General features: G+C 38.6%; 1 protein-coding gene across 3 annotated transcripts; it reads right to left on the bottom strand.

Annotated features, from left to right (window-relative positions):
- Positions 1-20884: 20884 nt before the first annotated feature.
- On the bottom strand, positions 20885-65593 carry LOC136879113 (uncharacterized). Of its 3 annotated transcripts, none has more exons than XM_068228868.1 (4): positions 65342-65593; positions 56514-56711; positions 50755-51585; positions 20885-21356 (listed from the first exon to the last, which is right to left on the bottom strand). In XM_068228868.1, exons 2-4 carry the CDS (start codon positions 56656-56658, stop codon positions 21244-21246), a joined length of 1089 nt encoding a protein of 362 aa, XP_068084969.1. In that variant the 5' UTR covers positions 56659-56711; positions 65342-65593; the 3' UTR covers positions 20885-21243. The 3 variants fall into 3 exon arrangements, with proteins under 3 accessions (XP_068084969.1, XP_067008961.2, XP_068084970.1); XM_067152860.2 differs by having other exon boundaries at positions 50824-51585; XM_068228869.1 differs by having other exon boundaries at positions 65377-65593.
- Positions 65594-72089: the final 6496 nt, after the last annotated feature.

The raw sequence follows: 72089 nt of genomic DNA, 5'->3' as shown, positions 1-72089 counted from the left end.
CACGCTTTTTATTTCCACCTCGTAGGCCAGTGGTTCCCAACCTTTTCCAGCTGACGCCCCCCTTTTCAGATACGGGTGGTCATCGCGCCCCCCCCCCCCCCCTCCCCGTGATTTCTGTAACCTCTCCGATAAACTGAGCTGGAGGATATAGACCTAACCTATTGACACTACATAATGAATTATTCCGTTATTCAATTATTTACGAAAAAAATGAAGTACGCGCTTTATATCTATGACATTTTAGCACAATACAAAGAACATACTTTTAAAATAAATCCTTAAATTAGTCAACAAATGTCAGTGAGAGGCTTGGCGCTGGTTTCTCTTGGTAAGATTCGGTATGTTTGGTTTGATATTTGACAGAGCACAGCGGAGATCACTTGCAGCATCAAGCCGACAGCGCTGCTTTGTTTTTATGACACTCAGCGTTGAAATATTGACTTGCATAAATATGTCGTTCAAAATGGGACAATGACACGCAATGCTTCTTTGGCTATTTCAGGATACACTGCAAGACAGTTTACCCAAACGTCGCCCAGTCCTAATATTTTGTAATCACTTTTAGCTTTGAATCACACTTCAAATCTATGGCTTCTTCTTGAAGTTGTGCTGGCAATGCTTCAATGTCAATGGCAAACAGATTTCTTGTTAACATCCAGGACCATTCATCTGACGAGATATCAGGAAAGTAGAAATTGAATTCTTGTGCCAAGGAATCCAAATGTGACTGAATTTTCACCTTAAGTTTATTACGATCACGTTCATTTTCCGGCATTTTCCCAGGAAAGTCCATGTTCTTGGAAAACACTATCGATGGCAGAAAACACATCACAAGCTTTCGAAGTTGTTTTCAAACATTGGTAGGAGAAAATTTCTTCTCTTAAAATTCCAGTGTCGACAAATCGACAGCATACAATCAGTTGACAACAATTTCATTAAGGCGGTGAAAGGATGAGAAGTTGTTCAGCTGAAGCCGGCGTTTCCATAACTGTATTATTTCCAGGAAAGCTCTGATGGCATCATAAGCAAGCATAATATTGGAGTTTTTGCCTTGGAGCTTTAAGTTCAAACTGTTCAAAGCTTCAAGAAATCGCAAAGATATGCCAATGAGACGATAAAATTGGCATCAGTAAACACTTCATACAGATCGTTCTTACCTTCACCAAGAAGAAAAATTTCAACTTCAGGCTTTAATTCAAACAGCCGAGCCAACATGTTCCCTTTTGATAGCCAGCAAACCTCTGTGTGGAAAAGTAGAGTTTTGTGGTCGGCTTGAAGGTCAACACAAAGGGCTTCAAACAATCTTGTCTGTATAGAACTTGTCTTCACAGAGTTCACAATTCTTATAGCGACTATTAGAGTGTTATTAAAATCTTGGGGCAAGGTTTTTGCCACCAAAGCCTGCCTGTGAATTATACAGTGGGTTCCCATGATGTTTGGGTTTTTATCTTTGGTCAAATTGAGAAACCTAGAACGGACCCAATCATAGCAGGTGCACCATCCGTACATGCACCCACTACATTTTCCCAGGAAAGTCCATGTTCTTGGAAAACACTATCGATGGCAGAAAACATATCACAAGCTTTCGAAGTTGTTTTCAAACATTGGTAGGAGAAAATTTCTTCTCTTAAAATTCCAGTGTCGACAAATCGACAGCATACAATCAGTTGACAACAATGGGCCATATCGGTTGTTTCATCACACTGAACTGAAAACACTGGAGACGCTTTCACCTCCAAAATTTGCATTTTAATGTCTTCTGACAGTTCTTGAAGTCTTCACTTCACTGTGTTATCAAAAAGAGAAATTTTAGACAATTTCTGCCGACTCCTTCATCCAAAACTACTTTTACGGCTAATAACATACATGGCTTTACTAATGTTTCCCCAATTGTATGTGCGTTTTTGTCTTTGGCAATCTGAAGAGCTAGTTCATATGATGCTTCCACTGCCTTCTCATTTTCTTGGTTAAAAGTACCCGATGAATCTAATTTCATACGTTTTAGTGAGTTGAGTTTAGTTGCAATCTGCAGGCCTTCGGGCTGCGCAGCGGTCGCTTGGTAGGCCAAGGCCCTTCAAGGGCTGTAGTGCCATGGGGTTTGGTTTGGTTTTGGAGTTTAGTTGCAAAAAATTCTGTGGGTTTGTCGTTTAAGCCTGAATGCTTCGTGTTTAAATGTCTCTCCAAGCGCACAGCCCTCATCGCATCGTTACTCAGAACACAGTGGCAGATTACCCATTAAGGCTGTTGTATTCCGTTCCATTCAACGACTGTGAAGCCATATTGAATGTAGTCATTATTGTACAGTCTCTTCTTCGACATCGTTATCAATTTTTAGAAAGTCACAATATTAAATAACACAATTCACACAGTCGCACTGTTACAGCGAAGCATACACAACTCTCATAATAAACAACTTGACAGACACGTCCACTGCGAAAGTATATGAGGCACAGAATCAACAGTCGAAGGGCTTGGCCACTGATGGTCTATCGGCGATGTGTTGTCATGGCCATTACTGCGCCATCTCTGATGGGACAGTTGTACTATGTAGCTCTCGCCAATTTGACTGCAAGGGAAAAATAAGAATGTGTAGGTGAGGGAACAGAGCATTCAAGGACGACCTACCCACAAAACGAGTCTATATGCCGCAGAGTGAGAGGGAAGGAGGAACTTCCACTTCATTTGTTGCTTCTGAAACTCCGATATTCTTTGTTCTTCAGAGTTAATGTCGATTCCTGACTGTAGTAACTTATTGCCAGTTAAGATCTTTGGTGAGAAAATGTCACTGTTTCATTAATTGCTGTGATTAAACATTAATTAGTTGTAGTCCAAAATACCAGTAGGCCTACATAAAATTTCACGCTAGCCGTGAAAGCCTAACATGTTATATTAAATACATTTATTATAATTTAGCCCACTATTATTACCTTATCTGCTGTTGTTCTCGCCACTAGATCAATTTGATATAATATCGACATTTATGCAAGTACCTCCTTCATATAATATACGTTTTGTTTATGAGAAAAACCTTGTACAGTATGTAACAATAATACTGGAAAATGAAAGCAACTACTACATCGTTGATGAGTAGAAACATGTCGCGTATGTTCATCGTTTTACTTTCATGCAAGTAAGTCCACAAAGTGTGCAATTATACGTGCGTTGAGTGGTCTTGTTCCTGCACCTGCTCTCAGGCTTCATTTTGCTCCTCACAACACAGCAAATTCCTTATTTTACCTCCAACCTCGCGGCTCCGCAGAGGTTTGTGCCGACAGTTGGCAATTACCAGTGCTTTTGAACGACTGACTTGGCGCGACAATCGCTTAGAGAAATTTGAAAAATGTTTATTACACAAAATTTTAATTTTCGAGTTTAAAAAATTAATTCGGAAATCACTTCACGCCCCCCCTGATAAAGCCCCACGCCCCCCTAGGGGGGCGCGCCCCCCAGGTTGGGAACCCCTGTCGTAGGCCTATATCATGGTTGCAATATTTTGATACCGTTATGTATAGTATGAGCTAAATGGTTAGCACGTGTTGGCCTTTGGTTCAAAGGGTCTCGAATGGGTCGAGGATTTTAACTTTCCTTGGTTAATTCCAACAGTTCGGGGCTGTCTGTTTGCCCGATTAAACATTAGAATTCATCTTAGGAAGGGCCGCATTTTAATATGCGCATAGATCGCCTATCACGCGACAACTCGAAAAACATGCACCCGGCTACGGAGGGCACGCGACATTATTGTTGTTCTTATAATAATAATAATAATAATAATAATAATAATAATAATAATAATAATAATAATAATAATAATAATAATAATAATTTTACATAATGAAAAATGTCCCAATACAGTACCCGTATTTTATTATTTTGCTTTCCCCCTATTTTTATGTTGCCCGCATTTATAGTTTTCCCCACATCCATCTTCATTTCCCCCCTGCCCCCTGAAAACCGATGCATCGAGGTTTTACTATATATGTTATGATCAACCCTGAAATTAAATACACGAAGTTACATCTTGATGAGTGCTCATCTGTTTTCACTTTAAACTGGGAACACTTTCCATGATCGTATAAAACAAGGAAATTAACCCTTTGGATGCCGACCCATAATAGGGCATCATATGCATAGAATGCCAAGCAGGTTTCAATGGATTTTCCATTATTGTATAAAATTTGTTTTTTACGTCTCATTTTAAAAGATATGGAGTTAAAATTTGGTATGTGAGCTTGACATACTCCAAGGAATATAAACATGTGACTTGAATTTCAAAAAACAACATTTTGTGGAATATTGTGCACAAGAATATTATTATTTTTTATTTAAAAAAGGAAAAACATAATTTGAAATTAATTAGCACATTTTACACTAGATCCAAAGTGACTAAGTGAAGATATTTCATCTTAACTCTTATCTGGGATGATATATACCAATTTATATTCTTAATGTATGTCTATTTTACAATTTATAAACTAATTTCCAAAAACACTGAACATGTAGAGAGAAAGACACCAACAGTGTAACCTGTCAACGATTGGATATTTTATGAATTTTGGGAGAGTAATAGTAATCATTTGAGAGAACTGTGTCTAGTAGCAGTATTTGTTACTACAGAACAGTTCAGAAGATCAGAACAACATACAAAATCAACGAATAGTATCGGGAATGAAAGTGTAAAGAACAGATTGAAATATTCTATGGGTGGAGCATCAGGATGAGGTAGGCCTACATGTTTTGGCCCTAGGATTTGATAAAAATGGTGGGGATGGACAACATTACTACCAGGGAATATGCATTCAGTCCAAGAATCATCTAATACACTGTCACTTACATTTTCATTAGCACTGTCACTATAACTTTTTGACTTTGTACGAAATGTTGTAAGCCCATTAGCCAGTGGCACGGTTCCATCATTCCCTGGTGCGCTATCTGAAGACCCCAAAAACATCATAATCATCACTTTCGCTAAAATTAGAGTCGCTTACATCTTCAAAGCAACCCAAAAGTTCCTCAATTTCTTCTCCCGAATTAGGCCTACGTGACGACATGCCTTGTTGTGATAAATGTACTATTTACAACTTTAGTACGACCTAAATAAATTGCTAAGTTACTATAACTACAGTAGAAATAATAATAAACTTAATATATTACGATAAGTAACTCAAATGCGTCAATTAGAACGTAAAATTATTGAAAACAAGTCACAATAAGCGGATATAAACAAACAAGGAGGCTGCCATATTGGATCATAGACGTCAAGCGCTCACAGATCATACACTCACAATCAACGAGTAAACTAGCAAAAATGAAGCTATGTCAGTGCCATCTAATGACATAAGAAGGAGTTACAAACATTCTACCTTCTTTCTACTTTATTTGTGGCGCAATCTAGCGCCTTATAGCATAACTACACCACTTATAAGAGGGTGCCGATCGAATCGGCATCCTGGCATTCCTCGCACAGAATGTAAGTGCCGATGCATCGGCACCTTGGCACTGTAAGAGTTAAGCAGAATATGGTAATACTAAATTCCCATGAAGGGAATTAGATATTTTTGATGTGATTTAAGCAGAATATGCCTCACGAAAAGACTGATAATATAAATTCTTAGTTGAACTCATTACGTACATTACTAAATCGCTTAGAAATTCGTCACACATTTCAACGAGTTTCAGAACTACCGCCAATGTTACACATACACATTGACAAAGCCTTTCCGCTGCTACGAAGCAAGACGCAGTTACTAAAGTTGTTTTATATAAATTCACAGCCTGCTACTTTTCACGGATTTCTTTTCTTCAAAATCGCAGCCTGCTACTTGTTTGGGAACATCTGAGTGAATGAAGTAGCAGTTGAGGTCGAACAGGTGACAAAAGACGTTGATAATTGATAATGTGATTATCGATACATTTAGCGGTCGAATTTCGAACACTGCATCTCATATTACCAACTACTATCAAAAGTCAAACAAATCCGATTTGACCGCAGAAGCGAAGCCAAGCGCGGATATTCAAAATCCGTACATTTTACGAAAAACCGGAATACTTGGCAGGTATGACATGGTATTCAAATAATGCACTTGTATAAAACAATGACAAACATAACCTCATGCAGCGAAAGGAAGAAAAACACATTCAAAGACGAGAAAAAATTATGCTAGCTCCCCTGTGCAAATGCTTTATCTTTTGGTTTATTGTATGTCTGCATTTTTAGATGCCTCGTGCTGGTGTGGAAAGTGCCCGACGCCCTTAAAACATCGTGGCTTTTCAAACTTTCCTATGACAGGGGAAGGAAGTCTCTCGCTTCCGTGTGCAGTGTGCACTGCATAGCAACACAGTAGATTTCCCGGCTGGCAATTCTCTCCTTTAAAACCATAAGTCCGTTTGGCCTCAGCATTTTAAAAAATAAAACAAACAAACAATGCAGTTTCATCGCCATTGACAATATTGTTTGGTGCCACGCTTTTTCGCCAACTGTCGGCATAGCCAGTGTTCGCAGATTCTACCTCTCCGCACACTGCTTGCTACGTGATATTGTGGCATTCCTAAAAACGCCGAATACAAAATAATTACGATTCTGATCGAACATACCAGATATGAAGCACACTGTAGACGCGCCGAAGTAGGTGAAAGTGCGCAAAGTTACCCCTTCATGTTCCAGAAGACGCGTTCTTTCATGACGTGCAGAAATTTTGAATTTAAATTACTCTGTAAAATCCTTTTTTTTTCAATATGTAAAGGCAGTTTCGAATTAAAAGTCTGAATTTCGGTAACGCAACCGACATTGTTCTTCGAATTATGAATTATCCGTATTTCAAATTAAACAATTTAAATAACATGCAAAACCATACCTGATGTTTCTGGGAACGAGAGCTGCTTCGAATTAAGCAAGATTTTGAATTAACCGATTTCGAATACTTGAGGTTCTACTGTATTCAGATAAGCTGGAACTTAACTGCAAAGATTAAAAACAGAATCTGGAATTGTTCAGAGGACATAAAAAATTTAAACATGTGGGCGAGATGCTTACCCCCAGTTACAATGAAGAGGAAATAGCAAGAAAGACGGTGCCAAATCCAGATCCATCTCCTCCTAGGCAAAACTGAGACACTACTACACTGAATGTGTCTACACTGCAGAGGCACTGGTCAAATAGAAGATACTGCGACTGAGAAAAAGGAAAGAAAATTTCTCATAGGACTCACAAAAGAGAGAGGACGATTTACCTTCCACCTGAGGTTCAACAAGGAATTATTTGTGAGGACAGGAAAGATTACCACCTTAATGAGGAGGAGCAGTTAAGACCTATTATGGCCACCTGAAGAGGAAAAACTCTCAGAGATGGGCTCATAAAATATTCATTCTTCAAGAGAATGATATAAAAGATTGACAAAGATCTATGTGAAGGTATAAAACCAGCAAAAATTCAATACAAACTTGTTTTCTGTTTGAAAGATAGTTGGCTAATCCTAAAAAACAACCTTCTAAACTGTGAAAATCTCAAAATTAGAAGAATGACAGACTTGGCTCCTTAAAAAATTAAATTAATGAATAAATAAATAAATAAATAAATAAATAAATAAATAAATAAATAAATAAATAAATAAATAAATAAATAAATAAATAAATACATACCACAAGAGGACTACACAAGTAAATAAGGTCACATCTAATAGCATAGAAATATTTTTGGGAAAGAATAGAGAAACTTATAAACTGACAATTACAAACAAGCAAAATTATCTACTTATAGCACTAGTTACCTGGGCATATAAAAGGTAGAGACCATTTTCTGTTACTTCCACAGCTCCCATTCCTTCTCGAAACTCATATGCGGAAAAACCAAAGTCCCCTGTAGCCTCTTCATCTGGGTACCACGGAGCAATGAGTCCTAAATTACAAGAGAAAATAGCACAATGAGAGGAGGCATCAAATATTCTACTCTTTACTTAAGGGTAGGTTAGGGGTCACAAATATCAACAAAATTAATATTGCGGATGCCTGGTATGAAAGCGCAAGGGAGGGTGCAAAGTATAGGACAGAGGATAATTTTCAATTGAAAGGATTTAGCACTGATGGATACGATCCATTAGGAGTTACATATTTAGAAGAGAGACGAAATCTGCACTCTGTGTCAATTATTCATGGTGTTCTACAGAGCGAAACACCGGTTTACTTGAGAGAGGATCTTCAGTACCTATCATCCAGAAATAATCACCAAACAAGATCATTAACTAACTCGCTGCTGAGTTTTCCTACCCATCACACTACTAGTTACAGCGATTCATTCACCCCCACTACTATCCGCCTGTGGAATTATCTGCTGGCTGAAATTAGACACATTCCTAGTACTCAGCAGTTGCAAACATTACTTACATATAAGAACATAATCGATAGCACATATCCTAAGATAATTTACTTTCTTCATGTAAATATTAACCGTAGGAACTAGACAATCAGCTTTTCCAGTTAATCTGTAAGTTACACAATTTTAGTATCTTGTAGAATATAACATAAATTAAACAGTGTATTATGTTTCAGCATAACAGCAGGCTCCATAGCCTGAGCCACGCTATAGAAAACAAGGCGATTAAAAATAAATAAAAAAATAAAAATTTCATAAGAAGTGATATCTTCCTTTGACATTATAGATGATCTTCACATCTTCTGCCCTTTCTTTAGCCAATCTCCACGATCATCTTGTCCCCATAGTACTTAGATCATCCTTGACATCATCTAGCCAACATTTCCTAGGCTGTTTATGCAGTCTTTAAACATCTGGCACCCTTTCCATAATTCTTCTGGGTGTTCTCTCTTCATCCATTTAACAAATATGGCCAATAAAAATACACAAAGGCTAAGACTGCAAACCGTACCAAATTAGTGATAAAACAAGGTTAGGTTAATAACGAAATTTCCTTCTATTTCAACTGAATTTATTTTTATACAGGAGGGAATGTTGCTTTCATTTACAGAGGAGTTCTTGCTTTTTATACATTCTAGTTGAATTCTATACATAATAAATGGACTAAATAAGACCGTATTAATAAATTTGATGCATTCGTCATTTCACATGAACTGCATTATTAAATGCATTATTCGAACATGCCACAATTCTACTTACCTGGTATTACCCAAACAGATTTGCAATCCTACAGAAAAAGAAAACATATTTTACTTATACCCGCAAATGTAACACTGGTGATTTTCATAATACGGCAGTGGCAATACGTAAATCTTGCAAGTCACAAAGAAACTATGACTATACAGTGCCAACGTGCAAGATTAACAGTAACTGTAAGACACCATATCGGCAAGTAGGGTCCCTAAACTGTATGGTTAGCAACACTGAATCAAACCAACAGTTAGAAACAATAATTTCAGTATTAACAGAGGAGAAAGAGTAAGGTTGTACCCTTAGTGTATAGGCTTACATGGCAGAGAGTATAAGAGTGCAGGGCGAGTCCCGCAAGGGATGCTATCCTTTCTGCAGGTCACGTGTTGGTAAATGAGAGTGTGGTTGCCGTTATACCGTTTCGTAGTAAGCCCATCGAATTCGGTGAATGGATAATTAGATTGAAAAACAATAAAACTTACCCATTACAAAAAAATGCCAAAAATGTTTTCCCTCAGCCTGTAGACAAGCATGATGGTATGATGGTATCACTCTCATTAATCTTCAAAATTTTGGTGGAAATTGCATGTAAACATCTACAGGACACAAAAATTTGCTGCTGAACATTTAATTCAGGAGTCATGAAATGCACTAACCTGAAAAATTACTGCTGTAAACGAAGAAATTACACTGTACGGGAACTTATCGCAGACTAAATGAGACCACGGCATTGTTAGGCGAGCTATATGGGTCAGGGGCTATTGAACATTCACTCACCCAGGCATGGCACAGGGAATAACTGGCAACTCGACTGCTAATATCTGATTGAATGCTGATATCTGAATGGGGGCTAATATCCCATTCATACCATAGGTTCTTTCCAACACAGTCCCTTTGCCAGTACTTGGCTTCTTTGCACATACACAACACGAAAAATTCTTTCCAACACAGTCAAAATTGTGTTCATGCATTCATCCTTGTACTACAGTCTAGCTTTCCAACTAACTCTTCGCATCGATCTCTAATGGTCGGAAGTAGTCTGCAGTCTAAGCATATACTGATCCATACATTTCTGCGAAATGCGCAGGAATACTTAATCATTGCCTCCTGATGTACGCTTCTTCCTTCCTTGCAATACGTTAATCAGATGTTAGGTTACTGAGGTCATTATGGAGAGTGACAATGACTTTTTACAATCTTCATCCAGTGAATATGAAGGAGAACTGCTATTTTTCGCAAAAAGAAAAATAAATGAAAATTATTTACGTTCCGGTAATGAATGTCCTATCTCTTTCTTTAGTTATGTATTGTGTTACGTTAGGCCTATATAAAGATCCAAAATCTTCCAGGTTAATAAACACAATATAATTGAAATACAATGCATTTTTCAGAAGAAACTGTTCCTCATTGTGATGGAAAAGAGTTTTAGAGTATCTCCGCATTAGCCACGGATTTGCTCAAGATATTGCAAATCGATTTCAAATAAGACAGCAACATAGAGGTAACTTAAAACATGGAATATGAGGAATTCGGACAATTCTGGAACATATAGAAGTTTATCCATTCACTTATTTCGTATTTTGTGTGTAAATACAGAGATAAAGAATAGCCTAGGTTAAATCGCTAGATATGAAAACTTGTTTATAGGTCTCAACACCTAAATTTCACATTAATAGGGTCTAAATTACAAAATGATAATTGTATAATTATAGAGATATTGCATTAGTTAATATCCATCTCTCTATTTGCTGTGATATGTGAATGGTCCATGTATTGGTAACAAACTGCATGTTGGAAAGAACCTTATACAACTTGGCAACCATCCTCCCTTGACAAATTAAATGGAAACAAACATAACTTATACATTCAACAAATGAATTTTAAAAATGAAGGAAAAGAAATGGCTGAAATGGACTTGAACACATCTATCAGTGAGTAACACACCACTTGGAATTTAAGTATCTGTTTAGTTTATGGTTCTTTCCCATATTGACTATGGTAGTATGGTGTATGATTCAGCAAGGATATCTTCGCTGAACCTTTTGAATAGTATGCACCATAGATGAGTTAGGCTAGTAAGTGGAGCTTTAAGGGCTAGCCCGATTCCCAAACTACTTGTTGAATCAGGAGGTCGACCTTACAAAGAAGACTGCAGCAGATGCTCCTAATGTACATAGACAAAATTCATGGAATGCTACATCATCTGCACTATCAATACCTCTATGATATCTGATACCACCAGAGGTACAAAAACTGGCCGAGAGTGACGTAACTAATTGGGATTCGCATTGTTAGCTTGTGTAGTGAATTGGATATGGCTATAGGTTGTCTTGTATGGACTCTAACAAGGTACCTCTGTGGCTAGTTCCATAACTGGATACTGTTTACGGCTAGATCTACTCCATGGACCTCATGTGAACACAGAGTTCCCTGTTCAATGGAGATATTTCCATGATGTCATTCACTAACATCCAAAAGCATGACTTGTCTTCACAGATTTTTCTAAGATAAAAGAGAATGTAGGATGCTCATTCATTTCTATTCATATCAGCACCAAGATCTCTTACCTATGTCTATACCGTATACACTGCAGAGCTCTTAGTTATCTATGAAGCTCTATAGTTTGTGCCGAGGTATGGAGACCACTTTCTCATGTGTACCGACTCTTTACGCTTTCTAAAGTCAACCGATTCCTTTTTCCCGCAACACCTGCTGGTGCAACAGATTCATGACCTTCTAGCCAGGCTGTGTGATGCTGGCACCAGAATAACGTTTGTGTGGCTGTCTAGCCACGTGGAGATAGCGGGCGATGAACTGGAGGATCGAACTGCAAAAAAGTGGGTATTTCTACCACGCAGACCTATGAATGTACCTGCTAGGGATATCTGTTTTCAGCTACGCCGAACCATCTTTGCGTCCTGGGAATCAGAGTGGCTAACTATATGAACTCCCAACAAGCTGAGAGCAATTAAGAAAACAACTGCGGTGTGGCAGCTCTCTTTCCACCCTTCATGGAGAGAGGTCATGGTTTTGTGCAGGTTGAGGATGGGAGATCTATACTCTCTTACGTCCTACAGAGAGGAGACATTCCCCTTATTTTGTTCATTTGGTAACAATTTCATTGTCGCCGACTTCCTCAATGAGTGCGTCGATCTGTATGGCTTAAGACAGAACCTCGGCCTGCAGGAAACACTCACTCGTATTAGCTGATGACGAGAATACTGTTGATCTCATCATTCAATTTGTGTGTGAAAGTGGACTACGAGGACGGTTTGAAAAGTTCTCGGAATCACCGCTAGATGTCAGTGCTAGAGCAACAAGGTTCCCGCGCAATAATCACACATCCTTTGTGAGTGAACACGTGGCGCGTCAGTGCTCTAGCTGCAGGAGTGTAGTAGTGACGACTCTTTGTTGTTGTTCCTGCGTAGTGATTTGTGACAATGGAAAAAACTGAGATTCGAGCAGTGATTAAATACTTTGTAAAGAAAGGTATGAAAGCAAAGGAAATTCATGCCGACTTTCAGAACACACTGGGGGACTCTGCTCATTCATTTTCAAGTGTTGCCAAGTGGACCAGCAAGTTTAAATTTGGTCGGGAGAGCTTGGATGATGATCCGCGTAGTGGACGGCCAAAAAATGTTACGACCCCAGAATTTATCGCAAAAGTGCATAAAATGGACATGGAGGTTCGTCGACTGAAAGTGCGGGAGATTGCTGAAGCTGTAGGGATGTCTTCTGAATGGGTATATTATATTTTAACCGAAGAATTGGGTATGAAAAAATTATCCGCAAGATGGGTGCCGCGGTTCTTGACATTGGACAATAAACGCACCAGACTGGAAATGTCCAAACAAAGTCTGGCCCGTTTTCAGTGCAACCAACAAGATTTTTGTGCCGGTTTGTGACTACAGATGAAACTTGGGTCCACTACTATACCCCAGAGACAAAACAGCAGTCAAAGCAGTGGAAACATGCTGATTCGCCACCACCAAAGAAAGCAAAGGCAGTGCGTTCGGCTGGAAAGGTCATGGCCTCAGTTTTCTGGGATGCAAAAGGCATTCTGCTGATAGATTATCTTCCTACTGGCCAAACAATTACGGGCCAATACTATGCAAACCTCCTAGACCAACTACAGGAAAAGATACGCTAAACAAGGCCTGGTTTGGCAAGGAAAAAGGTCATCTTTCACCAGGACAACGCTCCGCCGCACACAAATGTTTTTGCCATGGCAAAACTTCATGAACTGGGGTACGAATTGTTGCCACATCCACCTTATTCACCTGACTTGGCACCATCAGACTTTCATCTATTCCCCAAGCTGAAAATTTTTCTCGGTGGATGGAGATTTTCTACAAGGGAAGAACTGACAGCCGAATTGGAGAGGTATTTTGCAAGCCTGGAGGAATCTCATTTTCGAGATGGGATCAAGGCATTGGAACATCGCTGGACCAAATGCATTAGTCTACAGGGAGACTATGTTGAGAAATAAAAGGAGTTCCGCCGAGGTAACATACTTAATTCTAGTACATTCCGAGAACTTTTCAAAGCACCTACGTATCTAGTCTCCTTCAACTCGATGATACTTTCTTGTTTAAATTCCCCAATTTGTTTGCAAGTTAGACATTGAAGCATTCTCAAATTTACTGAAGATCATGCAACCAAAGTCTATGTTTCCGCCCTGCAAGCGAAAGTTACTCTTTAAACATCCCCTCATAATGCACATTAGGTGCTGCTATTATGTCTACAGACATGAACATGGAATCATTCATGAAAGCAACACAAGTAATCAATAGGAACAAGTCACAAAAAAAGCCAGGATGGGAAGAGGAAAAACCTTGACCTCCTTACTCCGAGACAAAGACAAATACAACAGAATAAGGAAATATTCACATGTTTACACTCTAGCATATTCACATCAACAGTTCAGTTCTTCCCTGCCTCCTTTCTGTTCTCCAGCTTCACCAGGACGGTAGACATAGACACACTACAGGGCCATCCTGACAAATCTTCACTCTTCATATAGGAAGTGTATGATGAAAACAGTAAAAGGGAGAAGAGTGACCAGATTATTTTATCAGAGAATTTTGATTTTTCCCCCCTTCAGAAATGAAATGAAGAATATGAAATTAATTTCATGTAATCCCTTAACCCTTATATGCTCAGCGAGCCGATCTATCGGCTTGAGTGGTATGGCTTAAAACACTCAGCATGACGATCTATCAGCTCTGTGTTCGGATGGCTGTATTAGTACTTTAATGGACTCCCAGATGACAGGAAAACACAGCAATCAGATTTAGTTTACACTTTTCTCGAGAGATAGACACACTACGCTCATCTGTTTGAAACAAATGAAGACATCAAACCACGTATGTTTACCACATGGCGAATTGAAGTTTACTGCGAGTATAGTCTTCTTTAAGCTTCAAAATATGTGTTTTCCTTTGTTATATTGTTTCCATTTTAATAGTAGTTTATTGTTTGTTATATTTTATTTATATTCAACATTTATCGATGTTCTCAAGTGAAGTTTAGTTTAACATTTTGTGTTATTAGATTTTCTGCCGGGAGTAGGCCTAATTTTTTAAATGGCTGGGCCAAGTTCTAGGCTAAATAATTCCAAAGTCCTGGATTATTTAGATGCTTTAAACGATGATAGTGACTTTATAGCTGAGAGTGATTAGGATTTTATAGATAGTGCTCCAGAAACAACCCCAATAAATGCTCACAGTATATCTGACAGTGATGATGTTGATATGGATGAAGAAGAATACAGGGAGATTCTGTCACCTGAAAATCCTCTCCCTCTCTCATTTCAATATCATGAATTATCTGGGCCCAAATACATGCCACCCCCTGAGTCTCTTCCAATAGCCTACTTCCTTTTGTTTTTCACAGATTGTTTTCTTTCTCTTATGGTCACAAATACCTACAATGTTTTTAGAGGTTCCACCTATTCAATACAAAACAATGAATAGGTGGAACCTCTAAAAACATTGTAAGTATTTGTGATCTCGGTTCAATACAGATAAAATAAAAGATTACATTTCTTATGCTAAACTCTCTTATGGTGACAGAATCAACTGATATGCCCAGCAATTCATCACAATTAAGAGAGATAATGTTCCGGCCTCTCTAAAGAATTGGGTCAGGATCACACTGTCTGAAATGAAAGGATTTATTGCATGTCTTCTTAACATGGGTATCAACAGAAAACCAACCATTGCCTCTTACTGGTCTACAATGCCTTCTCCGTTCAACCCATGGTTTCCTAAAATGCTTTTTTTTGCTATTTTGTTTTACGTCGCACCGACACAGATATGTCTTATGGCGACGATGGGAGAGGAAAGGCTTAGGAAGTGGAAGGAAGCGGCCGTGGCCTCAATTAAGGTACAGCCCCGGCATTTGCCTGGTGTAAAAATGGAAAACCACGGAAAACCATCTTCAGGACTGCCGACAGTGGGGCTCGAACCCACTATCTCCCGATTACTGGATACTGGCCGCATTTAAGCGACTGCAGCTATCGAGCTCGGTTTTCCTAAAATGTTTACCCAACATAGGTTCTCCCACTTGCTGCGGTTTTCTCATCTTGTCAACAATGAGGGATTGCCAGGGCCAGGACAAACAGGATATGACCCCTCTGCATAGTATCAACCATTAGTGGATCATGCCAACAGGGTATTTAGGCACCACTATACACCACATCCGGAGATTAGCACTGATGAATCTCTTGTAGGAACTAAAAATAAAACCAGCCTTCTCCAATACCTGCCCAACAAACACCACCACCACTGGGGGATCAAATTCTGGATGTTGTGTGATTCTGTTTCCAATTACTACCTGGGTTTTTTACCTACAGGGGTGCCAGATCTCAAGAAGACAGAGACAATATTATAAAACATGGTTTGGGATACATCGTTGTGAAAAAACTCCTAGTGATGGGTGGTTACCACAACAAGGGTTACCATGCCTTTGTTGACAACTATTTCATGTCTGAACCACTTGTGCACCATCTCTACTTTCTCAGTATATATAACAGGAACTGTTAGAAGAAATAGGAAATGTTTGCCTCAGAATTTTAAAAACAAATTTTGTTGGACAGAAACAGTATTTTAGGTCAGATCCAATGTTAGCATGTGCATTCCGAGAAAAGAAGTCCCAGAAAAACCCAGTCATTCTCCTATCTAGCCATGCGATGGCCCAAGAACAGGAAATTCCAGCAACCCACAACAGTGTGAACAGCAATTCTAAACCAGCAATAATAACAGTTGAAGAAAGTGGCTTTCAATATATCATTGCTATACCTGTAATAACTAAAGTTGACATCTGACACCTAGGGTTGGAGGGAGGAGCATTGCATGTGCCATTTTACGATGTTGCCACATTCCAGCATTCCTTTTTCTTACCCCTCGCTTCCGGATCACTTGTTCCCTCGTTCATTCTGACTGCTGTGATCTATTGTAGACTACCTGGCCAGGCGGTGTCGTCCCATTTGCGAACACTCATATCACTGACATACGAACAGTCAGGTTGCTGTGAGGGAATTTCTTACTGAAGGACTGGTACAGGAAGACATCCCTCACGTAACTGGCGAAACTGGGATCCTTACGAATCGTATGTTGAAACTCATTAAATTACTTATATTTACCGTTTGGGACTGATGCGTTTATATCGGGACTGACAGAGAATAAACAGGACACAAATAAACCTTTTATTTAGAGTTACCAGATGGTTGTGGGTGTAAAGGCAGTCAAATGAGTTTTAAGAAGTAGGACAAAAGATGGGCGTATTAAAACCGTTGAATTTTACACTTTCCGATTTCAAATCAAAGGATTTTGCTTTAACACTTAACTTCTTCAACAGTGCTACCCTTTTTGAAGCAATTGTAGCTCATCTCATACTTAACAGTTAACTTACACTTTCTTATACAATAGGGGACAATTTTAATATTAAATTATTGCTTACATAATGCTCAAACTGTTCAAATATTCAACTGAGACGTTAAGTAAGCAGCTGTTCAAAATATAATTAGTCTACTTTCCTCTGTCTGTATGCCTACTCCTCAGTCTCGTTTCTTGATACCGGGTCGGGATGAGATGAGATTAATTTATACAGCATGTTTCTACGGCCGGATGCCCTTCCTGGCAGCAACCTCAGTTGAGGAGCTAATGAAGAAGAAATGTGTTATGGTGAATGAAATTGGGTAAGGGGTGCAAGGACTCAACTCTGGCCTATGGATAGGAACTGTACCGGCATTTGCCTGGAAGTGAAAATATTAAACCACAGAAAACTATTCTGAGAACAGCCAACGGTGGGATTTGAACCCACACCCTTCCCGAATGCAGAGTTTGGCTCCATAGCCGTAGCACGTTAAAACGCGCGGCCACTCAGCTTACTTTCACCTACATAAATAAAATTACAATTTTTGTCTGTACGCTCGGATTAGATGTACAAGATTCCAGAACTTAATGTTAAGAAAATGTTTAGATTAAAGTAAGTTGGATAAATAATTCTATAATGATAGCACGAAAAGATTATATTGCATTTGGAAAATAGTGGGCTTGAATCCCATTGTCGGTAGCCCTGAAGATGGTTTTCTGTGGTTTCCTATTTTCACAACAAGTAAATGCTGGGGCTGTAGCTTAATTAAGGCCACGGCCGTTTCCTTCCCACTCCAAGCCCTTTCCTATCCCACTGTCGCCATAAGACCTATCTGTGTCGCTGTGACATAAATCTAGCGGTAAAACAAACCCATGTCACCAAACATCCCTGACTTTTCTGTAAATTTATGTAAGAGTATCCATTATATAAAGCATAAGGCCTGCCTTTCTTCGTCTCATTGACCTGCATATCGTAAGTAAGCACGCAGATAGCATAACAACAAAAGCTACATCAACGATGGATGTCTAAAGCTGGAATAATTACAGTCTGTTAAAAAGTATAGATTAATATTACTTCAAAAAACGTTCAAGAGAGAGGGTACAGGTTGGGAGAATCTTTACCCCACAGTTGTGTGGAGTATGCCCTAATTACCAGTCCCCTTGCTGCATTGACGTTCAAAAACCCTGACAGGCTGCTGATAATTTTACAGTGATCGCAAATAGAATGCCACTCACACTGAACTGCTTGCGACAAGATCTAACTAAGAAGTGAAGTGAGAGGTTTAGCAACTCCCACCAAGACGAGTTGGCCAGAAGATTTATCTCCATAGCAACTGCAGTCGCCCCACCCTTGTTTCCATGGCAACTATACCCCAACTCCCTTTATTCCGCCACGGCAGGCAGTAAACGGACCTCCCTCTAAGAAATGCCAGACGCCAACTTTCGTTATTAGAGGTATAGAATGGTACTGAACAGCTATATTCTTTATAAGGAAAACAATAATGGATCAAGGAAATTAAAATCTAGACTGCACTATACAGTATCAATAATTGAGACCCTAGGGGAGGAGTGAATTACCACAAAATTAAGTGCCATCCATGATCAAAGAGGGCCAAAGGGGGTGAGGAAGCTTCCTAAGAAGGAGTCCAACTGTGTTGGATGCAACACAAAGGGAACGAGCAGGAGGGCCAGAACACTATGCACTAGGTGTAACAAGGGTCTGCATAGAGGGTATTTTCCAAAACACAAATGCTGACTCCAGAAGGTATGTGTACAGTTCTTTACGTCATGTGCTATAACTCATCACTAAATAAGAATAACAAAAAAAATTATTATATCATGTTATACAGAATTAGCTGCTCTTATTTTCAGAATGGCTGATCAACAATATCACTAAAGAACAGATTACATTTTTAATATTTGAAAACTGATTTTTATTCTTTGTAATATATTTTCTAATTTTCAATTTCTTTTCTGTAGTATAATATGCCATGAACAATTCTGGATTTTTTTTCCTAAAATTATATTGAATAGTGTACTATTGTGGTTTTTTTTTTCAATTTTGTATCTGGAGATTTCTTTATATGGCAATTTTTTTACATTTTTAACATGCATAATGATGAAAAATGACCCGAGTGTTTTGGGCACGATTGGTGAAAATAGCCTGAGAGCAAAAGGGTTAAGAATGTTAGAAACGGGATTAGATTCTTATTTACACACATACATTATTATACTAATTTAGTTACCGTAAACCGGTGTTATTTTGCACCATCTTCGGAAAACTGTTTGTGGTGCTCTGGTGGCGTTACAGTGTATTCAGTATATTGAATAACATAGACAGATAATATCGAGACAACATAACAAAAATTTAGAGGAGTCACTTAGATAAACTTGCCATGATAATTAAGGCTACGTGAGAGGTCAAACGCATATTGAGAGGAAGTTAATATGGCTAATTAAGAATTACTTTAGTTAGAAATGAGATATAGATTATTTTATATTTTGAAAGGTGTATCATGATCATTTTTTTAAATACGTAAATATAACAGACTAAGAGGATAGGTGCCAAGATTCTGGTAGGCAATAGGGAGTAGTAACCTTAGCATGTCATTCAACAAAAACATCGATAAAAAGCGACATTTATAAAAGAATTCAGAATGCGTGATTTTTAAAGAAAACATTCAGAAATGAATTGAGTTATGCTAATCAAAGATATAATTAATTATTTTCTTTCAATTTAATGATTATTTTAATGATGTAATTGATTAATTGAATATTTTTCATATCAAATGAAATGTGAAATAAGATGTTAGCTCATGTCAGGATTGAAATTCAACTTTTATAAGCAAGCGCTGACTTAAACGAAATGCATGTATAATGGTAATTTATTTTATGAGATAATGGACGAATAATGCTACTTTCTCTTTTCTTTAGTAATTCATTTAGATTAATAAATTTCTTATTATTATTTATTTTTAAATGTGTGATTAAGTGATTTGTAGATTTTAGAGTGTATGTTAACTTAGTTTTAAGTTGAGTCTATGTGGTTTAATATAATACCTGCGGTAATTTAAAAATGTGATAGGATGGAGACGTTCATTCGGAGATGAAATATGGCGCGTGCGATTTGACTCATCTTTGAATTCACATTAAGCTAAATTATTTCACAAAGATTTACCCTGAGAAGACATCCAGCTACCGGGATATTTTTATGTGCGTTGCACCTGGACGCGGGATGGGCGCACCCTTAAGGTGCAGAGTAACCCCGGTTTACAGTACTTTTAACCCATAAGGGGTCGTGTCACGGTCTTTTAGACCAGGCGCATACATTTTTTATTCTTTCTAAATAGTTTCATGGTATTAAGCTTCATTTCTTCCTGTACCTTGCATTGGACTTGTCCATTACCCATGCTTACATTCGCTGTTCCCCACTTTCCTCACCAGTCGGTCAGTGGAAAACCTTTTTCTATAAGCCTGGTCGTTTCCACCATGCGTGACTCCTGGCGTTGCCTTATTACATGGTTCTTTACACAGTGCGCGACTCCTGACGTTCACTGTCCACGGTCTTTGTTGTCAATGTAGAAGTGTTTTGCGAGTTTCGTGGATATATTTCTCTTCCATAATACAATGCGTTTTGCTACAAAAAATTGGTATTTAGTTTCATGGATATATTTTTCTTTAATAATACAATGTGTTTTGCTATAAAAAGTGGTATTTAGTTTCAGAAATATATTTTTCTTTAATAATACAATGTGTTTTGCTATAAAAACCGGTATTTAGTTTCACAAATATATTTTTCTTTAATAATACAATGTGTTTTTCATTAAAAACTGGTATTTTGTTTCATAGACATGCTTTTCTTCAATAATATAACATGTTTTACTGTGTATTTTGTTTCATGGATATATTTTTACTTAACAATACAATGTGTTTTACAAGAAAATTGGTATTCAGTGTCACAGGTATATTTTTCTTTAATAATACAACTTGTTTTGCTATAAAAGCTAGTATTTTGTTTCATGGATATACTTTTCTTACACACTACAATGCGTTTTGCTACAAAAACTGGTATTTTATACTCCCCGGTCAAACCGACCGTGCGCAACCCATCACGTAACTCTTTTGACGCGACCCCTCGTGGGTTAATATAAATGAGTCAAATGGTTATCTCCTCCACCTGCATGCTTGTTAATTTTGTTGCTTCTCTGGGGTCGTCAGGCATTTTATTAATGTATATTAATAAGATAATAATTAATTAAATGTTAGTAATTTAAGCAGCAGTACAGAGTGTGAATCATACATACTACCTCCGTCTCTTATCACAGTCTCAATCTGTCCTCCTTTAAAATGAGCAGCAACAGGACCTACAAAGAGAAAAATAATGGTCAAGTACAAGGTAGCAAGGCTCAGGAAATAAAATGCCACATACATATACACATACTGGAGCCTTATACATTTCAGTCTGTAAGACTCTGAATTAATTATGTGACTTCACAATCCTCTATTTTCAGCTACCTCTGCAGCACTGTTTATCATTAAAAACTGAGTCGAACCGTAATTACTTTTACTTCTCTTACCCTACATGACCATGTCTATTATTTTTCTACGTGACCTATCCTCCTCTATTCACATCACAAGACCCCACCACTGAAATGAGTTCATGCGTACAGCTTCATCCATTGAGCTCATTACTAACTTGGCTTCATCTCCTCATTCCATCCAGGACTAAATGGTTAGTGTGCTGGCCTTTGGTCCAGGGGGGTTCCGGAATCGATTCCCAGCCAGGTCGGATCGTTTAACCTTCAATAGTTACTTCCAATGGCTTGGGAGCTGGGTGTGCGTGCCATCTTCATCTTTAGAATTCATCATAGGGAGAGCCTCGTCCTCACAGACGTACAGGTCGCCTCTACGGCATCAACTCAAAAGACCTGCACAAGGCCTCATCGGAGGCCACACACCATTATTATTTATTTCCTCATTCTGATTCCCTTCCTCCCCTTGTTCCCACCTGTTTGTTTTTATTTCAGTAAACGTGCAAAAACCACCTTCAAACTTATGTAGTGAATGTACATGTTTCTGATTAGAAAGTCATGATTTTCTGTCCTAATACGTTCAATGACAAATATGACATACAACAATTAAATCCCCTTCACCTTCTATTAAGTTATGAAGTGCTCAAACCATTTCCCAATACTCACCAAGTGCTTACTGTACACGAAGAAGAGTGAGGATGTGTTAGTGTTACCCGTTATCAATGCAAGCCAGCAAACACCACCACTCTAGGCTATCCAAAGAACAATGATTCGAAAATTACTTTATAGCCTTTCTTTTCCTTGTTGCCCAAAAAATACAGGAGGGGACAGGGAAGGGACTGTGACAACACTGTGAGGCACAAGTCTGTCTTCGAATGATGTATCGTACGATATGAACTTCATCATGATCCATATAGACAAACATTCACTTAAATAAGAAATTAAAATGAAGGTCCATCTAATGAATACCATTTAATATGATGTCAAATTACTTATACATTGGAACTGGTTTTGATCCCATCATCTTCAGCCATAGTGCAAATGTCCAACTAAATACAATCAAATTAACGCTTTAAAAAATATCCTGCTTGGAGGCCTGAGTTTGATTCCTGATAGTGCCAGAGATTTAAGAACAGGTGGAATGTGGTCAACATGGTACATGCTGCTCAACTCCATGGGGGTGTGCTTGAAAAGAGCTGCACCACCTCAAAAGAGTGCAAATTTCCTTTTTCTTTATCTATTTATCAAGTCATATGTTCTTTTCTTCCTTCTGAGTAATTTGTATGTATCCCACTTGTAAATCTGCTGGTTAGGCAACAACTGCTTTAAATGATAAGAGAAGTCAGTGGAAATTTGAAGACGTGAGTGATGATTAAGGTTAAAGGGCATTTGCATTGATGGTGGTGACAACCAAATTTTCTTGATACTAATCAAATGGAAAAGGTCCACCCCTTTGAAGAATGAAGGTATCAGTACAAGAAAGGAAACGGTCATATAGCGTGAAAATGAATGAATCACTCGGCCTCACAAACCAAATACCGTCAGAGTCGGAAAGGAACAAAAGCTGAAAAAGGGAGATCTGACTGGAAGGATAACAGTGAAAGTGATAAATGTTCTAAGGGAAAATACAATGAAATAATCTAATCGAAAGAGGAAGGGGATGAACCTTACGAAAAATGAAGGTCTATGTAAAAGAACGGAAGGTGAATCTCAAAACTGCCAGGATTAAAAGTGAACAAGAGAGGCCAGAAAAGGTTGGAAGAGAGGAGCCTTTCACAAATGATGCCATCCCAGCTTCAGCTAGGGACACTTCGTCACCACTTCAAGCTCCTAAGTTTAGAGCCCCAGAGGGGTATCTTTACTGCTTACATTCATTATGACATTACTCAGTGCCACACAAACATTGTCGATCTCATCCTCGCTCACCTCTTCCTTTATACAGGATGTTTCCGTAAAGACGATACACATTTTCACGGATGCTGGAGAAGGGTACAGTATCAATTTGAGAAGGGGAATCCCAGCCCAGAAACATCTCAGTCACTGGGTATAAACCAAATTTGTTGTGGGATACTTATGAACATGGGATTTAAAAAAAATTAATAATCTCTGTGGAGACGTAATACCCGTATTTACTTGCACTGCATACACGCTACAAAGACGTACAACAGCTGTTCAGAATAGTGTCTCCCAGCTTCAACAATCGTGCAGAAAGTTTTGGCGTATCTGGTCTAACATCTTTGGCGTTGTTCTAGAAATGCCACTAGCACTGAGGATTCTTGCCAGGAGCTTTTTCTCAGTCCCTACAAGTGTCTCGCAGACAAGACTTCTCCCCTAACTTCACACAAAGTTTATTTTTAACATGTTCGCAGCTGATGACGACACATGTGCGTCATGACTAGAGCCCGGATTATATGTGATTATATATTCTGTTCCCATATCTGTAGCTACAAGAAAAGCTAAAAATGTCGGCGAATCACACTAAAAGGACCATTATTCCAGGAGTTTAAAGTTACATATTTCTACATATTTTGAAGCACAATAAATATTTTGATAAATATTACATATTTTGAAGAATATTGTGCATTTGAAAAAACAGAATTCTTTTTTCACTAATTTTACATTGACTTAAGATGTTTAATTAAACACTTGAAAATAGTTTTAAAAGCCTGTCTCTAACATATTAAAATAATTTAATAATTTAAAGTGAGGTATTCTGTCAAAGAATTGCATCCCTTAGCTATGTTGACAGTGCAAATCTTTAGTGACTCGAGCTGTGTCTTTAAATCTTCCCTTGCACAAACTTTGTCACATTGTTCTCCTCTCAGATTTAGTGACTCTTCTTTTGTGATCCCTTCCTCAGTCCTTGGTTTAACGTCACATGTGACTAAGACGTTTCCAGCCCTGATTCCCCTATCTGAAATTGAAACATATACCCTTTTCCAGAGTCTGAAAATTTGTATTATCACGCAAACACCCCGTATAAAGAAGCAGATGAGTGAGGATGAGATCTATAATGTTTATACGTCACCGAGATCAGATCATGCGGACAAGGTGGCCACGCGACAGGATCTCCTGTTTCTATCCACTTTTCTGGGAATGTCTCATTGAAGTTTTCTTCAGTATCATAGGAAAAGTGGGCTGGGGCCGCATCATATCAAACCCACATCCCTTAACAAACCTGCAACCTTTGAAAAATGGCGTTGGCGCACAAGATGCGACTGACGCGTTTCCAGACTGGTGTTCTCTACCTCAATTTATACATGCCCTTCCCCAGCATCTCTGAAAGTCTGTAGGCCCTATTATCATCTTCGAAAACAAGGTGTAGTAAGCATACTCAAACAGTTATAATACTCAGTACGACATAAACATTGTCGATCATCCTCATCTGCTCCTTTATACAGTAAAAACACAGTCAAACAGTTATAATCCTAGTTCTAGCACCACCAAATCATCCCCCCAAAAATTCTATAGTACAGTATTTGAATTTATGGAAGTATGCAAAACAGTAAAATTCTTAAAGATGTAGGGACACTGCTCAGTTAGTCAACATCTACACCAGAATGCCCAAAATGTTACAGTACAGTGTGTAAATATATATCTTGTAAATCCCATGTTTTAATAAAATGTTTGTGTTAATACCACTCATTCAAAGCTCCCCTGGCCCAGTTTCATCAACGTGGGTTAAACCTAAATCTCGTGTTACACAATCGTAACTCTGAATTTGACTATTAATTCTGTTTCATCAAGGAAGGTTAGTTTTAACCCCCAGATTAAAGTTGGAATTAGATTAACACCTCTTTTCACCTGAGTTCAACTGTTAACTCAAATTTTAAAAGCAAAATGACCACTTTAACCTCTTAACATACCTATTATTTACAAAATTGTGATCTTTTTTTACCTAATATTTTTATTATTAAAATGGGCTATTTATTGAAAACTAATGACAGTGGTAACAATAAAAATACATTTTTCGAACTTAACAATGAAATATAAGCCACCGAAAAGTTCCTGCTTTAAAATCCCGAGTATACTTGTGATATTTTTTACGGGTTCTAAAATAAATAACACAGCACTAAACAGATGGCAAGTAATACAACATGACACTCAATACTGTTCAAATGTTTGTGGCTGTGTGAAATGCCCTAAAACAAGGATCAACACACAATGCTACATCGCTGGAAAGCCGCGAAAACGAACTGCCTGAGTCACCGACATCCACTACGGTCGAGTCAGAGACATCTGTTGGAAAAAATAGGACCCTAAAGTAATAATTTCATAAACATCTGGCGGAAATATTGAGAAACAACAAGAAACGAGTATATTCGGGCTTTTAAATTAGGTACCGACCAATGAGCGACATTCCCGAGTATACTCGGGATTTTATTTTATATAAATATATAAAACCCCAAGTATACTCGGGCTTTCATGTTAAGAGGTTAAATCATGCGTTGGATGTACAGTTGCTTCATTTAGATTTCTTCAATGGCGTTCCTAATAGAAATAGGCCTCTAAGGAGGAACAACATTCAAGATTTACCGGAGAAATAATTTCTGAAGAGGTATAGACTGTCAGAAACCATTGTCGGTAAGATCATTGATGAAATTTGCGAGAGCTTGGAATACACAACTGATGGAAACAAGTCTCTCTCTTCTATACTGTAAGTATTAATTGCATTAAGATTTATGCCACAGGGCCATTTCATATAATGGTTGGAGACAATTTTGGGGTATCAAAAGCTGCAGTTAGCAGAATGGTCTTTAAAGGTGCGTCCACACCACGATGTTCTCATTAACTTTGTTAATAAACACTGTTAACCAACAATGTTCATGAACATTTTTGACTGTTAATAAATAAAACAGCATGTTCGTTAACTTTTCGAGCATGCTGATAAATAAAATTTCTTTAACTTTTGTGTATGAAACTTTTCATTAACTTTTCGTATTTTCATTAACAATACAGTTCGCACATGAGCAAGTCCACAATTAGAACATGCAAATTTGTAGCACGGAATACGATGCTTTCTTATTTCTTCTAAAAACTATCAAATCACAAGCGAAAGTTCTAATAAAGAGTATTTTTAATTCTGTATGATTCTTTTAGCTGTGTTCTAATGTAGTTTCATTTCCAGCTTCACTCCTTGCTGAATAACCTAACCTTCCATAATCACTTGTATATCATGAAAATAATACTAACCTAACTATGAAGATTTTCTTTATTTTGTATCTTTACCAATTCCTTGAGATTGTTGTATAAAGCTTCAAACAACTGCAGGCACAGTAACTGAAATTGCTTGCTTTGATCCTCTAGAAAAATATATACCGTAAGTGAAATGTCCGAGTCACCAGTTGCTAGGAATCTTAAAGTTATACCTATAAAAAAAAAAGAGCCGGTCATTAGTGGATAATCTGTATCATTTCTTGCAATTTCAGGCAAAATTACTGTCACGAAGAACTGAATAATAATTTTACTGGCTTTACGTCCCACTAACTACTTTTACAGTTTTTGGAGACGCCGATGTGCCAGAATTTTGCCCCGCAGGAGTTCTTTTACGTGGCAGTAAATCTACTGACACAAGGCTGACATATTTGAGCACCTTCAAATAGAACCGGATTGAGCCAGGATCGAACCTGCCAAGTTGGGGTCAGAAGGCCAGTGCCTCAACCGCCTGAGCCATTCAGCCCGGCAACAAGAACTGAAAGTCATGTGGGGGCATTCTTACGAAAATTTTGAAAGCCTGCTACATCATGAATTAAAAGTTCTGACATAAGTGTTCCCTCCAAACTTAATTCTAAACACCTTTCCAATATTTTTTTTTTTGCCATATTTTGCGTCTATTATCTTCTTCCTGGCCCTATGCATCGTAACCTCACAAACAGCTTTTCTGGTGTGGACATAATGTTAAAGAAGTTTGTTAACAAAAGTTTATTAACTATGTTGAGAAATGTTTTCATTAACATTGCCTATTAACTTTGTTTTGTTAATATTGTTTATTAACTTTGGTGTGGACAACCCATAAAGTATCTGCAGTTATATTATTAATATTTTTATGGAACTTTTTAAGTTGCTTGCTAGTCCACACTGTCACGTGGGCAATGTCATTAAATTCCCCTATAATTTTTCCCGTGTGTCCTCTGTTTCTTTTAACCTCACACCATCAGTCTTGCATTCTATAATGCTTTAATACTTAAGAGACTAACTCGGTGAGTAATGTCTTTTCTAAAGGAGGAAAAATAAGTTGTGTTTCTCTTTCAAATTTCTTCCGTATTTCTGATCATCACTAACAAGTCCTGAATGACCTGCATACACAGAAACGTTTCAGGAAGAAGAAGGCTAACAAGCCTATTATGAAAGAATAATATAGGCAATCCCAGAAATGTGGGAGAAAACAAAATACAGTGCAAAAAAAAAAGAAACAAAGGAACTGTGCAAAAAAAAAAAAAAAGTGTGTTCATAACCTCTAATTTTCAGTCACAGCCTCCTTGATTGGTACAGTGGCAACGGTTAATAGTGATAGTGAACCCTCTGCCAAAATAGCTTGGTGAAATACATAACTCATAAGAACAAGTTTAAATATTAACCTGAAGTTAACAAACCCAGGTTAAGAATATATTTAAACCTCCTTGATGAAACCAGGCCTCCGTGGGTCGAAGGTAGAGTGCTGGCCTCTGGATCGCAACATCATGCATTCAAACTTGGCAGTGGTAGTCGGATATTTTAAGGGTGGAAAGAAGTCCATTTGGTACTCCATGTCATACGATCTTGGCACGTAACAGATGTCCACGTTTGACGCTTGCCCAACAAAATTAAAACTTAGCCATAGAATGCCCACCAGATTTTGGTTTATGTGCCATCCAGTAGAGTTAAATGAACAAAATATATTTTGACTTTGAGTGTTGACCCACTGAAAATATTTCCCCTGCATTTGAGAACGCAGCCAGGCAAACCTGAAAAGTTCAAAACTTTCATAAAAATAACATGCTTCTGTTTCAAGCCATAGCCATCAGTGAGAAGTACTTTCTAAAAATAAAAGCCTGAATGATTTAAGCATGCACAATAGCAGTACAATGAAACAAAGATGTAATTTAAATGAGGAAAGTATAACCCAGAAATAATTTGAGCTTTGGAGAAGCAAAATATGAAATTAAGCTGCATAAACTAAAATGTTCTGAAGCAAACACAGCACAATCAGAAAACCAAAGAAATATTCAACAGGCAAGCAGAAACAAAGCTGAATTAATCACTAGCACTCAGTTTATTCACCAAGCAAAGAAAGTACAAATGATTCAGTTCTTTGCATGCCTAAACATGCAAAATTCAGGCCATGAGGTAGAAGCGAATGCATGCAAGACATGAGGTATGATATAAACAATTTCCAGAGGGAAATAGAGGAATAGATAATAGCACTGTAGGGCAATATGAAAAAACAAAAAAACAAACAGGAAGTCGTGATCAGGGAAAATCAGACTTCTTAAATAAATTCTTTCGCACATAATTTGAATTTTCATGGTTGGGATTCAGATTCAAGATCGAAACTGCAAATGTTTAAATAGTCAGACTGAACACATGGATGAGAACATTGGCCTAAGGAGGAGATTATCGCAAGTTGTGATCGCAGTTGATTTGTAGTTTATGTTGACGGGATCAATGTTTAGATTACAAATACACACACTACATGTTCCACTGTTAATTATATTTTACTTTACAAACGTATATGGTTCGTTCACCAAGTTAAAAAAAAAAAAATAGATTGCTGAGGACTGTTAGCAAAAGATGATGCCGTGCAGACGCTCAAAAGAGCGAGAACATGGTATCATATAAGTTCCTCGCAGGTATACTTTTCTCAGGAACAAATGACCCTATAGATAAAATCTTTGTTGTGGATATCCACGGGTTTTATCTATGTGGCAGGTGAATTATATTTTGAAAATAATTAATTTTAAGGCTGATATAATATTAAATGTGAAGAACATACAATACTACATGCTCATTCTACAGTTGAGTAATGTCCAAGAAGTGTAGAATAGTAGGAACACAGTTCCTGATCACAGTAGGTGCACTTTATGAATGCTTGCTGCAGGCTATCTTCCCAGTCAAATTGGTTTTCAACATGGAACATCCAATAGGGTTTTGTCTGGAGCCTCTTTGGTCTGACAGTGAAGTTATCACCAACAGCTACAGTCTAGAAGTATCTAACAAAGTACCGGTATACCAAGACAAGAGAACAGAATTCACAGTGTATTATACAAATCTGAAGTAAAATTGAATCCCTCGTGAAGTGAACTTTGTTAAGTATGACATGATCTTCAATGTGCTTGCTTCAGCATAGCCTTGAAACTGCTGAAAATATAGCACAATGAATGACCCTGATTTACGAGTATGTCGGTTCTATTAGGGTATGTTCCAAGCGAGTCAATCAGAAGAAGAAACTCTTTCGCTGGGTGCGGGAAGAGGTCTTAAAAGAAAAAGAAAATGTTTGGCCTATACATAATTTGATTTGTGATTAGACCAGACTTTTGAGACCATTTGAACTAGATTTTGTGGCTTTAACAAGCAGAACATCTAGGTCTTTATACAGTACTGGCGTCCCTAAATATCACTCCAGTGAGGTTATCATGTGATATTGATTGTGGCCTATATTGACCATAGCGGACAGATACTCTGAATATCAGTTTACAGTGTCTCAAAGGACTGGAATTATGACACGATGTTAAAGATGATGGCTGTTTGTAAATGGAACATCAAATGGCTGTAACTTACAACATAACATAACATGGTGTATACTTTGTATATTTGTAATCAACGTGTCAAATTTTTTTTATATAAACCACAACTTACTAGCAATCATAGATTACGGTAAGTTCCTCTTAATAAGATGCTACTACAAGGATACTTCCAAAGAGACTAAAAAGCAGAAGACTCAGAAGAACATGGATGGAAGATATCTGCCAACATAGGAATAAAAGAAATTTACAAGGAGGCAACAGGCAAAATCGACATATCTGCTAGCTGGGTTGCAATAAACAGTTTCAATGTTGCACTAAATTACATACAATGATGTTGATGGTATTTACTAATGTACATCCGAAGCATTTTCTTGAGGATGAACGCATATTTAAAACAATGAGGAATTGCCAAACTAAGGAAATTCTAGGAAGGTCTCAGGCTAAGACGCTACAAGGCATCAATTGGACAACTCACAAAGAAAGGAAGTGCGTACAGTAAAATATGTTTTATCCAACTATCAAACATCTGGAAATTTCTACTAACCAGAAAACTGATTAAGAGCTTTGTTCCAGTTCACTATCCCAGCACTCGGCAACAAGAGTTTGAAAATCCTGCACAATTCCAAGAGTCCCTGCCATATGATGCGACATAATTACATTATCTGTCTGGCTCCTTGGCTGAATGGTCAGCGTAGTTGTCTTCAGTTCAGAGGGCCCCGGGTTCAATTCCCAGCTAGGTCGGAGATTTTAACCTTAAATGGTAATTTCCCCTGCCTCAGAGACTGGGCATTTGTACTGTCCCAGCTTTCCTGCAACACACACAACACAATCCTGCACTGAAAAAACACGCATTTTCCATACACGATAGATGCCACCCACCCTCACTGGAGGGTCTGCCTTACAAGGGCTGCACCAGGCTAGACAGCCACACGAAATTATAATTATTACATTAACTGGAGCCTCTACCATGTGTTCAGTGTCTTCTGCATTATTTCATCATCTGAACACTACTACAGGGTCACTCATATAAACTAATAATAATAACGCTATTTGCATTTTTCTTCTTCCATTAACTGATGGAAGAATGGTGCCAAAATGTCATCTTGATACCTCTCTGCATTTACTGTCGTCTAAAAAACAATAGGCCCAATTATATGCCTTGCACTAACAGCACACCCTAAACCAATCTTCCTATCATAATGAGGAACTTCATAAACATCATTAGGATTTTCTACACACCAGTAGCGAGAGTTATGACTGTTCACGTGGTCATTAAGATGAAACCAGAACTTTAACATACGAAAATACGGTGTTGCAGTGATAACTGTCTCACCATGTTAACAGCTGAGATTCAGACTGGCAACTGATGCTTGCCAGGTCAAACACGCGCAGACTGCATGCAAGGTCAAGAACTGTGCGCGCGCCTCCCATACTGCAGCTTATGTATCGCAGAGTAAAACCGCCGCTTCGACGGTCTTAGTTTATATGAGTCTCAGTCTGGTGGTATTGAAAGGTGCTCAAATACATCAGCCTCGTGTCGGTAGATTTACTGGCACGTAAAAGAACTCCTGCGGGACTAAATTCCGGCACCTCGGTGTCCCCGAGTGGGTGGTTTCAACAAGATTCAGCTCCTGCTCATACAACAGAAGATTCCCTTTTTACAATCTCAGAAGTATTTGCAGACAGAGCGATCAGTGCTGGTCTACTTCGCATTCGTTCTCCAGATCTAACAGTGTGTAATTTTTACTTGTGAGGTAAACTGAAAGAAAACATTACGAATGAAATCAGTGCACACCTCACTCAAGTCACCCAGAATGTGGTTACCAAACATAATGTCTGTATAACCCAGGAAAGACAACACTTCCAGCATCTTTTATAAGGTAAGATTTCATATGAGATTGTATGACTGCATAAAACAGTTTAAGCCTAGGAATTTCATTTTTGTCCGTATTGAACTGAGAAAGGATGATAGGAAAACTTAAAATGGTCCACCTTTTCAATACAAAAATGTTATAGTTTATTTATAACATGTATTTGTACTTGGAACTAGTTTCAACGCTGATTTGCATCATCATCAGCCAAAATGTGGGAATAGGCAAGCATTTAGGCATTTATATTACACAAGGCGTTACATTAAACAATACACATCTTACAAGGAGATAAAAACAGGGACAAGTATAGAAACAAATGAATCGTTGAGAAAACAAAAGTTGTACATATTAAAAGAATAACCTTAACCACACATCTTGCAGTGCGAAAGTGTTCTTCTTGAATGATTCCTGAATATAAAACACACGTGCACACATTTCTGAAGTGTGTGCGCGTGCGTTTTGTATTCAGGAATCATTCAAGCCAAATATTTTCGCATTGCAAGTTGTGTGGTTAAGCTTATTTTTAATATGTATAACTTTGCTTTCTCAACGATGCACGTGTTTCTACATTCTTCCCTGTTTTTATCTCCTCGTAAGATGTGTATTATTTAATGTAATACCTTGTGTAAAAAACTGGGTTATATGAAGGAGTTATATCATGTTCAAAATCATGCTTTCACGTCTCTGCACAATATTTAAAATGAAATTTTACCGTTGGTCTTTATAGCTATTGTTGAGAGTGAAGGAGAATTTCCTGTTTTGTATGTTTATCAGGAACTCAAGGGAGACTTCATTAGTTAGTCAGAACATAGAAAAATGAGAACTCTTAAGGTTTCACTTTACTTTGTCCTGCCTGCTGGCTCTTCAGAAATGTGTGCACGTGTGTTTTATATTCAGGAATCATTCAAGAAGAACACTTTCGCACTGCAAGATGTGTGGTTAAGGTTATTTTTTTAATATGTATAACTTTTGTTTTCTCAACGATTCATTTGTTTCTATACTTGTCCCTGTTTTTATCTCCTTGTAAGATGTGTATTGTTTAATGTAACGCCTTGTGTAATATAAATGCCTAAATGCTTGCCTATTCCCACATTTTGGCTGATGATGACGCAAATCAGCGTTGAAACTAGTTCCAAGTACAAATACATGTTATAAATAAACTATAACATTTTTGTATTGAAAAGGTGGACCATTTTAAGTTTTGCATAAAACAGGGCGGCCATGCGCAACCTAAGTGCAGCTGAGGCAGTTGCCGTAGCGAAGAGTGCAAACACCATTTATTCGATCATAGTTTATTAGAGACACTGTATAGTAACATGAAAGGAGAAAAAAAAAAAAGGAGGAGTAAAATTAATTAATTAATGTCCGAGTATGGTATTGAATCGTCTGCTATCTACGATATATGTAAGATGTGAACTGCTGAAATTCCATTCAAGCACAGAATCAACCAAGGTCATCACTGGATACCGTGTCCTATGGAAACCTAAGCTGAAGCAACCAGACATTCTGCATGAAAGCAACAGAATTAATGTATTATACACATCTGCAATCCAATTGAAAGTGACAAAATGTTGTTCTAATATCCAGAAAATTGCTGTCGGTTACTAACGTGCGGAATAAAACAACTTCTAAAATAGTTGTACATGACTGCAGATAAAGAGACTAAGACCAAGATCATGGTGACAACAGTAAACACAAAACACAGAAGATTACAACTAACAATCAAGAAAAATAAGGATTTCATCTTCCTTGGTTACAAAATGAAATGCGAAGATGTCTGTACCCTGCACAAAGCTGCCTGGAACAGAGCCGAATGAAGACACATGATCCAAAGGATGACCTATTTGAATGAATGGGTGAAGGGCATGAGATATCATGATCATAGCAACAAAACCTCCAAACTACAATGATGTGACTCTTCATTTTAAAAATCTCACATTCACAGGCCAGGATTCAAACCATGGCCATCTGGCTGAGAAGCCAACTACAATGTCACTTGACTATCATGTACCTCAAAGTCACAAAGGTAACAGTGGACTAGTGTTTTATTCTGAAGAAATGAGACTAAAGCAAAACTATATTCATTTTCATTTGTTAAACCACACTCACTCAATTAAGAGTAGGCCTCTGATATAATAGAGGTGACCCTCTTAACACACTGACGAACGGCCCCAGAGATCTCCGTAGTATTGCGGCCTGCGGTTGTTGACGGGCCCCGGAGATCTCCATTTTTATGCACGGACATTGTTTGTAGCTTGTTGTACTATCTGTTAGCTATAATTTTAACTACTTTCAATCGTGTCTTGAAGTAGAGGGTTCGTAGATTTTAGTGTAGATGTATTTTTTTTATAATTGTACAGTCTTTGTAGCCATGGAAACTTCGCATATACACTGGTGTTCTTGCACGCCGAGAATCACTGCCCATGGTAACGTGCCCCATGTGACGACAAAATATTTCAATATTTATATGCAGATTCATCGTCTAATGTGCCACATGGGTGATGAACCCTGAGAATTTTCGTAGTTTCTCAGCTGACAGTAGGTGACAGGCTATGAGAATTCTTGTTTTCATGCACTTCATATTTCCTTGATTATTGATGAGATAAGGAGTTCCAAATGGTGTACTCATGGAATATAAATTATCGCTGCATCATTCTTTCTTTAAACCTTCATGTATTTAAAAAATAATAATGTCGGATATGTAGAGCTATTCCCTGGAGCTCCAGTGTGGATGTCAACATGGCGCAGCGTATTCAGTTGCCGATGGCTACCGATAATTGTGATTAATTATGTACAGGTCGGTTATAATACGTATCGAGTGACCGGGAATTAGATATTTCTAATGAATAACGGCTAACACTAAATGAAGAGTAGCCGTAAAGCAGTGGCGGTGGGCCCTTAGGGGCACAGGGGCACGTGCCCTGTCAAGTTTTTGCACTCAGAATTTCAGAAAATAATTTATAATGTAGTTGGGCTACAGCCGAACAACAGAATTATTTCTACAAATATTATCACGACAAAATGTTATATTCTTAACTGGATTACGGATTTTGGTAGGTATTTAAACCCACCATGTCTTTATGCACGAAAAGAGGATACCTTTTGTATTTAAAGAGACAAGCTGTTGCTGTCACCGCGAGAATGACTGCAGGAGCCTTGCGAGGCAAGTGGCAGGCGGACTGTGCAGCTCTGGGCACAAGATCGTCTCGTGCCCAAACGATGCGCCTGCGCATTTGAACACAGTATTTGAAGATGGTGAACGTCTATGACAGCTGTGGGCTTGTGAGGGTGAGCGGACGACGGGGTGTGCTTCAGGTTGGGCACTCAGATTATTGAGGACTTCTGCAGCGCATGCGCATAGAGCAAATAACAGATCACGGGAAATATCCACGCTTTACAAACATCAGTGTAACCAATTCACCAATTCTATAACTAAAGTAAATCTAGTAATATTTTAGTCTTGTTTATTTAAAAAAGGCGTTTATATCGCTCCTGCAGGGATTTAGTTGTTTTCAGATGTTTGAATTCTTAAAATAAGTTATCTTAAATGAGGTTACCGTGTTTCTATATCTGATATAGAGGTGCTAATGATAAGTTAGTTACAATAACATTGGGTGTGACGTGAATTCTCTTCAGTTTTATATCTTGTATATTTGTGTGCTTGTTTATTGCAAAATGAATAAAGTCAGTGAGTTAATTGAAAAGCAATTAAATTTTGAGACCAGAGTTCGTGCCAAGAGTTTAGGACCACCGCGACCTGTTATGATTATTGTGCAGCAGACGGAGGGAAAAAACAGGAATTTCAACAGAAAATTTAATAGTGGTATGTATGCTCAAGCGAAATGGTTATGTGGATGCGAAGAGAGAAATTCATTTTTTTGCTCTCCTTGCATTCTATTCGGTGGTGACGATGCTACTTTTTTATTGCTAGTTGCTTTACGTCGCACCGATACAGATAGGTCTTATGGCGACGATGGGACAGGAATGGGCTATGAGTGGGAAGGAAGCGGCCGTGCCCTTAATTAAGGTACAGCCCCAGCATTTGCCTGGTGTGAAAATGGGAAACCACGGAAAACCATCTTCAGGACTGTCGACAGTGGGGTTCGAACCTACTGTCTCCCGAATACTGGATACTGGCCGCACTTAAGCGACTGCAGCTATCGAGCTCGGTATGTGTGTGGTGACGATGCGTGGAGCACAACAGGTGTCAAAGATTTAAAGCATTTGAACGAAAAACTGAAAAAACACAGTGAATCGAAAAAAAAACCATTTCAACAAGGAAATGGATCTCGCACTTTTAGGTGAGCTGGACATAAGGATGCAACTTGATAGTGGGTACAGACTTTCACTTCGTAAGCAGCATGAACAGGTCGACAAAAATAGATATATTTTATCTCGTCTGATTGATTGTGTGAAATTCTGCGGTGTGTTTGAACTTGCGCTCCGCGGCCATGATGAATCAACCGATTCAAACAATCCTGGAATATTTCTCGGTTTAGTTGACTTTGTAGCTAGCTTGGATATCTCAATGAAAGAACACTTAGAATCTGCAGCCGTTTTTAAGGGTACGTCGAAGACGATATAGAACGATATACTAGATCCTATGCTCGAAGTATGTCAAACTTTTATAATGAAAGAAATTAGTGCTGCTGATTACTTAGCCATCCAAGCAGATGAAACAACCGACAATGCAACGAAAATGCAGGTGGTGCTTATATTTCGCTATCATATAAATGGCGAAATACATGAGCGGTTTTGGGGTTTCTTTCTGGCATCCAGTCATACAGCTGAAGGTATAAGCTCTGTGATTTTTAGTGAACTAAGTAAGTTGGATATTGACAAAACCCCCGAAAAACTAATTTGTCAAACATTTGACGGGGCCAGTGTAATGAGTGGTGCACAGATTGATGTACAAGCACGCATAAAGGAAGTATATAATGAAGCTAATTTTGTTCATTGTTATGCTCATGTAGGACATTTGATTATGCACAAAGCCACGTCCGACATAAAAAAATTGAAGATATTTTTCAGTGATATTCAGGGAATGTCCTCCTTTTTCAGTCGCTCTAGTAAACGCACCGAACTACTAGATACAGTTGTAATGCGCCGTTTGTCGAAAGCAGCTACAACGCGTTGGAACTTTCAGACCCGCATTGTCAATACAGTGTTTGAAAACAGAGATGTCCTGATTGAATGCTTCCAAACAATATGCGAAATAGAGACAGATCAAAACTCTGTAGGACAAGCTTCTGGATTTATCAGATTACTGAACGACGCTGACTTCATATATTGGCTGAATTTCTTCCATAGAGTGATGCCTCATGTTGATGTACTGTTCTCCCAAATTCAGATGCGAAATGTTGACCCTGTCTTGGCATCTGAATTCCTAGCGGACTTTGTTCGTAACATCAGAAGCATTCGCTATGATTTAGAGGAAACTGATGACTACGAAGCTCCAGTTCCTTCTAAGCGGCAGCGAACTTTCCAGCAACGAAAACGAAACATGTGATACTATTTTACTCCATGCAGAAGAAAGATTTCGTTTCACAGGCCATTTAGCAGCTGCCAACCTTTTCGGGTATCAATTTTTGGAGAATTTTGTACTCGGTTTACGGAAAAAGATTTCGCGTCAACCGTAAACACGTACCCGAAAGTGAACAAAGCCAGGCTCAGGACCGAACTTCAAGTGTTATATTCCAGGGTAGACGTGCGTGCGGCAGATGGTGCTGCGGCGCCATGCAAGACACGTTCAATGATTGCGTTAGCATCATTGTTACAATCCCGATGTCGACAGTGGAAAGTGAAAGGTGTTTCTCTACTCCAAATCGAATAAAGACCTTCTTGAGGAATACGATGAGCCAAGACAGACTAATGGCCCTGGCGATGCTTTCAATTGAAAGTAAAATTGCACGTTCGATTCCCGACTTCAACCAGCGAGTTATCGAAGTATTTGCTCAAGCAAAGGATCGAAGAATGGACTTCATCTATAAATAAGAATGTTAGTGTATTCATTATTACTTGACTTGTAGGGGAACAGGTTATAAATGAAATGTGGATCAGCTTATCCCTGGCAATTTAGCTCAGTGAAATAACACTTGACCGGAAATGGAGAGGTCACGGGTTCGTGTCCCGGTTCTTTTGACCCGACCTTTAACTGTCTTTTTCCTTGGTGTTGATATCTAACTGGCACCAACTGTAAACGGGATAAGCTGATCTACAAGTCAGTTGTTAGTGTATTTATTCACATGCGCATTAGTGTTATATTTTGCAACCGATACCTTAAGTTTCTACTTGACTGTCCATATTATTTTATAAGTTGTGCCCCGCCGGATAATTTGGCCACGGGCCGCCACTGCCGTAAAGGGAAATCCTTGCATAGTTGAAAACAATGAGTACACGAATATCACAAACAGGGCATTCATACTACACAGTGCTTAGAAAGACTATTAAATGGAGCTACAAATGATACTACTTTGAAACGTACAGACTACTAAGCAACCTTGTGAGTACATGTTCCAAGTTTGAGGTCAATATCTTGAGTACTTTTTGAGTTACAGTAGTTCGAGTGCAGCAGTGTAATTTATTTCTTGGAGGCTTGAACTATCCAGTCTACTTGGGGTAGCAGCCTCCACTCAGGGCCCATCATCAGTGTGTTAAAGAGAGGTTATCAAAATCAAGAATAAACAATACTGAAGACATGAGAAGAACAGATAATCTACAGAAGGAGCTAGAGGAGTTCTAACATTTTCAAATAATCTACCCTTTAAGCAATGGAAGTATTTTTTAAGTCAGTTAATGTAACAGCATAGCATAAAGAAGAGGAAGTGTGCGCTCTTCTCCTTTCACCCACAAGCCGACTGAAGACAGCGGTGGTTCTTCCACCAGTGGCAGCACAATCGCCTGAGTAGCCAGCAGGTGAAACTTGTTATTACTGCACATTACAACTGTGTCAAGTTATTGGAATTTATATTGCTCTCCACTGTCAATGTTCAAAGTGCATTTATTAGTGAATAGTGCGAGTTGTGTATTGTCTTATAATATTTTATTGCAGCCAATGACCATAAAGGTGTAAGATCATGTTACAAGAGGTAATATCGAGTAAATTGCGTTTGTATATTCAGTCTGCTTTATGTCTTACAGAAGTCTGTTACGTTCCTCTGTTTTTGCACCACATTACATGGTATTGGTCGCAATTTGACCCCTGGGTTATGGTATTTCTCTGTTGTGCATAGTCGATGGTAAAACCCATGCACCGCTACTCTCATCATGATGTGTTATAGACTGTATCTGGCTTCAGACCAATCCCTGTAGATCAGCATGTCTGTGGCGAAGAACTTCAGCCATATCTCCTGTTTCTTCTTGGCGAGTTCTCTTAGCAGATCTTTGCAGGATTCAGTGGCTGACAGGAGCAGGTCTAGATGAAGTTCTTCTACGAAGAACTGTTCCTTTGTTAGCACATAGGTGAGGCATGAGGGTGCGTACTTTGACAGGCTTAGAACTCTTTTCACGAAGTGAGCTTTGACATTTTCTATGTCTTCTAGATTTTTCCTTTTTAGATTCTTCCATATCACCTCTAATCCGTAGGTCATAACTGGTCATCGCCGTTTCCATGGATAGTTTTCTCAGATTCTTTGTACTATTTGCTGCCATCCTGGCTGTTATGTCGTATAGACAGTAGATTACATCGCAACTGTGCGTGAAGTACTGCCGCAACATGCCCACGTTTCGTACCCGGATATAGATCTGCCTTCAGGTAGGCATTTATTTAGACTGCTAAAGAGAGTAGTGTTCTCCTGAAAGGGGAGAAAGCTGTGTAAAGAAAAGTGACTCATAATTGTTCTGTGTGTGATATTCATTTTATGGTGTGGGTTACTGTAGTCACATACTAGTTCACGAACCATGGGCAACGGCTGAGTGGCCCAGTAAGTGGTCCTGAGAATCAGGATACCAGTTGCTACAGAACGGGAATGGGCATCTCGGACATAGTCGGAATCATGGCCTTCCTTGTCCGCAGGTGGCTAGGGCTATACAATCCTCTGGTGGTCCATAACCTGTTAGAGGAGAGATCCTTATTTTGACTATGTGTAAGTAGGGTAGCATCCTGCAACATGAATTTACCGAGCTCAGAACATTTAAGCAAGCCTCGGACCTATGGGAGTAACGGAGTCCCACTCCCATTTGACAGGCGAGGGACTCCTTGGGAACAACTTGGCGAACATAATGGAGTTCGATGGGAAGATATCAATATTAATGGGGCTTATGGAAGAAAGAAAGTAGAACTGGCTGAGTCAGCAAAGAGGATGCATCTGGATGTGCTAGGAGTAAGTGATATTCGGGTAAGGGGAGATAATGAAGAAGAGATAGGAGATTATAAAGTGTACTTGACGGGTGTTAAAAAGGGAAGGACAGAGTCAGGGGTAGGGCTGTTCATCAGGAATACTATTGCACGCAACATAGTTTCTGTTAGGCACATAAACGAGCGAATGATATGGGTAGATTTGGCAGCTGAAGGAATTAGGACAAGAATTGTCTCAGTGTATTCACTATGCGAGGGTGCAGATGAGGATGAAGTTGACAAGTTTTATGAAACATTGAGTGACATCGTAGTCAGGGTCAACAGCAAGGACAGGAAAGTGCTAATGGGTGATTTCGTTGTGCGAGTTGGAAATAGGACTGAAGGATACGAAAGGGTGATTGGTAAATGTGAGGAAGATATGGAAGCTAGTAGGAATGGGAAGCATCTGCTGGACTTCTGTGCTAGTATGGGTTTAGCAGTAATGAATACATTCTTCAAGCATAAGGCTATTCACCGCTACACGGGAGGGTAGCGGTACCATATCCATAATAGACTATATCTTAACCGACTTCGAATTCAGGAAATCTGTTAGGAATGTACGGATTTTACATGTTACAAATTTCATGTCTGGTCCGTATTGAAATGTAGGCTACATCAGTTTTAAAAATATTACTAAAATTTATTAGGATCAACCTATTCAATATTATCGAGTTCCTAAAGTTAGGATTTAGGCCTACATCTTATTATACTAAAATTTGAAGGGACATGTTTCGCCCATTATAAGGGCATTATCAGCCATTTTACAATCATACCTAAAAGATAAAAATTAGGATCCTGATTGTTTTGGTCAAAATATAACATTAAGAATGAGTATTATACAATGTCAAATTGTTATGAGTTCTTAATTGATAACTTACAGTTAAAGCTTGTTTAAAATGTTTGCAAAGAAATGAATAATGTTGGTATGATATTACACTGGTGATTTAAAATATTTTGTAAAATAGACAAGTAGTCCATATCCACATAATATAAGAAGGTCTATGACTAAAGTTGAATCTTGAGTTGCAGTATCATTGTACGAGTGAAATTCAGTTAAAAGCAACTCGATTTCAATTTTTAAGAATAGGTTAAAATGGACCTTTAGTAGCTTAATTAAGATGACATTGAAACTTTCTTATTGAAAACTTGTGATATTAAACTGTAGTATGGCGCTGTGTAGGTGATGAAGTTGTTGGATCCATTAATCTCATTGTTTACAAAGTGGGTCCACGGTCTTCATACTTTTGTTGAAGAAGTAATAAAAAGTTCACAACTGAATGTTGCCGTGTAGATTTTTGCTAGCTGGAGTAGTTATTTTCTCTTATACTGATGGTTAAATGGAAACATTCTTGCTTGTTCTTGGCTGTTGCTTTAAATATAGATTGACTATTGAAGGATATTTAGTGAAGAATCTGTAATGAAAAAGAGGGTAAAAAGATATGAAGTTTAGAAAAAAATGGTTGTGTTTGATGGAATGCTATGTACTCATTTACTTACCCTCTAGATAGCAATGAAATTTTAGATTTTTTAAACACCCTCGATCAAAATATTAACAATAAGGAGGACGAGGTCAACGGATTCATTAACTTTTTAGACATTACCATAACACGCGATAAGAACACATCTGATATCCAAATTTACAGAAAACCCACCCACACCCCACTAACAATTAACAATTCATCAATACACCCTAACTCCGATAAACAGCTACCTTTTACAGTTTAATTTACAGAGCCTTAAAAATCCCTCTATCACCTAAGAATCTAAAAACAGAAATTCATTATATTAAGAATTTAGCAAAATGCAATGGTTTTAAAATAGAAATAGTTAACCGAATAATTAATAAAATCAAATATAAACTAGCAACAAACCTCGTCCCAGATAAACCCAAAAAATCTAAGTTCGTCACTTTCACCTACAATAATCCAGGCATTTACCAAGTAACAAACCCCCTGAAAAAACAAAACATTAACATTGCCTTTAAGACAACAATCACCAACCGTAACCTGTTTTTTTAATCACAATACACTCAACACAAACAATAGTAACTACTCAAGCTCAGGCATATACAGGCTCAAATGCACACAATGTGAAAAATCACATATTGGGCAAACTGGCCGGAGCTTCCTTACTAGATGTCAGGAATACTATAATGCCAATAGATGCAACAAGTTCTCAGCCATTGAGTTCTCATATGAAAGATACAGGTCATCATTTTACAGCTATCGAACAGGACCTTACAATAATCAAAATAGTAGGCAAAGGAAAATTAATGAACAAATTAGAAAACATTTACATATATAGAGTATCTAGATCAACATTACAACAAAAAACCTAAATCTCAACGATCCGGTTGAAGTAAAAAATCCCTTATATGAGACTTTACCTAATTTATTACAATCTTTAAATCCAAATTTAAACAAAATTCTTAAAAATCTTAAACTAACTCCATTAAAGTTCCCACCTTCCCCTTAAAGGCAACTCCCTCCCTCCCCCCGCCTGCTAATCTTCCACAGCCAACAATGCGTAAACTTAACACTCCGTCCATCTCCTCTTCTCCATTACACCTCCCTCAATTCCACATCCTCCACAGCCAACAGCGCATAAGCTTAACACTCTGCCCATTTCCTTTCCTTTCCTTTATTACACACCCCTCCCTCAATTGCCAACGGCCATAGCCGTGTTGAAACACCGGATCCCGTGAGATCTCCGAAGTTAAGCAACATTAGGCGTGGTCAGGAGTTGGATGGGTTGCCACGCGCTGTTGGTGGGGGGGTAAGGGAAAGGAGGAGCGGAAAGGAACTGGCCACTCTACCGCATGTAAACTCCGGCTCAGGAGCACCTCTGCAGAGGTTCGGACCTGCCTTCGGGCAGAATAACCCTTACCTTACCTCCCTCAATTCCACATAGATACAATACAAGAAATTCAAATGTCACTCGTTCTGACCGAGCTCGATAGCTGCAGTCGCTTAAGTGTGGCCAGTATCCAGTAATCGGGAGATAGTGGGTTCGAGTCCCACTGTCGGCGGCCCTGAAGATGGTTTTCCGTGGTTTCCCATTTTCACACCAGGCAAATGCCGGGGCTGTACCATAATTAAGACCACGGCCGCTTCCTTCCAACTCCTAGGCCTTTCCTATCCCATCGTCGCCGTAAGACCTATCTGTGTCAGTGCGACGTAAAAAAAAAAAAAAAAAAACCTCGTTCTGACACCATACAGACAACCAGTTCACACTACAAAAATCAAGAGGGTAAGTAAATGAATACATTGCATTCCGTCAAATACAACCGTTTTTCTCTCAACTTCATATCTTTTTACCCTCTTCTTCATTAAATATCCTTCAATAGTCAATCTATATTTAAAGCTTCAGCCAACAACAAGCAAGAATGTTCCCATTTAACCATCAGTATAAGAGAAAATAACCACTCCAGCTAGCAAAGACCTACACGGCAACATTCAGTTGCGAACTTTTTATTACTTCTTCAACAAAAGTATGAAGACCGTGGACTCACTTTGTAAACAACGAGATTAATAGATTCAACAACTTCATCACCTACACAGCGCCATACTACAGTTTAATATCACAAGTTTTCAATAAGAAAGTTTTAATGTCATCTTAATTAAGCTACTAAAGGTCCATTTTAACCTATTCTTAAAAATTTAAATCGAGTTGCTTTTAACCGAATTTCACTTGTACAATGATACTGCAACTCAAGATTCAACTTTAGCCATAGACCTCCTTATTATTATGTGGATATGGACTACTTGTATATTTTACAAAATATTTTAAATCACCAGTGTAATATCATACCAACATTATTCATTTCTTCGCAAACATTTTAAACAAGCTTTAACTGTAAATTATCAATTAAGAACTCTCATAACAATTTCACATTGTATAATACTCATTCTTAATGTTATATTTTGACCAAAACAATCAGAATCCTGATTTTTATCTTTTAGGTATGAGTGTAAAAAGGCTGATGATGCCCTTATAACGGGCGAAACGTGTCCCTTCAAATTTTAGTAAAATAAGATGTAAATCCTAACTTTAGGAACTCAATTGAACTGAATAGGTTGATCCTAATAAATTTTAGTAATATCTTTTAAACTGATGTACGGATTTTTTGGGGATATCTCGATGAAACAGACCACTATCTGATCCATAGTGAACTAAGTATCTCTAGGCCTAGGATAGAGAAAGTGAAATCTGTCTGCAAACGAATAAGGGTAGAAAATCTCCAGAATGAGGAATTTAGACAGAAGTACATTGATATACTGTAATTAGTGAAAAGTTCCGAACAGTGGACACTAAGTAGTTTCAGAATATAGAAAGAGAATGGGTGGCATACAGGGATGCTGTAGTAACAACAGCAAGGGAATGCCTAGGAACAACTGTGCGTAAAGATGGGTAAAAGCGAACATCTTGGTGGAATGAAGAAGTGACAGCAGCTTATAAATGTATAAAAAAAGGCTCATCAGAAATGGCTCCAAACAAGGGCTGATGCAGACAGGGGGAATTGTACACAGATGAAAGAAACAGAGCAAAACAAATACTTACTGAATCCAAAAAGAAGTTGCGGAAAGATTTTGGTAAGAACCTGGAAAGGCTAGGTCAAGCAGCAGGGAAACCTTTCTGGACAGTAATAAAGAATCTTAGGAAGGGAGGGGAAAAAGGAACTGAACAGTGTTTTGGGTAATTCAGGTGAACTCTTAATAGAATCCAGGGAATCACTGGACAGCTGGAGGGGATATTTTGAAAATATTCCCTACGTAAAAGGAAATCTTCACGGTAGTTTCGCGAACAACGGAGCGCCATGGGGAGAAGGAAAATGATGTTGGTGAAATTACGTCTGAGGAAGCGGAAAGGGTGGTAAATAAACTCCATTATCATAAAGCAGCATGAATAGATAAAATTAGACCTGAAATGGTGAAGTATAGTGTGAAGGCAGGGATCAAATGGCTTCATAATAAGATTAGCATGGAACGCTTCAGATTGGACAAAAGCAGCAATTGCACCTATCTATAAGCAAGGGAACAGGAAGGATTGCAACAACTATCAAGGTATCTCATTGATTCACTGGTATCTTGGAAGGAAGGGTGTGATCAGTGGTTGAGAGGAAGCTGGATGAAAACCAGTGTGGTTTCAGACCACAGAAAGGCTGTCAGGATCAGATTTTCAGTACGCGCCAGGTAATTGAAAAATGCTACAAGAGGAATAGACAGTTCTGTTTATGTTTCGTAGATCTAGAGAAAGCATATGACAGGGTACCGAGGGAAAAGATGTTCACCATACTCGGGGACTATGGGTACTTACAGGAGATAAACAAGGCTGTAATCTTTCACCTTTGTTGTTCGTAGTTTACATGGATCACCTGCTGAAAGGTATAAAGTGGCAGAAAGGGATTCAGTTAAGCAGAAATGTACTAAGCAGTCTGGCCTATGCTGATGACTTGGTCTTAATGGCAGGTTGTGTCAAAAGCCTGCAGTCTTGCACCTTGAAAATAGGTGCATTGAGCATGGAATGAAAATTAGTCTTTTGAAGACTAAATTGATGTAAGCAGGTAAGAAATTCATCACAAATGAATGTCAGATTGGTGATTCAAAGCTGGAACAGGTAGATACAAGTATTTAGGATGTGTGTGCTCCCAGGATGGTAATATAAAGTGAGATTGAGTCAAGGTGCAGTAAAGCTAATGCAGTGAACTTGCAGTTGAGATCAACAGTATTCTGTAAGAAGGAAATCAGCACCCGGACGAAACTATCTTTACATCGGTCTCTTTTCAGACCACCTTTGCTTTACGGGAGTGAAAGCTGGGTGGACTCAGGATATCTTATTCATAAATTAGAAATAACAGACATGAAAGTAGCGAAAATGATTGCTGGTACAAACGGGTGGGAACAATGGCAGGAAGGTACTCGGAATGAGGAGATAAAGTTTAAGTTAGGAATGAACTCGATGGATGAAGCTGTGCGCATAAGCTGGCTTCAGTGGTGGGGTCATGCCGGGCGAATGGAGGATAGTTATCTAGGAGAATAATGGACTCTGTTATGGAGGGTAAGAGAAGTAGAGGGAGACCAAGGTGACAATGGTTAGACTCAGTTTCTAACGATTTAATTATAAGAGGTATAGAACCAAATGAGGCCTCTTGCAAATAGAGGATTGTGGCGACATTTAGTAAATTCACAGAGGCTTGCAGACTGAACGCTGAAAGGCATAACGGTGTATAATGATGATGTATATATATGTTATAACTTCTTAATAAAATTAGACTACCGGGCGAGTTGGCCGTGCGCGTAGAGGCGCGCGGCTGTGAGCTTGCATCCGGGAGATAGTAGGTTCGAATCCCACTATCGGCAGCCCTGAAGATGGTTTTCCGTGGTTTCCCATTTTCACACCAGGCAAATGCTGGGGCTGTACCTTAATTAAGGCCACGGCCGCTTCCTTCCAACTCCTAGGCCTTTCCTATCCCATCGTCGCCATAAGACCTATCTGTGTCGGTGCGACGTAAAGCCCCTAGCAAAAAAAAAAATTAGACTCATTTACGATGAATGGTGAAAGAGCAGAAATACCAAGACAGCGGTGGAAATTAAAACCAGAAGTTTTCTCACATATGTTTCCTAATCTGCCTAAATATCTCTCTACGGCAGTTAAGAAACATAACTCTCCTATGAAGAGGCAATCCACGCAAACATATGTCCCTATTAAAAGCGCTAATCAGTGCATAAATGTCAGTGATCACCCCATATGTTTAGCAGTTAAGATAGCCCTGATGCCAAAAATATTAGGAAAACAAATGCTTTGTAAAGAGGTTGAAGAATCAGAAATGTAATTTCATTAAAACACAGAATTGACTAAATGTTACTGAAGATAAAATACAATTGTTTAGCAGTTGAAAATAGCCCTGATACAAAAAATGCTAGGTAAACAATTGCTTTGTTAAAGAGGAGATTGAAGAATACATTTGCTTGAAGAAACCATTTCAGATACAAAATCTAGGCAGTTCCACACAATCAAAACAATTTGTCTCTCTCACCAAAAATCAGAAAGTTAGGCCTATATCCGATACAATGTTAGAGAAATATCAAGTGAAAAGTAAAAAAATTAATGAGATATAGTGATGAATTTATCTTGGATTCCCTCTTTTTAAAAATAGTCTCCCAAAGGTTATCGGCACTGCTTGAATCATGACTTGCTGCCTTTACCTTCTGAAGCTCATTTGAGAAAACTGGTGAAGGGTCTTAAATGTTCATATAGCATAAATGATCAGGCTACTGCTGCCATAGCACAAATTTTTAGAGGAAAGAAGGAGTATGAACGCTTCGGGATGTTGATATTTGATGAGGTAAAGATTAGAGACAAAATTTGCTTTAACTCGTATTTGTTACAGGTGAACAGTTTGTTAATTTGGGAACGTTCACTTCAGAGGAAAGCAAGGATCAGTAGGCAAATCAAGCACTAGTTTTAATGTTTGTTCCCTTTCTGTACAACTGGATCCAACCCATAGTAATATATCCTAGCCGGAATGCTGCCTCTGGTGAGATAATTACAAAAATTCTCATTCAGGTCATCATACAATCAGAGCAAGCAGGTGTAGGAATTATTGGTTTCACTCCAGTCGAATAAAAAGTTACGAAAATGCTTAGGAATATCCTGCAACATAAAGAATCTAAAGTGTTCAGTTTCCAATCCAGCCGACTCTAGCAGAAAACTGTGGGCATTTTCAGATGTGCCTCATATATTACTTAAGTGAATAAGAAATAATTTCCATGACAAAGTAGAGGTTAAATAATAAAATGGTGATATTGTTCATTATTCATTTTACAGGAAAGTTTATAAATGTGACACATCTCCTGAATTTTCCAGATTGGAAATTTACTATAAACTCACTTCTGCCCATTTGGATCCTAAATTGTTTCAACAAATGAATGTAAGGCTGACATTTAAACTTTTCAGTAGGTCTGTCGCTAATGGTATAGAATTCAATAAAGGGTATTAAATCAGAGGGTTTAGAAAATAATGAAGCAATGGAAAATCTTGCAAATGATTTAAACTGCCTGATAGATGCATTAAATTCATCCATCCCTACTTAGGCACAGTATAAAGGATCACAAGCACATGAGACTTCAGTGAAGTGGCAGAATATCATCAGAAATAGCCTACCCAAAATACATTCACTTTGCAAAGAACACTGAAGTCCTTGAGAGTTACTTTAGAAAGCACTTCAGAAGTGTCTGAATTTTTGTGCAGTTTGACAGTAAAGTTTAATCAAGATCCCCTAGAATGCTATTTTGGTATTCTGCGATCACCAAGTTGTGATGGTCATCCATCCACTATTGACTTTTTACATTTATATAATTATGTTGCAGTCCATTTACATAGCAACCAAACTTGCTTTATCCTCTGACGGAAACTGTGAGTACCGAGCTGAATCCCACTTAACGTCTTATATGCGTATTCTTGCAAGAGGAATTGAGAACAAAAACTGTACAGTGAAAACACAAGCTGAAGACAAATTCATGGAAAAAATTGTGAATGTTGAAGATAAAATTCAAATACCGGACTGGAAAAACAGTTTACCTCACTTAAGTCAGCAGGGTTTCGGCAGAGAATGCATAGTGCATCATTTAGCCGGTTACATAGTGCAAAACATTTCAAAAGTGATGCAGTGTAAATTATGCCTACCTTTCCTCCATGGCAAACCGACTGCTAATGTACCAGTAACTGCTTCGCTAATACTAATTGAACATTACAGATCAGGTCTACACAGAGCGGCACATATCTTATGTATGCATCAGAAAGTGTTAATAATGTGCTATTGTGAGTGGAAAAGGTTGTTGTGGAAAAGATATTGTGTGCTAATAGTTTGTGGGGGATATTTTTTTGAGTGTTTGGATAGTTTAGATGTTATAAAGTGAAGTCATTGCAATTAGGATGCTGTGAAGAATCTATGTGTTGTGTATGCTACCAAAACTTGTATTTTACTACTTGAAGTTTCAATTCTTCTTCTGCACAAAGGAAATACGAAGGGAGCTGCCTACTTCCATGAAAGCTAAATCATCTCAAAAATACTCCAAAGTGTCCAGCTGCTGAAATCATCTTTAAACGTGAGTTGCATGCATCAGTTTATTACGTAGATAGAAGCAACGGTAGTACCGTACATGCCTCTGTTAACTGCATGGCGTGACACAGGTGTTTCCAGTGCCATCTGTGGGGCAGTCCACATTAACTCGCGGAGAGAGCACACTTCCCCTTCTATACTGATGTTAAAAGTAACAAAAAAAGCTCTAGAAAATGAAATAAAGATTTACACTTGGAAATAAATCATAATGCAAGCAGTTGCAAAAACACAAAAGTTTATAATCATATTTCTACACAGTCCGAAACTTGGCAGGAACTTATCTCAACAATAGCCTTTATGTTGGGTGAAAAAATGGCAGCACTCAATCAAATGTGTGATTACAAGTGTTCATCAGTTAACCTAGTTCAGTATTTATTTTTAATGAAGTTCACACTTGAAAATAAGGATTCTCAAAGATAAGCTGAACCAAAAAAAGTGCAACATCAGACACCCTTGCTGAATCACAGACCAACACCTGCTAGGTTCTGCAACGCTTTTTACACACAGGTCATTCCTTAATGAAATAATTTAAAGTTTGACACCTGCCCCATCTATAGGGACAGTCAAAATGCACAATAAACTTCTCCTAGTGCTTGCATAAGGATTTAGTGCAGGTCATTTGAATCTTTTCTGGAAACCTTTTCCTCTCCTCAAAGAAAGCAATCTACAAAATCTATTCTCATAATCTGTCGATAGATTGCGATCAACTTGTTGTCAGCTCCTGCTCTACAGAATAGAACAAACTAATTTCACTATGAAGTTAAGAATATGCAAATCAGATCTAGAAACAAACTAAATATGAATGTCAGCAAGTAGTAAATTAAGAAAACTATGACATTTAGGGACGGCATACATAAAATGTGGACGACAGACGATGAACCCTACAGAATGACTGAATACCTTTCAGAATGACACAGAGAAGTTTACTGTGTCTCAATGGACAGGGTCTAGATTCACATCCCATGGGGTAAGGGGACTGTCAAAACTGAGCTTTGAAGTGGTGGAGGGATTGCCAATCTTTTATCCCTGGAAGAGGTCTTACATAGAAGAAAATTTTCCAAAACCCTGAAAATCAGCTGAGATGACCTGAAGCAGGAAGAAAGACGGGAAACCTTACAATGCACAGCCAGGAAGAAAACAATATCAGCTGAAAACCAGGTTTATTAAAAGACTATTATACCACGCATTTTAGGTTTCTTGTGATGTCGATTTCCAGCTTTATTGGATGACTTCACCCGTGAGTTTTTACCTCTCCTATTTGATCTCTTCACTCGGCTGGACTGTCCCGTGCTGTCTTCTTTGTCTTGATCAAAATCTTCAACGGGTACACTTTCATAATCACTGAAAGTATCTAAACTGATTATGTTATCCACAAAAGGCACTCCACTTTGCAGTTCTGACTGATTAAAAACATTTTGAAAACTGGTAACATTGTCACTTACACTAACAGATTTATTATTTTTAAGATGGTTGTTCACAATTTCATCATATTCCCTGAGTATTAAATTGTGGCTTGACATGAAGCCAGACTGATCACTAGTTCCACTGACAACAGGTACATTATCTTCATTACTTTTTGTTGCCTGTATTCTTTCAATAACGTCTGAATTTATTTCATTGGAGGATAACATATTAGGAGCACTTTGAGAAAGAAGTTCCCCATCAGTTCCAATAAACTGTGGAATAGTTGGACTTTCTTCTGAATTTAAAGATTCGTCATATCTATGTTTTTTTAATAACTCATCTAAACTCAGTTTCATGCTTAACATTTTCTGCTTCATCTGTCTATAGTTTGAAGCCATCCACCTCATTTCCTGTTGCAGCAAGTTAACTCTATGATTTGTTATGGTTAGTGTGGATTCAAGTTGGAATGTTGTAAGTCCATATATCAATGCACTATACACACAAATAAACAAACAGTAACCACCCACGAGTTTTTTTGTTCGTCTATCATGCAGAATCTTCACTTCACTTCCAATATTAAGATCAACGTCAAAGCAACTCGTACCACCTGCAAAAATAAGCATGACAAACATTAGCATTACATAATGAATACACAAAAAGAAAACAAGAGTATTATGAGGACATTATTATTTTTTGTTTGTAGGCCATGGTGAAATAAGTCAGTAGCTCCCAATGATTCAGCAGAAACTGTGCCCAACATTTTCAGAGAGTCCACTCACTCCAAAGGTCAAGAGTGGATTGAACCTGTGGCTTTGCGCTCCTGATATACGAAGTGTGGCTATTAACAAAGGGGACTGATATCGTAAATCTGATTTATTGCAAGAATCCTAAAACTTCACTTAATCACCTTCAAAGTACCCCCCTTCAGTATGCATATAGTACGCGAACCTTTTCTTGAGCCCTAGTTCCCATTCTGCACTATGGAGCTCAGGGCTCAAGTAAAGTTTCGCGTACTATACAGTGGATTTTCCACTGTTTGTAACAATGGATAATTAAAAGCCAGTCAGCTTGATGCTTGTAAGCTCTGGGAAAGCATTTCTGATTATATTAGACATGTTTCCAAAATTACTAACTGTTTTCATAGAAGGCAGTTAGTGTTTTGGGAAGGTTATTCCAGTGAGGCTCAACTTGCTGTATTCCAGCAAGGTAGAGCAGATATTTTAGATCCAGGACAAATGGGACTGTATCGCTACTGACTTATCCAAGGCTTCTAATAGGGTAGATCATGGGTGACTGATGACAAAAATGAGGGCTATTAGAATAAATAAAAGAATGGTTGAATGGATGGCTCAATTTCTACAAAATAAAACTCAGAGAATTAGAGTAGGTGAAGCATTATCTGATCCTGTTGTGAGGATAATTTAACATATGAATTTCTTAATTCAAGTCCCTCTCAACACGTAAACAGAACTGTGTGGACCTTTGTCCGTGTAGTCCTGTAATGTGCTCTGCACATATGGCTCTATCCCCTCCCCTTCTTGGTATGGCTGAGCGGATGCGGATGGCCTTGGTGAGTGTTGGGGGTAGCCATGTTGCAGTTTTTGCCTGATCTTTTTACGAGACAGACGTGCCATGTAGTCTTCTGTATTTTTTTCCGGGGTTTATCCCGGTTTCCACCCTCTTCTGGGGAATTTGGTTATGATGAATTTATTTTACAGTTATTAATCTACCTGGCATGTAAATTTAATCCTTTTATGGTGTGATCTGCATTCTCCTCCAACCTCCCATCCTATTCCGGTATTCCGGTTAGTACATGTCATATTCTTAGATGTGTTCTTTTCTTAATTTCATTACTGGCCCTTTTCTAAAACTCCTTTTCCTTCTGGTTTGTGGATTTAAAATTTTACCTAGGTCAGTAATTTTCTGTACGCCTTTCCGTTTAGGAGGCTTTCAAACTTGTACCTTACCATTGTAACTCTGCATCCTTTATTACACAGGTTTTAATTCTGCTTATGTCAGATACCACTCGAATAATATCATGTTTTATGAGAAATCTTGCCCAATTTCTTAGATTGAATTATTTCACCTTCACTTTAAATATTGAAGGGGGAAGCTAACCGTGAAAATGACTATCATTTAATGTAAAGAAGTACCAGTATGTAAAGAGAAAAATGAAACCACCTTTATTGCGGTGATTTTTTTTTCTGCTAGGGGCTTTACGTCGCACCGACACAGATAGGTCTTATGGCGACGATGGAATAGAAAAGGTCTAGGAGTTGGAAGGAAGCGGCCGTGGCCTTAATTAAGGTACAGCCCCAGCATTTGCCTGGTGTGAAAATGGGAAACCATATTGCGGTGATCTGTCACATGTTTTGTCCACATGTTTTATGTTTTTTGGGGGTCCCGTTGGTGACTATTGTTTGATGTTTTGTTTTTTAAAAAAGAAGTTGGGACTGATTGGATTTGGTGGTGTGACACGTAGGTCTCGATTTCATGTGAGATCTACCCTGCATATTCTGGTTTGATATTTAATTACCTGTTACTATTTTCATCCTAGTTTTGTTCCAGATTATCTGCTATAATCTCTGTTATAAACTTTACCTTCTACGTATGAAAATATTGAATTAGGGAGTGAACTCTACTCCCTGTGTACTTCGGCCTGGTGATTTTAAGGTGATATTGGATATCACCTCTCTGGTTGACCTTCTATGTCAAGTCTTTGATTCTGCTGATTTTGAAATAATACGTAGTTTAGTAATTGGGAGTTTTCAATTCATTGCATGACCTTGTGCCTTGGTGTCAATGACTATATGATCAGTCCTTGTTTAATCATTGGGTTTCTTAATTAGTTTCTGGAATTCTGCCCTCTCTTCCTGGTACGGATTTCAGCTCCTGTGATACTTTAAAGGTATTTACTCCGTACTAAGGTTCTGGTTTCATTTCTCTCCTTATTTCCCTGTTAATTTTACCTATTACTTGTTCCTTTCCTTATCAAATATTTTTCAAAAAAAAAAAGACAACGCAGATCATTTAACCTTGTAACCTTCATATACCTTTATTAAATTTTATGCTCCTGATACTGTGTTATCCTTTGAGACAACGTTGGTAATTATACTCTGAAATTGGTAAGTTGGTACTGATATTAAGGTCACGTTGCAAGATCCACTCCTAGCTCGCTCTCCACTAATTTACCCATTGAGGTAAGTTGTTTTTGCATGTTAATTTAATACTGCCGTTTAGATTACCTTGTGCTTGACGACACCACTGCGGAAATTGTGTTGCGAGTGTAAGTGTATGGTGTATCATTCTAAGCCTAACCTGAAACTAGTGCTGGGTATCTTATTTTTACTTACCTAGCCATCGTGATATCCTGATTTTAATTTTCTGGGGCTAGTGTGTTTGTGTTGTATTTTTAATTGAGTGATCCATATGTCACAGTGTTTTTTTAAGTTAACTTGCAACTCGGCACGTCACAGGATTATGTTGTTTTTATTATAACTCGCCCTTGTATAACAGCACGTCACAGTGCTTCTGTGGAATGACTCTGTAAGATTGGGGCTTGAATGATTCCTGTGCTCTGAGCCCCTTACTTCTGCTTTAGTTGTGTTCGTCACCCAGTTGGTCGTTGTGCCATTATTTGATTATACTTATTTGGTGCCGCTCGTTACTACGTTACTGTGTCTATACTTAATTGTGTCCCCTATGTGCTGCAGATTACTGCCATTATTTGATGTATTTATAACTCCCCATGTATAAACGTGTGCCACTTAGCACATGGGTATGTATTATTACCTCCCCAGTACAAGCGCAGCGCCACAGTGTTGAATTTGATCCCATATTTTATTTATTTAACCGACCGTCACAGTGTATCATCAACCTAACCTAACTGTAACTGTATATACAACTGACCGTCATACTGTAACGATTAAGGATTCCACAAGGCAGTATTATTGGAGCTTTATATTTTCTTATGTTACTAAATGATATGAGTAAAGAACTGAAACTACAGATTAGGCTTTTTGTTAATTATGTTATACTGTGTAGAGTAGTAAATAAGTTACGGGGTTATGAGCACATACAAAAAGATTTCGACAATGTTGAGAGATGGACAGCAGACAATGGTATGATGGTAAACAGGATGGAAAGTCAGATTGTAAGTTTCACCAAGAGGAAAAGACCCCTCAGTTTTAATTACTGCACTGATGAGATGATAGCACTTCACAGAGATTAATGCAAGTACCAAGGTGTTAATATAGAAAAGATCTTCATTAGGGTAATCACATTAACAAGGTTGTAAATAAAGGTTACAGATCTCTTCATATGGTTATGAGAATATTTAAGGGTTGTAGTAAAGATGTAGAGAAAAGTTCCAGTGCGTCACTCTACACAAATGAACGTAAGGACATAACACAACTTTGCAGGCAATTAATATACAGTAATTCAATTTACTGAAAACAGTATGAATAAAATTGATTCCCTTAACCAAAACATTATGTTTTTCATTCTTTATTGTACCTGCTAACAATTAAAAAATTGGGAGATTGTCAAATTTGTAGCGCGGAATACGATGCTTTCTAATATAGAATATTTTTAATTCCGTACAATATTCTTTTAGCTGTGCTCTAATGTAGTTTCATTTCCAGCTTCACTCCTTGCTGAATAACCTAACCTTCTATAATCACTTGTATATCATGAAAATAATACTATCCTAACTATGAAGATTTTCTTTATTTTGTTGTATAAAGCTTCAAATGACCACAGACACAATAGCTGAAACTGCTTGTTTTGATATTCTAGACAAATATATACCGTAAGTGAAATGTCCGAGTTACCATTTGCTAGGAATCTTAAAGTTATACTTATTAAAAAAAAAAAATAACCAGTCATTAGTGGAGCTGGCTTTCCGATAATCTGGTGTCCGAAAGTCTGAAACATAAGCTACTAAAGTGTGCAAATGCCTGCATCAAACTCATTTATTAAGCCATGTTAAAGGGCTGTTGAATATGAAGCTCCACTGTAAAACCTGCTTAATGCACTGACAAATTAGGAGCCATCTATCAGGCTTTCTTGAAGGTCTACAATAAAAAAAGTAGTTGCATTGTTACAGACATTATGCATAGTACCGTGAAGAAACACGTTGGTGCGCAACATCAAGACCACTGTCCCGATTCATTACAACTAATCTCATGAAACATACCATTAATATAGAACAAAAATAATACAAATAATTAAAAAAGGATGCTTGTTGTTTAAAGAGGCCTAACATCTATGTCATTGATCCATTAAAAAAAAAGAGAACAGTTCTAATATTAACAGTTATTCTACAATATGCTTTATTCATTTTTCTCAAAATTATAAATTATACATCTGACATGTTTTGCACCACAGCCCCTCAATTATTCTTAAGCTTAACCTAAAAATAAAATGTCTTAGATACTTTTCTGTTACTGAATACAGTATAAATGTTAAATTTTTATTTAAATTCCATGGACTCTAGGATAAGAACCCCCACCCTAATGAAGAAATGCATCTTACCTGCTGGAATGGTCACCTTAGAGTAGACTTTCTTCCCGCTATTATTTTCAAAGGGAGCCCTTGGACCAGTCCTTTCAGTGATCTGAACAGTTGCAATTTTTGGCCTCCACACTGCAGAAGACATATTTTCAGAATTTCCTTTCATTTTTACAGCGCCTCAAACTTGATTTTTTTTGCATATCCCATTTATGTCCGTACCTAGGGAGGAAAGACCACAATTTAATTTAATGTAATATATAACACTGTATGGTATGAAAATTAGCCTTTCGAAGATTAAATTGATGTCAGTAGGTAAGAAATTCATAAGAATTGAATGTCAGATTGGTGATACAAAGCTGGAATAGGTAGATAATTTTCAAGTATTTAGGATGTGTGTTCTCCCAGGATGGTAATATGGTGAGATTGAATCTAGGTGCAGTAAAAATAATGCAGTGAACTCGCAGTTGCGATCAACAGTATTCTGTAAGAAGGAAGTCAGCTCCCGGACGAAACTATCTTTACATCAGTCTGTTTTCAGACCAACATTGCTTTACGGGAGTGAAACCTGGGTGGACTCGGGATACCTTATTCATAAGTTAGAAGTAACAGACATGAAAGTAGCGAGAATGATTGCTGGTACAAGCAGCTGGGAACAATGGCAGGAGGGTACTCGGAATTAGGAGATAAAGGCTAAGTTAGGAATGAACTCTATGGATGAAGCTGTACGCAAGAATCAGCTTCGGTGGTGGGGTCATGTGAGGCAAATGGAGGAGGATAGGTTACCTAGGAGAATAATGGACTCTGTTATGGAGGTAAGAGAAGTAGAGGGATAAAAGACGATGATGGTTAGACTCAGTTTCTAACTATTTAAAGATAAGAGGTATGGAACTAAATGAGGTCACAGCACTAGTTGCAAATAGAGGATTGTGGCAACATTTAGTAAATTCAAAGAGGTTTGCAGACTGAACGTGGAAAGGCATATCAGTCTATAATGGTGTGTGTGTGTGGAGGAAACTTAACTTCTTATCAACAATTATAGGCTTTTGCACTGAGAATAAGACTGTTTAACAAGAGTTCTGGAAACCCCCTTTGCCGTATCAAAAGATATAATTTTTCTATTCAACACTTGGCTTTACGTTGCACCAATATGTATAGGTCTTATGGCGACAATGGGACAGGAAAGGGCTAGGAGAGAGAAAGACGTGGCCGTGGCCTTAATTAAAGTACAGCCCCACCATTTGCCTGGTGCATAAATGGAAAACCGTGGAAAACCATCTTCAGGGCTGCCGACAGTGGAGTTTGAGCCAACAATCTCCCGAATGCAAGCTCACAGCTGTGCACCCCTAACCGTACAACCAACTCGCTAGGTCAGAAGATATATATAAAAAGCTAAGGTTTCATATATTAAAACTTATTTCAAGAGTTCTACCAGGGCAATTTTAACCATTTTTAAATCATTTGAAAGCTCCAGCTGAGTGAATTCCAAAAAGTCATTAAAATGGGAGGCGGGAAGTTCTCGTAAAAACTCACCAGGAGAGTGGAAAAACGTCTAAACCTTAACCAATGAAAACATTGAATTAGGGCCTCTTTATTCCATTTCCTGGCTTAGAAAACTACAGATGTCTTTTACCATAACATAACATCTGTGAACTTTACTGCATTCATTTTAAATTATCGTAGATTGGTAACAGCTGATTTGAAGAAAGTTACAATATGCACTTCCGTGTTGTCAGTTGGATGAAGAACAGAGCATCACAAAGACCATGCCGATTGATGTAACATCACATGATTGTGACATATCATGGGGTACTAGGAACATTACATACTCAGTTAGAATGGTTTGAGCTCTGCTTAGAAAAGGATGCAATTTGTATGTGTTTTGGTTTAAAGAGCTAAGATATAACAATAAAATGCAACAATAACCATTAAAATCATACAAATTACTTTAAAACTGAAAAAGTGGAAAGGGAAAATTTGAAATGGGATCCATACATCTTTCCTTCTTTATTTTGTTCCTGGCCTTCCCCCAATCACTCAGGGTCAGCACTCTGTGCAGATTTGGCCCATTTTTATGGCCAGGTGTCCTTCCTGGTACTAACCCTATGTGGAAAGATTCACTATTGCATATTTCTGTGGTGGTTGGTAGTAAAGTGTTGTATGTAATTTATTCATTTACTTCAAAAGAAAACCTACAACTTGTTTTCCAGTCAATGACTAGGTCAGGGATGGCATGAATGAAGCCCCCATCTTGCGGTGAGGATAGGAATTGTGCTGGCTGCCGATGCCTGTCGCACTCCTATGGAGCAATGATTAATGACTGGCAGATGAAATGAAATGGTAGTGGAGTGTGTTGCTGGAATGAAAAATGACAGGGAAAACCGGTGTACCTGGAGAAAATCCTGTCCTGCCTCTGCTTTGTCCAGCACAAAACTCACAAGGAGTGACCGGGATTTGAACAACGGAATTCAGTGGTGAGTGACCGACGCGCTGCTGTCTGAGCCACAGAGGCTTCATGATTTATTTATATATATTTATTTACTGTTTGACTTTAAGAGTCAGGAATGTCCGAGGACATATTCAGCTCGCCTGGTGCAGGTCTTTCTATTTGGCGCCCATGGGTGACCTACCTGCACACCTTACAGTGGGGATGTACAACTGGGCAACAATCCTCTCGTAATTTTAATTAGAAGGAAAAAGGAAGAGGGTCATCCCTTCGAAGAATTAAGGTATTGGCAAAGGGAAGGGATACGTCATCATCATCTATGTATTCTGCCTTATGGCAGGTCTTGTCATGGGATGAACCTCTTCCACTGTTGCCTGTCCTGCGCCAAGTTTTTCATGTCCGAATATTTATTTCCTTGGATATTGTCCAACATTTGATATTTTTTCCTTCCTCTTCCTCGTTTGCCTATCACCATTCCTTCTTTCAGTAAACAGTCCCTCCTCAAACAATGTCCGATCCAGTTCATTTTTCTCCTTCTAATGATTTGTAACATACTTTGTTCTTCTCCAACTCTTCGTAATACCTCCTCATTCCTTACCCGGTCTTCCCATTTCACTCATTCTATTCTCCTCCATACTCACATCTCTAGTGCCTCCAATCTTCTCTCATCTTTCTTTCTCAATGTCCAAGTCTCTGCGCCATACAGCGCTATGCTCCAAATGTAACACTTAGCAAGTCTTTTCCTCAAATCTTTGTTTAGTGGTCCATAGCAAAAGAAGGCTTTAAGAAAAAAAATCAAAAATCAAGAGCGCAAAAATGAGACACCCTAGGACTCGCAAACCTAATACCACCGGGGTCAGAAGAGAACAAGAGTTGACCAAGGGAAGTAAGATAAGAAAAATGAAAGCGAGGAGGCTGGCACAAGTAAGTAGAAGCAATGTCAGACTCGGTTAAGGGCCCCATGGCCGTCAACCTACATTCTCAAGACGAAAGCCCCAGGGGCATCTTTCAGTCACCTCTTCTGACAGGCAGGGGATGCTGTCGGTGTATTCTACGTCCCCCACCCACAGGGGCCTTAATGAGGAGAGCGCCCATATATGGGAGGACAGCAGTGTATGAAGATGTGGAAACTGTTCTTGTCATTTTGTATTTTCATGTTTGTCCTATAATTTTCCATCCACCATTCCCTCTTCCTACAATGAAATGTCAATTTTATTTTATTTTTGCTAGAGGTTTAACATTGCACTAACACATCAAAGGATTTTAGTGACGGAAGGGTGGCAAAGGGCTAGGATTGAGGAGGTGGCCTTAATTAAGGTACAGCCCCAGCATGTCTTGTGTGAAAGTGGAAAATCACGGAAACAATCTTCAGGATAGCCAACAGTGGTATTAGAACCCACCATCTCCCGAATGCAAGCTCACGGCTATGCGACCCTAAGCGCACGGCCAACTCACTTGGTACTGACGTGCCATTATTTTTATTTTATTATACAGTAAGTGACCAGTAACATGACCAGCATTACCTTCATATCGCTATGTCCCAAGCACTGCACTAGTCCCAGCTAAAAGATAATCTGACCTTACTGTATGTTCCTGTCTTTCTACGTAAGACTAGAAAAGAACCTTCCCCATGGTAGCTCTTGTAAGCTTACCATGATATAAACATGGAACTTAGGGCTTTAAATTGAGGACTAAATTTAACAGATCCATTTCGATACCTCACCTGACCTCACAGACACGGATTTGGCAATGGAAAAAGGGTCCATAACTACACATCACAGCAATGAGTAAGATTACTGAAACAGAACAGTTTTTGATAATCAGCAAGACAGTCCTTGATTATAAACATATCTGCATATTCTATTTCTGTGCTTTATCTGAAAAATGCTCACAATACATCTACAGTACCAAATAAACATGCAGTGGAGCCTCCATGGCTCAGGCAGCAGCACGCCAGCCTCTCACCGCTGGGTTCCGTGGCTCAAATCCCGATGGAAAGCCAGCAGCTAAGCTATTATGTTAATCGCATTCCCTTATGTTCCCTGCTACCTTAATGCATCAAATGGACCTGTTTGACATCAATAATTTAACAAAAGAGACAATACTAATTTTTCTTAATTGATGACCGTCTACCAGGGAATTCACCAAGAATTTTACTGCAGGGGGAGGGAGGGGCAAGCTCAACATAATTCGAAACACAAAGATTCTTATTTATTAGGTTAAACTATACAGCAGTCTATAATATTACAAATTTATGAATTAATTATATTTATATTGTCAGAGACAAAGAGTACCAAAACATGAATGAGCCTATAAGGGGGAAGACCCCCCCCCCCCCCCACCGTTCCCTTGCCGTCTATCATCATCAGTAATTTTCTAATGGAGGTCATCTTTGAAGAATATGAATGGTTAAAAGAACAAATGAGCTGAATATTTATTTTATATAAGAGCAGTAGAGGTGGTGATGGCTGCTCAATTGGCAGCATGGTAGTTCAGAGGAATTTTAGTTGCTTCTGGTTAATTTCTCTATCCTGAGGGCTAGGTGTTTGTGTTTGTCTTAATATACATCTTCATTTTCACACAGCACATCACACTACAAAACCACCACAGAAATGTACAATAGTGAATACTTTCCTCCACACAGAGCTGGTGTCAGTGTGGATCTGAAGAAATTGGGAACAGGCTGGGAAGAAGGCAGAGGTAATGAAGACAGATGTTTTGAGGAGGAGGAAAAAACCCCCAAGATTTTCACTATTTAAAAGACAGATTTAGAGGATCATGAAAGTTATAATAATTGGGAAATCTTCTCTTGTTCACTTTCATAAAGTATATCTACCAGCAAAACAGGAATTCTGTGAATATAAATAAGTATAGTCCTATATGCAAAGATTTGTTCATTTTAGTTTGTCAACGAATTTTAATATGTTAAGGATTTTTATGTCCCACTAACTACTTTTCCAATTTTCAGAGTCAATGAATTTCACCCTTCCTTCCTTCCTCCTTTTCCTCCAGGCCTTTCCTGGAGGTCAGAACCATGCGGATTAAGCCCAGTTTCACAGCCCCGGGAGAATTGGCCGTGCGGCTGGGGGTGTGCAGCTGTGAGCTTGCATCCAGGAGATAGTGGGTTCGAACCCCACTGTCGGCAGCCCTGAAGATGGTTTTCCAGGGATTCCCATTTTCACATCAGGCAAATGCCGCTTCCTTCCCACTCCTAGGCCTTTCCTATCCCATCATTGCCATAAACCCTGTGTGTGTCGGTATGATGTAAAGCATTTTTTTTTCACAGCCGGATGGTCTTCCTGATGCCAACCCTGTATATGGACAGGTATATTCTTCACTAGGTACTGCGGGTTTCTGTGGTGGTGGGTTGTGTGATACTGGAGAGTGTAGCTGGAATGAAAGATGACAGGGAAAACATAGTTTCTATGTTCACTTAACCATGCAACAGTGGATTGTACTGAATAGGTGTATAATAAATTACTCCTTATATAGCCTAAACTTAGTGTTAAAGTTATTTTCAATATGGAACAATGATGAGAATAATGACTTGTAAAAACCAGAGTACCCGGAGAAAAATGTGTCCTGCCTCCGTTTTGTCCAGCACAAATCTCACATTGAATGACCGGGATTTGAACCACCCCAGCAGTGAGAGGCCGTACCTGAGACACAGAGGCTTCATGTGTATCAAGATGTTGTATGTAAATGAACGTGTGTATAAAGACGAACACAAACACCTGACTAGAAATCGAACCTGGGGCCCTCTGAATCAAAGGTTGCTATGCTGATCATTCAACTGAGGAGCTGAACGTATTCTTAAACAATATCTCACTGGAATCTAATGAAGCAGGGAATTGTAATCTCAGCCACTGAATCTCTAGTTTTAGATGGAATCTGAGCAACAGGAATGGGAATTATCTCTTCAAGATTCTCACATACATTTTGCCTAGTGATGTTAAGAGTAAAAGAAAGACGTAATTGGGCTAAAATACAGTTACATTAGAAATATTTTACTCAATTACAAATCTTTTCAACACCTTTTTCGCATGGAACTGGAATAATACAAAATTTTGCAGAGGAAACACTGAAATGTGTTGTATGTAAACGAACATGCGTATATAGACGAACACAAACACCCAACCAGGAATCAAACGTGGGACACTCGAATAGTGATTAGCCAATACTAAAATCACAAAAACCAATGGCAGTGCCATAATGAGGTGTGTAAGGCAAGATGAAGAGTGGGGTACCAGTAGTATGCCATTGCTTTCCTCAATGCACCAGAAATTGCTATTGCAGCATGGCTGGACCTAAGATGAGCAGCACCTTTCATAATATCCATACGCACTGTTCGACTCTCGAATCACATTTCTCTGTACAGTACCACTCATACTGTCACAGACTGAGACTTCAGTGGAAGCTTACGATGTACTCTGGCCTGAACCAAGCAGATAAAAAATAAAAAAAATAAAAAAGCATCAATCAAGTAACAGCAACAGTTGAAATAAGAAATAAACAAAAAATAGGATAAACACAATCACAAAATACCAAACTGAGACAGGATCGAACCTGCTAAGTTTGGGTAAGAAGGCCAGCGCCTCAACCATCTGAGCCACTACTGTACTCAGCCTGGCAAGAAGGAGAAGAAGAATCCCTAATAATACTATGTCAAAATAAGTTAGACCTACGCTGATTATGATACACAGTGTCCTTAATTTAAGAATTTTGATTTAATCTAGAGCAGAGTAAAATTCTTAAAATAATGTATTCTTTGAAGTTTCTAAACTTAAAACCCCTCTGAATTCTAAAATGAAAGAGAATTCTACTTATTCCTCAAGACTTACAATATTGAGGGAGCTGCTGTTGACCAGAAAATGGAAGTCCACAGCCTGTTTCCAGTCATTCGACTGGGTCAGGAATGAAATTAATGAAGCACCCATCTAACAGCAAGGATAGGAATTGTTTCAGCTGCCGAAGCCTGTCGCACTCCCTTTGGGGCTATGATTAATGACTGACAGATGAAATGCTTGCTGCTTGTTGTTTTAAGGGGCCTAACATCTAAGTTCATCAGCCTCAGATAAAATGATATGATATTTGAGAGTGTTGCTGAAATAAAAGATGACAGGGAAAACTGGAGTACCCGGAGAAAAACCTATCTCGCCTCTGCTTTGTCCAGCACAAATCTCACATGGAGTGACTGGAATTTGAACCACAGAACCCAGTAATGAGAGGCCGGCGCGCTGCTGCCTTGAGCCACGGAGGCTCTTGTGCTGACTATGTATTCTGCTAATCTACTCACTCCAAGCTGGATTGCAGCTACCTTCAAAACAGAAGTTGTACACAGCAGATGATTAATCTGTCAAAACAGATTAATGTAGAAGAGTACCGGTACCTTTCATGAAGATAAGACATGATCTGGTTAATACTCCAAGTGTCAATTCTTAGGTTACATTTGAAGTATTATGTCCCCTGCCACACTCTCAAGTGGATGGGAGTCTATGTGAAACAAGAATCGTGGAGAGAAATTAGAGTCAACAACAATTTACAGTCACATCACACATCACAGCTGGAATTAACCAGTGTGAAGGCCTGCACAACAAGGATATTATAATGATATGAAAATAATTATTGTGTGAACTTACTTCAATATGTTGATTAGTTTCACTGTGTATTGTACCTACTATGTAGCTCACTGCACACCAAGTGAGCATAACTGTCACAAATCACACTACAGATAAAAGAAAAACATCAAGAAAAACTACCAAATTTACAACACATATTTACAAAATAGTAAACAAATTTTGAACAGATTCAAGTAACAGCAGCACTGTAATCATACTTATAATAGGCTATATATATTTTTAGAAGAATACTGGTACCCTACAATATAAGGATTCCATAACCATACTCAGGATCTACTTGTATGGCTTGGGACAAGTGTTCATGAATAATTGAGCTACCAAGTTAACCATGACATAGGTATATTTGAATAAGGATGAGTTTTTGTATCAAGCCTGTAGATTTAATTAATTTTAAAAGTGTATTTTATTTTTTATGTACCAGTATTTTTGATCTACTTTTATCAGGGCAGCCTCGGTACTTAGGGGAGTCTTGTAAATAAATAAATAAATGGTAAAGTTCTGTAACAAAACTGAACTAAAAGGAAACAACGAAAGGAGTTGAACAACGAATTTACATAATACTTCCGACTGAACACATAAAATATGCGTTTTAAATTTCTGTAAATTAACTGTACCGGTAGTTAGTACTTAAAGTCAAAAAATACATAAGATGTTTACGATACTAAATACAGACGATAGAGTCAATTTTGAAAACGTGGAGATTTCAGGAGAATAAGGGCTCAGCCCTGCTATTTAAAGGTATGCGTTAATAAAGCGTTTGTTCTCACCAAATTAATTAAATAACTTTCGATGTCACACTCACAGAGGTTATGTACGAACACTTGTTGATCACAGTTCGAATAGTCCACACAGCCATAAACAAGCGTTTTTGTTAACAGACAGCAGCTGACTGCGTGGTTTCTGGAAGCGTAGAAACACAAAGGAATGTCGCGAACATGCAACTAAATTTCTAAATTGTATAGTTCCGAACAAAGAAACACCAACACATTCCAACTTAGTTCCTAAATCACATTCATGCCATCCACCTGTACTTCCCGCTATTTTTGGAATCTGTGATTGAACCACGGCATTACCAACACAAAAACTTTTATTACACTAAGATAGCAATGAACTTCCGTGATGTAACATTTACTGCGAAGCGTAACATTAATAGTAGCATGATCCACATATACCGTAATAGGTTTTCTACACTGTACAATGTTTAATCACAATATCACGTGACAACACAGGTGCATGCCACCAGCATGCCACATGTGGTTAAATGTTTATTAATAGGAGCGTTTGTATGTTTTGACTTTCGAAATATAGTACTCCAACAGACTACGGAATTCCATTCGGAAATGTTTGCACGAAGAACATTTAATGCAATCGTGACTGATTGCGAAATATAATTACCTACCGGTACTGGCATTCTATTAATAACTTGAATCAGCCTCAGTTCCATCGTTGGGATAATCTACTCTGTTCATGTACTTGGGTTATCAATAAAAAACGTTATCTGGCTGCATAGTGTAAAAGTAGTACTAACGAATGACAGAAGCAGGCGAATGTAACCTTGACTCCGAGGTTGAATGGTGCGGCTACTGGGAATTATCACCAGCGTTCACATAACTGAGAGCATGATTTTACTGTAGCATTACGTAACTGTAGGTAATGTTGATGTGATCGAAGCCAAGGGACCTATAGAATTCAGTGGAATTCGAACAACAGGGACGTGACCTTTCATTTCAAAAATGCCACATGAATTGTGTATGTGATTTGAACTCGAGCCGCTTTGGTAAGAAGCCAGTCATGATGTGATGTGATGTTCTCACTTGACATAGGTAAACCATAGCTATGGGGTCATCAATTTTCTTCAAATTTTGGGAGGTCAAAAATTATAAGATACCGTAGGCCTACATGTACTAAGGTTTGTGCCATTAGCATGTGAGTAATCATAGCAACCAGCGGACTATTTTAAATGTTTTCGTCTCCTTTTTTAAAACATCGGGTTTTTTTCCTTTGTTTAAGCAGACTAGGAAAATTACGGACCTATGTAAATAAAGTTGTAGGAGTACCACTGTCTGTAATTTCGTTTGTTTGCCAATTTTTCAGATACCATCCGTTTTAGGTCAACTCAAGACCGAATCGGTGGTTTTTATATTTCGTGTCTGTCCGTTTGTCTGTTCCACCATCATGGCGAAACGGCTGAATAGATCTCGACCAAACGACATATAGTGTATACTCCCGGGGAAGGTTTTGATATGTATCATTTTAAAATCTTTGAATAGACGGGCGGGGGTGGGGGTTATAGGAAATCCAGAACGGTTTTCCTCCATTTTCTCTTATACTACTGATTTTCTGTAAACTCCGTGGACTGTATGTGAAACGTCTCTTCATTATAAACAACTTTTGTTATGTTCATAATTTTCCTTACTCTTCAAATGACGGATAAAATTACTATTTTCTGCGGGTATCATGCTCTGCATTGAGTGACCGACAGACCGACGACGAACCTACAGGTTACCATGGCAACGTTTCTGCTTGCCATTTTCGTCATCATTCCTGTAAATTCGTGGTTGTCCCTTGGGTACAAAGCAAGAGAGGCGTCAATCGGCCATTCTGCGGGATATTGGCGGAACAGTGACGTATGGTGAGATCAAGACGTGGGCTATCACTGGACTTAGGTTACCCCTTTTCGATAGTTGGTTTAGTGAATGTGAAGCCTTCAGCATTTTGAGCTGCAGCCAACAGCCAACGGAGAAATCTGCTGTGTTGCCAAGGCTGCTTCACAAGCCACTGCCCTGGCCTCTGTCACTGCCACTGCCAATACTCAACACCTGATCAGTGGAGATGGTAGCCTAACGTTTACCAAATTAAAGTCCGGCTTTGCGGCTAAATGGATAGAATCCCTGCCTTTGGTTCGATAGCCCCGGTTCAATTTTCAGAATCAACCCCCTCACACTGTTAATTCCCCTGGCCTGGGGACTGGGTGTTTATGTCTTCGCCATTCATTTTATCCTCATTACGTCGCGACCAATCTTATGCAGATGCCATGCACCATTATTATTATTATTATTATTATTATTATTATTATTATTATTATTATTATTATTATTATTATTATTATTATTAAATAAACATGTTGAATTTTACAGTGGTCGTACCCATTGTTCACTGGTTAATTAGCTTTGTCGGGAGATCAGTGGTGGTGTCCGACCCATGATCACGGGTTCGATTCCAACCAACAAAAGAGAACTCTTAACCTGATAGAATCCATTTCATTTTAGCAGATCTACCTATAAAAAAGAAAACGACAGTACTCCTATAACAGTAGCCGTGCAGTGTCTTCCTACAACGATGTAGAAGTAAACGGGAGTGAAATACCAGCGCACTGTTATCTATATAAGTCAGAAGTATGAGGTGAGGAAGTATATACGATGAGTTACGCATGGTTGATAGTTAGCAGTGGCGATCGGACGGAATGAAGCCTAGCACAGCTATCACCCCGGTTCCAGCACCTATCGGACATACGTCAACAAACCGCGTGAAGTAGCTCGAGGGGAGAGGGACGAGAGTCTGGGCGTTGCCTACGAGATATACAAGGCCGGGACATAGCTACTAATTTGTATCTCGTAGGCAACGGTCTGGGCTGCAATCTCAGTCACCGATGCCTTGCTCTCAGAAATACGTGCGACGTTTTTTCTCATTACATTGAAGTTTTGTAAGTGGAACAATGTGTCACATGCTTACATTCTAATTACTTCCATCATTCTCGATTGAAGTTTGAGCTTCACCGATAGTCTTGGTAGCCGTCAGTATACGCCACTGTGGCGGAATATCGTTGGAGGTTATAACCGTTCTCGAATAGCTTAAGTAATAACACCATTAGCCATCTTCTTATCTGTTTAACCTAAGAATCCCTGCGCCTAAATTTCTCCTCTCTTACCGCTTTCTTATATCCATAACTCATACCAGCATAATTTATTGAGGGGAATTTGTTTTTTCAATACATTCACTTGGTATTTACATATTTGTCTCATCCGGCTGTCCTCAGTTATGAACCTATTTTCTATTAATTTCAACTTTCTTAACTGTATTATTTTCTTCCTTAATTACTCCGTATGAATGCGAGTGCTAATCCTGAAACCTAGACACTCTTTTCTTTGAGGGAATATTCTAACAAATCTAAGCTATGCAAATGTATAACTTCTGGCCCCGGAAAATATCGAAATATGGATGCAAGTTTAATGACGGTGCAGACAATCGTTTCGGGATAATTGGTGACCAAACGGTAAGTCGTATCACAAAACAGAAAGCGCAATCGCCTTTCATTTTGGAGAGATCTACAAGTTTGTCCTATGATGCCTAGGCCATCTATCACAGCTAATGGCGGAGAAGTTGAGGATCCAACCAGCCTTCAAGCTGAGGACTGAAAATACACATATTCCATTGTAAGATGTATAGCTGTGACCTTCAGACAACTAAACTAATCTGCGCATTTCGTAGTCCGCATGGACGAAGAAGAAAGCAAATGAAAGATACAATAATATGACCTCGCTCCCGTGGTGCCCACGTGGAAGTCAGGGGCGCAAACCGCTAACCTCATCAGAAGAGTTTCAGTCAATCAGTCATCAATGATCAGCATTGAGGACTGTCGCCCTGATATTATAGCAGATTCCCTATTAGTTGTTTACCTGACCTTTTCTTAAATCTTTTCAAGGAACTTCGAAATTTATCGAAAGTTTCCCCTTGCTAAATTATTCCAATCCCTTATTTCTCGACCTACAAATGAACATTTGCCTCAATTTGTCCTCTTGAATTCCAACGTTATCTTCACATTATGGACTTTTAAAAACTCCACTAAGCTTCATAATATCATTCCTACCGAGTTCGATTGCTGCAGTCGCTTAAGTGCGGCCAGTATCCAGTATTCGGGAGACCGTGGGTTCGAACCCCACTGTTGGTAGCCCTGAAGATGGTTTTCCGTGGTTTCCCCAATTTCACACCAAGCAAATGCTGGGGCTGTACCTTAATTAAGGCCACGACCGCTTCCTTCCCACTCCTAGCCCTTTCCGGTCCCATCGTCGCCGTAAGACCTATGTGGGTCGGTGCGACGTAAAGCAACTTGGAAATATATAGATATATACCATTCCACGCCATCTCTCCATTGGCAGCTCAGAACATAACCATACTCTAATATTGGGGTCTTACTAGAGACTTATACACTCTTTCCATTACATTCTTACTATAGGTCCTAATTACCCTCACAGCCTATGTACGCCTAAGTGTGTACAGTGATGACCGGGCGGAGTGGTTATAAACCTTGCAACCAATAAGAGATAGACGAACAATGTGCTTTCCAGTACCCGCCCTGGATATCCTAGAGATGGATTTCCGTGTTTTCATCACGTCACCTCTAGAAATAAACAGGTGTATTACAGGATGTGAATTTAAAAAATATTTTAAATAAAAATGTGCTAGGAAAAGGAGAGGGGCCTTCTATGGCCATATAGTAAGACTGCTTTCCAAAACACCGACCAATCGTCTGTTCATCTTTTGTCAGAACAAGGTCCTTACCACTTAGCTGACAGAAACTGAGAAGGACGTTAAAGAACTGGGAATATCAGATCTTCAAGAAAGACGATCTGTAGGACGTACCCTGAAGGAAGTCCATGGATTTCAGGAAAAACCACGGAAGAAAGGTACCCGCTGGACTGATGAAAGAAAATGCGAGAATACTGGGCAAAGATCAAAGTCCAATAGTTGAACAAGGCCCCATTCGAACCAAGAATAAGAAAATAAAAGCAAAATAATAAAAAAATGTGTCTCATACCCAACTTGGCAGGTTCGAACCTGGCTCAGTCCGGAGGTATTTGAAGCTGCTCAAATACGTCAGCCTCGTTCGGTAGGTTTACAGTGGAACGTGAAAACAGTAACGTTATTATTATTATTATTATTATTATTATTATTATTATTATTATTATTATTATTATTATTATTATTATTATTATTATTATTATTATTATTATTATTATTGTATCGGGAGGTACACCTCAACGCCGCGCATTCAAAATAAGCGCCTTAATGAACCCCTCTATCGAACTAAAGTGGAAACTAAAACAACTGGAACTTAGAACTTTAACCAGAAAATGTCACCACAGAAATATGATGTGTATGTATGTATGTTCAGTCTTCAGCCCTAAGGCTGGTTGGATCCTCAACAGCTCTGCCATCAGCTGTCATAGATGGCCTAGGCATCACTGAAGAGGCGTTCTAGGGAAATGAGGAGTGAGGTAGTTTCCCGTTGCTTTCCTCACTGAGCCAAACGTTGCTATTACACATCAGTCTGCCAAGGCCACTGAAATGCATGCACCGACTGACCCTATGAGCAACATTTTGATACCATTCATAGCAAGGACTGGCTGTACCAGGAATGGCATTACTAGCATTGCTCATATCTGTCACTTTCATATTGTCAAAGCCAAGGATAAGACAGAGACAGGTCAATGGAAATAACAAAATTGCTCTAGCCCATACCAGAAGACATAGCGCACTGTAAACACTAGGTCCTGCCAGCAAGGCATAAATATGATGTAATTTTGTTATTGTGAAGTTTCCTAAACTGACTGAATTTCTACTAGTTTTGTTTGCTATACATCAAGAAGTTTGGACATTCTTCCACAGTTGACAATACTAAAGTATGATCATACACCCTGGTGCGAGGTGTAAGAACATAATTTAAAGAAGTTTTGTATTTCTAATATATTTTTTTTTTTTTTACTGATTGATGTTCATTTATTTTTGGGTTGGCAATGTTTCCTTTTCCTTTCCGCCAGTTTTGAATCTGGCCAATGAAAATTTTTTCTGTAATTAATTTTCAACCTATCACAGGTTTCTTGTTCGATTTTGAGTGTTACTTTTGAATCTGCCAATAAAATTGAGAGGGTGTGGCTGGTTTTGTCTTGAATGATCTCGAACCTTCCCTGATGGTTTATAAGCTGCGGCTTTTCTCGTTTCTTGGCCAATTCCTCGTCATCTTTCTGAGTGTACGTGTTAAGCAGGAGGGGGGCGGCCTCTTTCGTCGGCAGCTAAAACATTTACAAGGCAATGGCCACATAACGTTATTCTTTCTTGATACCTCCGCAGTTTAACCCGGGATGTGCAACTGCTGCACGTTCCATTTATCTCAAGCGTCAACTTCACGTTGCAAAATCTCGGGATGTAATTGACCTATTGCGATGAAACAAACGCCACTACTTATGTGATTTTTCATGTTAACGATTGCGCACGAAATAATACAGAGTATCCATTTTTAAAAAAACGTAAGATGATGTTGAAAATACTATTTTCCTACGTTATTGACTGGCTCATAGTATTTACTTTAATTAGCCCCCTCCCTGCCTTCATGCCTGTGAAAGTCATTTTTCAATATATCTTGTTGTTCCAGATATATCTGCGGTGAAACGTTTAAGTGGGCCACCCTGTATATATATAACTAGCAAGATACCCGTGCTTCGCTACGGTATTATACTG

This window comes from Anabrus simplex, chromosome 8, assembly GCF_040414725.1.
Source record: "Anabrus simplex isolate iqAnaSimp1 chromosome 8, ASM4041472v1, whole genome shotgun sequence".
Taxonomy (NCBI): Eukaryota; Metazoa; Arthropoda; class Insecta; order Orthoptera; family Tettigoniidae; genus Anabrus; species Anabrus simplex.
Note: the sequence above shows the minus strand (reverse complement) of the source record. Positions and strands in the feature narration are given on the sequence as shown.

Bases quoted from the DNA above. Each gene is read 5' to 3' on its own strand.
- LOC136879113 (XM_068228868.1), bottom strand. From the start codon at position 56,658: ATGAAAGGAAATTCTGAAAATATGTCTTCTGCAGTGTGGAGGCCAAAA. The intron at 51,586-56,513 runs GTAAGATGCATT...TTATTTTTGCAG, and splicing joins TAAGGTGACCATTCCAGCAG to GTGGTACGAGTTGCTTTGAC. The intron at 21,357-50,754 runs GTATAATAGTCT...TTCTCTTTGTAG, and splicing joins CAAGAAACCTAAAATGCGTG to GTCCTGTTGCTGCTCATTTT.